Raw genomic sequence first — 72,089 nt, 5'->3', positions numbered from 1 at the left:
GCAGTAGCCACAATGTGGACGGGGGCGACATGAGCCTCCAGAAGGAGTGGGCAAGAGCGGCAGAGCACTCGAGCGAGAAGGGGTCGGTGCAGCAGGTGGCGTAGAAGGAGCCCGAGCAGCGAGCACACAGGGAACCTCCAGCAAACCAGCACCACGGAAGCGAGTCTCGCCAGCATGAATCTCAGAAAGCGCCTGTCGTGGGTATAAGCCTGACAGTAGATGTGTAGGGTACGAAAAGGATGGGTAGAGCCTTAGCTACGGCGAGGTTGTATGACTTCAGGCCCCTCTGCGGTGGAGGTAATAGCCCTACGTCTCAGTGCTCTGGGAGCTTGTTGTCGAGTGGAAATATATAATACAATGAGTTGCTAACCCCTCTACCAGCGGGGGAGGGTGGCTTATATAGAGTGCGTTGCCCTCCACAACGGTTCCGGTACAGGGGTGGAGTAGTGGCGATTGAATGCGTACGTTACAGGTAACGTACGCCCTAAATGCTAATAAATGCACCTGGAAACGTACGACCGTTTCCCTCCAGGGGGATTACGATGTACCGAGTGGTATCCAGTCGGTCAGCTTGATATCCTCCGAATGCTAGTCTCCGACTAGATGATCGAGGACCTGTTACCGACTGGATGATGGGGACTCCTTAATTCAGTCGGAGCTGACTAAGGGCCTTGTCCTTTGTGAGGGGTAGTCCTTGGGTAGGACCTACAGGGCAAGCCTATGACCCTACCCTAGGACTATAACCCCATCATTAGTCCCAGAATGGATTGGGGTTGGAACGACGAAGCGATGTTTGAAGTTTGAATCCGACTGGAGCGGACTTGGCTTGGGTGTTTCTTGCCTCGATCCATTTTATCTTTTCTAACCAACGATCCAAGTGGAAATCTCCGTGGAACAAACTGTCCGAAACCGAGTGTATTCAGGGTATCTCTTAACGCGACCCGTCAACTGACAGCATCGGATTTTCCGGGATCTTCAAATTTCGGTTTCCACACGCTCAACGGGGATGACGTCAGCGCGCTCGATTAGCGTCTGACGCCTCGATTCTTGCGCCTTCAACTCCTCCACTGATATCGCCGCGGCCGGTCGGGGGATAAGGTTTCGGGGCCACCTGCCAGCAACCCAGTCGGAACCTTACTTAAATCCCGGCGGCAAGGGTTTTTCGTTATGCCCGCCGGATCTTTTGCCATTGCTTCGTCCTCCTCACCTCCTCAAGCGCACCTAACCTCCCCGCTCCTCCTCTCTATCCGCGAACTCGCAACTTCCGCCATGACCAAGGATCAAACCAGCAAGATGGAGGCGAGGAAGAAGAATGGGAAGGCGGCGGCTCCTGCTCAGTGGCGACAGCGGCCGTTGCCGGCGGGGTGGATTCAAGGTGACTTCCTCCCCTCTACGGTGACAGAGGGGGATCTGCTGCAGCTGGTGGACGACGGGATGATCGTCCACAAGTCTTGGAGGCTGTTGGCTGAGAACGAGGTCGAGCCGGCACCCCTGGAGGGGGAGCGCGTCTTGCTGCTCAGCCATGTCTACCGAGGTTTCTCCCTGCCCCCGCATCCTTTCTTTAAGGGCATCATGAACCACTTCGGGGCACAGCTTCACCACTTTCCTCCGAATGCTATTGCCCATCTCTCTGCTTTCATCGTTATGTGCGAGTGTTTCATCGGCTGCCCCCCCCCATTGGGGGTTGTTCAAACATATATTCTCTGCTAGATCTCAGACTATCAAACGACTCACCCAGTCGGATGATAAAACGCATCTTCTCCAACTCTGCGGAGGTTTAGGTTTCCAGAAAAAGAGTCGGAGTAGTTATCCTGCTCTTCAGCTGAGCGAGTCGGTCAGGAACTGGCAGTCGACGTGGTTCTACTGCCAAGACGTCGCCTGCCCGAATGCCTCGACAGGGTTGCCTCTTTTCAGCTTAGATCGTCCCGCTCCACCTAAGCAGCTCGCGCTCACGAAGGCGGAGAAGATCGACATCCAGCCCCTGGTTGACGCACTCGTTGACGTCGTCAGAAGGGGAGTCACCGGCATGGATTTGCTGGCGACTTTCCTTGGTCGGCGCATACAACCACTGCAGGCTCGCGACCACGCCATGTGGCATTACGCGGGGCCTGAAGACTCCACTCGGACCAACGTCTTGAGCGTGACCGAGGAGAAGGTGGCGTCGTGGGTGCTCCAGATCACAGGCGCCTGCGAGAACCCCGGAGGGTCTCGGCAAGTGAGGGCTTTCAGCACGGACAATCCTCCTCCGAACCAGGTGAATACCATTTGTCGAGTGCACGTATCTGTTTTAGTTTTATCGCTTTCTTGAATCTCTGCCTGTCGTTTGATGTTGTCGACTGTTTTTCACGCAGAAGTGGACCAACTGGTTTTCTCCTGTCTCGAACGGGGACCCGGACGAGGAGGAGGAAGAAGGCGGACAGGAAGGCAGTGTGGAGAGCGGCGAGTATGTCTCCGACAGTGGGGAGACGGAGGAGGAGTCTAGTGAAGAAGAGGACGATGACGAGGAGCAGGACTCGCCGTCTCCGCCACCAGAGCACCGGACCAAGCGCCGACATGAACCTGCTGTTCCTTTGGCTCCTCCGACATCCTCGAGTGCTCCGCCTGCTGCTCCTGTGGTTCCGAGTGCTCGGAGCACCAAGAGGGCCAGGGGCGCTGCTGTCGAGCCCGTGGGTCAGCCTTCCAAGGCGGCCAAACCGAGTGGGTCTAAACCTCGGAAGGCTTTGCCGCGGATAAGGGTCGTCGTTCCTGTCACCTCGACGTAAGTGCTCTGTTCCTCCAACTTCTCATGATATTCGGTTGAACTCCTGTTTGAAGGTCGAATGAATTTCACTCGACAGGGTTGCCACCTCTGCCACCTCTTTGGTGCGCTAGGAGGATGATCCCATGGACGCGGACAACGTCGTCTCATCCCAGCTAGGTGCGTTGTAGTGACTCCGAGAGTGTTATGCTATCGCGACGCGAATTCTATCTTAAGTCTGGCCTCTTTCTTTTTCTGAGATCTCGTGTCGTCGGTCTATCAGGGGCGATTTGCGTGGACGAGGGTGATCAGGGGAGAGCTGAACAAGCTGCGGAGCCTGTTCTTGAGGCTGCTCCGCCTGTTGCTGCTCTCGCCGCCGACGTGCTGCCGACTGAGGCACTGCCGCCGACTGAACCGGCGCTGGTGGTTGAAGAGCCGACTGGAGCGGACCTTGGGATGCCTCAGGAACTTCCGACGATGCCAGGCTCGTCGAATGTCGAGTTCAACATCCAGCGTCTCCCGGAGGAGCAGGTGGGAGCGGCCAAGGGAGCCATGGTGCAGGCGGAGCTGATGGCTGGGGAAGCCAAGAGGGCCTACGACTCCGTCGCATCCTTGTACCAGCGGAGCTTGGAGCTGCGGGATGATATCCGAGTAAGTGGGCTAGTAAGTATTTATTTTTCTCTTGTAACCCGCTGGGTGTTCTGGGATAGCATCTGTTGTTTGCAATGGGTTCACTCTGAGTGAACCCAGTGGGTGTAGTCCCCGAGACTTCTGTCGAGTGCTTGCACCGGAAGTTGTCTTTATACATATTGTCTTTGCTTTGGTCAGGTCTGTAAATAATATGATCGACTGCGAGCAGTTGTGGCACTCGGAGTGCACTTACTGTAAGAGTCCCCGAGAGTAATTTTACTCAGGTCGGGTAGTATTAGCCTCGTAGGCGTGGGTGGTAACATGTATCTCAATAGGGCGGGCCTGCTTGAGTTGCATGCCACTGGGCTCACTCTCACTGAACCCACTAGGTGTAGTCCCCGAGACCGATGTCGACTGCTTGCGTCGGCAGGGGTCTGAAGAACTTAGACTTTTATTGCTGAATTATCTGATTGTCTCTTGGTGCTGGCTGGCAGAAAACTTGTGAAATGGGGACAGCATATGAGACTCTGAGGGCGGAGAAGATTCAGTTTGCTGGTGAGCGGGATGCGGCACTGCTTGCAATGGATGGTATGAAGGTGGTTCTGGCGGAGCGAGAGAAGTCGTTGGAGGAGGCTCGTGAAGCGAACAAAGTGCTGACTCAGGAAGTTGAGAAGATGGGGAAACAAAGGACTGCTCTGATGGGACAAATGGATGTGCTGAACAAACGGTGCAGAGCGCAGGAGAAATACGTCAGTGACTAGGCTCAGCAGATGATGACGCGTCTGGCTCTTAAGTCCTGCTTTTTTCGAGTGGTTGTGGTATGTGCGTCACACTCGGCGTTTATTGTTTGCTTGTCCTGCTATTGCAGATTTTTGCATTGACGCTGAAGCCGAAGCAGCTGATGTGGAACGGTAGATTCGCGAGAACGTTCCACTCGGCGAGGACGCCAATCGAGATCTGCTCCGAGCGCATATCCGCATGGGCAAAGTTGGCCCTTTCATCGGTCGACTGAAGGAAGTCGTCGGCCGGATCGACAAGGAGCTTTGGCCTGAGGATGAGTCGCGGCAGGAGATGGAAAACTTGCTGAGTCGATTGGAGGAGGTCCCCGAACGAGTGCAGTCATGGAAGAAATCTGCGGCTCGTTGTGGTGCAGATGTTGCTTTGTCCTTGGTCCGAGTTCATTGCAAGGAGGTGCGCGAGGAGAAGCTGAAAACGTTGAAGGTGGCCAACACGAAGAAACTTCTATTCGAAGACTTCATGGAAACCTTCCTTGAAAGTGCCACCCGCATCGCCGACGGAATCGACCTCGACACCTTCGTGGAGCCCTCCAGTCCTGGCGCCGATCCAGACGACGCGTAAGAAAATATTATCATCAGTATGCCGAGTGTTGCTTTGTAAGAAACTTTGGCCACTGCTGTTGGCCGTTACATTCTCGTTTCGGTGTGTGTAAGCTTGATCCACACCGGGCCCTTATCTGTGGTTGAACTTGACATCGAATCCTTTGCTCTTCTGTTGCAATTTTGACTTGAGTTTTTGTTTGGCGTTTCTTGGTGAAGCCAGGGCAAACATTCGGATCATGTCAGTTGTCTTTACATCTGCATGAACCTCATTGAGGGTCCGAGGAATTTCCGATTGGATCTGTATTGTCACGGAGTGGATCGGTAGGATCGCCGAGTGGGTCGGTAGGGCGTACTCGGAGGTTGAAGAGTACTTGGGCGATGCGGGATCGTAGCTAGGTTGTCGAGTGCGACTATCAGGTCGCACTCGGGGCGAGTTGGTACTGATGTAGTTGTCCGTTGTTTTGACATCCACATGAGTCTCAATAAGGGTCTGGAACTCATGTAGTTGCCAGTTGTTTTGACATCCACATGAACCTCAATGAGGGTCTGCAACTCATGTAGATGTCAGTTGTTATGACCTCCACATGAGCCTCAATGAGGGTCTGCAACTCATGTAGGTGTCAGTTGTTTTGACATCCACATGAGCCTCAATGAGGGTATGCAACTCATGTAGTTGTCAGTTGTTTTGACATCCACATGAGCCTCAATGAGGGTCTGCAACTCATGTAGTCTCCGAGTGTGGCGTGAAGTGCACACTCGGAGGAAGTGAAAACTTAGGCGACTCTTGATCGCAGCTAAGTCCTTGAGTGTGGCGCTAAGTGCACACTCGGAGGAAGTTCATACTTAGGCGATTCTGGATCGCAGCTAAGTCCCCGAGTGCGACGTTAAGTGCACACTCGGAGAAAGTTCATACTTAGGCGATTCGTGATCGCAGCTAAGTACCCAAGTGTGGCGTTAAGTGCACACTCGGAGAAAGTTCATACTTAGGCGATTCTGGATCGCAGCTAAGTCCCCGAGTGTGACGTTAAGTGCACACTCGGAGAAAGTTCATACTTAGGCGATTCTGGATCGCAGCTAAGTCCCCGAGTGTGACGTTAAGTGCACACTCGGAGAAAGTTCATACTTAGGCGATTCTGGATCGCAGCTAAGTCTCCGAGTGTGTCGTTAAGTGCACACTCGGAGAAAGTTCATACTTAGGCGATTCTGGATCGCAGCTAAGTCCCCGAGTGTGACGTTAAGTGCACACTCGGAGAAAGTTCATACTTAGGCGATTCTGGATCGCAGCTAAGTCCCCGAGTGTGACGTTAAGTGCACACTCGGAGAAAGTTCATACTTAAGCGATTCTGGATCGCAGCTAAGTCCCCGAGTGTGACCTTAAGTGCACACTCGGAGAAAGTTCATACTTAGGCGATTCTGGATCGCAGCTAAGTTCCCGAGTGTGACGTTAAGTGCACACTCGGAGAAAGTTCATACTTAGGCGATTCTGGATTGCAGCTAAGTCCCCGAGTGTGACGTTAAGTGCACACTCGGAGAAAGTTCATACTTAGGCGATTCTGGATCGCAGCTAAGTTTTTTTTTTTTTTGAGACCGGAGTCTGCGACCGCGGAAGAACTTTGAACCTGCAAAAAACTCAATCTGCTTTATATTATTTCACCAATACTTGTTCTTTACATTGCTTTAGTCGACGGTCACGTGTAGAAGCGCTTCAGGAGATCTCCGTTCCATGCTCGCGGCTCGTCTATCTCCCTGCCGACGTTGTAGAGTCTGTATGCTCCATTGTTCAGCACCTTTGAGATGATGAAGGGTCCTTCCCAGACAGGAGCCAACTTGTGAGGTCTTTGTTGATCCACTCGGAGCACCAGGTCGCCTGCTTGGAACGTACGACTCCTGACGTGTCGCGCGTGAAAACGCCGCAGATCTTGTTGATAACTGGTTGAGCGAGTCAGTGCCATCTCGTGCTCCTCCTCTAGAAGGTCCACTCCGTCTTGCCTTGCTTGTTCTGCTTCGGCTTTGGAGAAGAGTTTGACTCGTGGAGCGTTGTGAAGTAAATCACTCGGAAGGACTGCTTCTGCTCCGTAGACGAGGAAGAACGGTGATTGCCCTGTAGATCTGTTCGGGGTTGTGCGAAGACCCCAAAGCACTGAAGGTAGCTCGGTGACCCAAGCGCCAGCGGCATGTCCTATCTCTCTCAGGAGTCGGGGCTTCAAACTTTGCAAAATAAGTCCGTTCGCCCGCTCTGCTTGTCCATTGGACTGCGGGTGCGCCACGGAAGCAAAGTCCACTCGGATACCTTGGCTTGTACAGAAACCTTTGAATCTGTCCGAATCAAAGTTTGTCCCGTTGTCCGTGATTATGTTGTGAGGTACACCGAATCTGAAGATGATGTCCCTGACAAACTTGACGGCTGTTGAGGCGTCGAGCTTCTTGATGGGCTTGGCTTCGATCCATTTCGTGAACTTGTCGGCTGCCACCAACAGATGTGTGTATCCCCCTTGACCTGTCTTGAATGGTCCGACTGTATCTAATCCCCAAACTGCAAACGGCCACACAAGAGGGATTGTCTTCAAGCAGATGTCGGCTTGTGGGACTTGTTGGAGTAGAACTGACAGCCCTCACATCGGTCGACCATATCTTTAGCCATCTCGTTTGCCTGCAGCCAGAAAAAACCAGCCCTGAATGCCTTGGCGACGATTGCTCTCGAAGAGGCGTGATGACCGCAGGTCCCCGAGTGAATATCTTCCAGGATCAACTGCCCCTCCTCTGGGGAGATGCATCGTCGTAGAACGCCTGAAACGCTCTCCCTGTACAATTGGCCATCAATGACAGTGAATGACTTCGACCTGCAGACTATCTGCCTGGCCTGGACTTCGTCTTCTGGTAGTTCCTGTCTCAGGATATATGCAATGATCGGCACAGTCCAATCGGGGATGACAGTAAGAATCTCCATGACCAGATCAACCAAGCAGGTACATCGACTTCAGTCGGATCTGTTGAACTCTTTTGTTGTACTGGTTCTTCTGTAAAAGGATCTTCTTTGACTGAAGGGAGGTGAAGGTGCTCGAGGCAGACGTCACTCGGGACTGGTCTTCGAGTGGATCCGAGTTTCGCCAATTCATCAGCTACTTGGTTTTTCAGTCGCGGAACATGGTGGAGTTCCAGACCTTCAAACTTTTTCTCGAGCTTCCTCACTGCATTGCAATATGTGGTCATGGTGGGGTTCCTGACATCCCACTCTTTCATCACTTGATTGACCACCAAATCTGAATCGCTGTAGACCATCACGCGACGGACGCCGAGTGAGATGGCCATGCGCAATCCGTAGAGGAGAGCTTCATACTCTGCCTCGTTGTTGGAGGAATCGAAGTGTATCTGCAGCACATACTTGAGTTTGTCGCCCTTTGGCGATATGGTCACAACGCCAGCGCCGGAGCCATTCAACATCTTGGACCCATCAAAAAAATTGTCCAATGGGGCGAGTAGATGTGGGTCGGTTGCTGTTGTTCTACCCATTCTGCTATGAAGTCAGCCAGAGCTTGAGACTTAATAGCTTTCTTAGCCTCGAACTTGATATCGCAGTACAGCATCTCCATCGCCCACTTCGCCACTCGGCCTGACGCGTCTCGATTGTGGAGAATTTCCGACAATGGATCATCAGAAACGACAGACACCGAGTGGTCTTGGAAATAATGGGCCACCTTCTTCGCAGTCATGTAGATCCCGTAGATAAGCTTTTGATAGTGGGGATACCTCTGCTTGGAAGGAGTCAGGACTTCGGAGACGTAGTACACTGGCCGCTGAACTTTGTATGCTTTGCCTTCTTCTTCTCGTTCGACTGTAAGAACAGTACTGACGACTTGATTTGTAGCCGCAATGTACAGAAGAAGGGGCTCTTTACTGAGCGGAGCAGTAAGAACCGGCTGGGTGGAAAGTAGGACTTTGAGGTCGTCGAATGCGACTTGGGCTTCTTCTGTCCACTCGAAACTATCTGATTTCTTCATGAGTCGGTACAGAGGAAGTGCTTTCTCGCCGAGTCGACTGATGAACCTGCTCAAAGCCGCTAGGCAACCTGTGAGCCGTTGAACATCGTGTATTCTGACCGGCCTCTCCATTCGGACGATGGTCCCGATCTTTTCGGGGTTGACATCGATCCCTCGTTCGGAAATGAAGAAACCGAGTAACTTTTCGCTGGGAACACCGAATGAACATTTGGCAGGGTTGAGCTTGATATCGTACCTACGAAGGCTGGCGAATGTTTCTGCCAAGTCAGTCAGCAGGTCGGAACCTTTGCGTGACTTGACTACGATATCATCCATATACGCCTCCACATTCCGACCGATCTGGTCGAGGAGACATTTTTGGATCATGCGCATAAAGGTAGCTCCTGCATTCTTCAAACCGAATGGCATAGTGATGTAGCAAAAGCACCCGAATGGGGTGATGAAGGCTGTTTTTAACTCATCGGGACCATACAGACGGATCTGATGATAGCCCGAATAGGCATCAAGAAATGACAGACGCTCGCAACCCGCAGTCGAATAGACAATTTGATCTATGCGGGGGAGCGGAAAATGGTCTTTCGGGCAGACCTTATTGAGATGCTTGAAGTCGATGCACATTCGGAGCGACTTATCCTTCTTGGGCACCATGACAACATTGGCGAGCCACTCGGAGTGGTGAACCTCACGAATGAAGTTGGCTGCCAGCAGCTTGGCCACCTCTTCCCCGATTGCCTTCCTCTTGTGCGCGGCGCACCGGCGCAGGCGCTCTCGGACAGGCCGAGCAGTGGAATCCACGTGCAGTCGGTGCTCACCAACTCCCTGGATACACCTGGCATGTCAGAGGGTTTCCATGTGAAGATGTCCTAGTTCTCACGGAGGAATTGGGTGAGCTCGGCTTCCTATTTAGGATCGAGGGTGGTGGAGATGTTCGTCGGGGCAGCAGTGTCGTCCTTCGGGTGAATGCTGACCTTCTTCGTCTCTCCCGCCGACTGGAATGCGGATTCAGAAGCTGGCTTCTTTGAGCGCATCAGGTCGGCGGGGTCGACTGTTTTCTTGTACTCGTCGAGCTTGAGGACGGCCATCTGATGGTCGGCGATTCTTGATCCCTGCTGCAGGCACTCTTCGGCTCGCTGTCGATTGCCCGTGATGGTGATCACACCTTTCGGACCTGGCATCTTCACCTTCAGGTATACGTAACATGGACGGGCCATGATACGTACGTACGCGGGGCGGCCCAGAATTGCGTGGTAAGCACTCTGAAAGTCCACCACTTCGAACGTCAGCTTTTCCTTGCGGAAGTTCTTGTCGGAGCCGAAAACGACGTCGAACGCGATCTGGTCGAGTGATTTGGCCTTCCGTCCAGGGACGACTCCATGGAACTGCATGCTGCTCTTGCTGAGTTTGGACATCAGAATGCCCATCCCCTTGAGAGTGTCGGTGTACATGATGTTCAAGCCGCTGCCGCCGTCCATGAGGACTTTGCGTAGTCGGACTCCTTCCACCACCGGGTCGACGACCAAAGCATGCCTCCCTGGGGTGGGCACGTGTGCTGGATGATCCGACTGGTCAAAGGTGATCGCAATCTGGGACCATTTGAGGAACTTGGGGCTGGCAGGGGTGGCCATGTTCACCTCTCTGTTCACCAGCTTCAGTCGACTCTTGCTCTCAACGTCAGAAAAAATCATGAGAGTTGCATGGACTTGGGGAACGGATCCTCCTTGTCCTCCTCATCCTGTTCGTTGTCCTTTTCACTCGGTTGTCCTTCGCCGAACTCCTGGATTAGGAGGCGACACTGTCGAGTGGTATGCTTTGCATATATGGGGTTGCCCTCTTCATCCATCTTCGTATGAACCGGACATGGCTGGTCCAGGATGGGGTTATTGAACTGCTTCTTCTTGGGGGTGAGCTGAGCCTTCCCTTTGCCCTTGAACTTGGCATTGGTTACGGCTGCGGCTTCTGCTTGCGGAGCAGTCGGAGCTTTCTGCTTCTGCTTCCGAGTGTTGCCTCCATCTCCATCAGCGACTGTTTTGTGCTTGCCGCTTCGGATGCGGTCTTCTTCTTCGCCATTTGCATAGCGAGCCGCTATCTCCATCATCTTGCTCATGGACATGTCGCCTGTTCGGCCAAACTTCAGGTATAGATCCCTGTACCGCACGCCTGCCTTGAAGGCGCAGACTGCTTGATGTTCGGTGACGTTCTCCACCGTGTGGTAGAGAGTTGTCCAACGCTGGATGAAGTCTCGCAGGGGCTCATTCTTCTTCTGGACGCAGTGCTGGAGCTCCACGAGGCCAGCAGGGCGCTTGCACGTCCCTTCGAAGGTCCTGATGAACACTCGGGCCAAATCTACCCAACTGTAGATGCTTGAGGGGGCCAACTGATTCAGCCACGCTCGCGCCGTGCCGTCGAGCATCAGAGGGAGGTGCTTCATGGCGACATGGTCGTCTCCTCCCCCAATCTGGACTGCCACTCGGTAATCGTCTAGCCACGTTTCCGGCTTGGACTCTCCTGTAAACTTGCTGATTCCCGTCGCCAATCGGAAGTTGGGCGGGATGTCAGCCGAGCGGATGGCTCGACTAAAACACTCGGGACCAGACACGATGGTCCTGCTTCCACTTGGACGGTCCATATCATGACCATCGCGGTGGGCTCGGCCCTTGTCGACCCTTCGCTGGGCGATACGCCCTCTTGCGTCGGGCCTTGGGTCGTAAGTGTCGCCGACTGAAAGCCGATCATCATGATGTCGGGACCCATAGGGCCCACCCCACGGAGGGGTGCGTGAATGACGGCAATCTTCGTGATTCATGGAACGGCTGCCTCCCTTGTGCCGCTGATGGGAACCAGGGCTGTGAACCGACCGATGCGTATTCGCATGAACAGAACTATTATGGATCCTGTTGTGCGACTAGGAGACCGCCGAATTCTTCTGCTGCACCATGTGCAACAGGGCTCGGATCTGCTCGATTCCCCTACCAGCCTCTGAATCAGTAGGCTGGAGGGAATCGGCTATCTTGGCAGCTGCAGCCAAGTTGAGGAGGGGTGTGCGGAACAACTCCACGTTGCTCCGCCGAGTGTGTCGACTGGCAGAACGGCGAGGTGGACGACGTGCGCCGGACGTTTCGCCGATCTCGTGCTCGTTCCGGCCAGCTTGACGGGGATCTTCATGGGAGTTGGCCATGTGTACTTCTGCTGCAGGCCCGCGACCCGCGTATTCGGGAGGAAACTCAGTCGGAACCGAGCCCGAGTGCTCGAACTGCGGGGCAACCACAACAGACTCTAGAACTGCCACTTGTGAAGACGCGTTCTGGCGCGCTTGGGCGTGTTGCACCCAACGCTGAAGTCGTGGACGGCAAGACCGCTTGCTGCTGCGCGTGACGGCGGTGCAGGTCGACACCGGAGCCGACTGTTGGAGAAGAAGAATGCCGCGGGCGCCGGCACGGAAGTGCGTAGCCCCACGACGGGGAAGCGCCTCGACGTCGAGAGGAGCATCCCGAAGCCACGTCGATTCGTCGATGATGAAGGAGAGAGCGTCGAAGAAGATCTGGTGACCCATGCTCGAACCTCCACCGGACGACATGACGAAAGGAAGTAGTCGCAAACTCGCTGGAAGTCGCTTAGACGCCTGCCCCACGGTGGGCGCCAACTGTCGTGGGTATAAGCCTGACAGTAGATGTGTAGGGTACGAAAAGGATGGGAAGAGCCTTAGCTACGGTGAGGTTGTATGAGTTCAGGCCCCTCTGCGGTGGAGGTAATAGCCCTACGTCTCAGTGCTCTGGGAGCTTGTTGTCGAGTGGAAATATAGAATACAATGAGTTGCTAACCCCTCTACCAGCGGGGGAGGGTGGCTTATGTAGAGTGCGCTGCCCTCCACAACGGTTCCGGTACAGGGGTGGAGTAGTGGCGATTGAATGCGTACGTTACAGGTAACGTACGCCCTAAATGCTAATAAATGCACCTGGAAACGTACGACCGTTTCCCTCCAGGGGGGTTACGATGTACCGAGTGGTATCCAGTCGGTTAGCTTGATATCCTCCGAATGCTAGTCTCCGACTGGATGATCGAGGACCTGTTACCGACTGGATGATGGAGACTCCTTAATTCAGTCGGAGCTGACTAAGGGCCTTGTCCTTTGTGAGGGGTAGTCCTTGGGTAGGACCTACAGGGCAGGCCTATGACCCTACCCTAGGACTATAACCCCATCACTACCCTAAGCCCTTTGTTCCCGGCTCTCGCCCAACACCTAGTCTCATCTTTGATCTATCCAAGAGTTCATCGAGCGATGGGGTGATATGGTCAAAGACACACGCATTCCTTTTCCTTTGTGAGGGGTAGTCCTTGGGTAGGACCTACAGGGCAGGCCTATGACCCTACCCTAGGACTATAACCCCATCAGCGCCTCCATGAGAGAAATACAACAACGAGCAAACAACTAAGCACGCCGGGGCTCATACTCCTTACGGAGCCGAGACAGGAACTCGTAGACGCGATGAAACTCCAAATTGGCCTCACAACTGTGACAGCCCGATGCCGACGTTCCAGAAGATTCCCTTTTCTTTCCGTTTTCGTCGTGTGGGTATTTTCATTTGTCGCATCATCATCGCATCATTCACATCATCTGCATTGCATCGGCGTCTCCGTTGCCGCCCGTATTCAAACTTGCATCCGTTGTTAGTTGCCGGTTCTCGCCGTAGTCCGTTCTGAGCCTGACCGCACACGCACGCGCCCGCGGCGCCGTCCTAACTCTGTTTTTAAAGCGTGTATAAAACTTTCTCCGATTGAGCTGGAATTTGTCGTGCGGTTTTATTTACATATAGCTAGGCCGCTTGTCGAATTTTGTCGCGATCGGGGTCCGTCGGGTACCCGAACGGTCGACCGTAGCGGCACCGTATTCGGTCAACCGTCGGACGTTTGTCGGTGTTTTAAAAATTGTTGCCGCGCCGCCCATTTTCCCTCTCGTCTCCGGATATCCCCTCTACACGGCCTTGTACCCATTCCCGCGTGCGGAATCGTTCGAATCCGACCCCGCGGTTGGATCCGGAACGAAATTCCGGCTAATCTAGCCCCCCTTTTCTCTATATATAGACCCCTCCTTAAATTTAGGCAGCCTCCCCTCTCTCCTCGAAATCTGTGCCCCTCAAACCCTAGCCGCCATCTCCTCCCGCAGCCTCTCTCCTCCCCTCCTCCCGCGGGCCCGCCACGCCCAGATCGGGCCCGGCCGAGCCCATCGCGCCGCCGCCGCCCCGGCCGGCTCCCTCCTCCTTCCCGAGCCGCAGCGAACTGCCCCTCGCCATGATGCGCCATGCCTCGCCGCTGCCTCTCACCGGCACCGGCAGCACCCCGCGCCACCACCCGGTGCCTCGCCGGCCCTGCCTGCTCCATGTTTCCGGCCAGGAGCCCCATGGCAGCCCCGAGCTCCTTGAGGAGCTATCCCTGCCGTCGCCTCGGGGGTTCGCCACCGCCGCACGAGCCTCCGCCACCGGGATCCGTCCCGCCCGTCTCCGGCCGCCTCCCACCGCAGCTGGACGCCGCCGGAGTTCCACCGGTCGCCGGAGCGCGAGCCACACCTTCCCCGCCAGCCAGCGGCAGCTGTTGCCTCTCGTCGATCCGATCTGGATCGAGGGAGAGTTGCTGCTCCCAGCGCACGTCGCCCATGTGGGCCACCAACCGCCACCGCCCAGGCCGAGCGCCTCCCCGGCCCAGCGCCAAGCCGGCCCAGCTGGCCACTTCGCCTCCCCAGGCCCAGCCTCGAGCCGGCCTGTTCCACCAGCGGCTCCAGCCGGCCAGGCCCAAGGTGAGCTATCCCTCGCCCCTGCGCTGGATAGTTAGGTAGCGCCCATGCCACTGTTAGGCCCATTTATATTAGGCTTGTTTTTTCTGAGAAGATTTTATTTCCAGAAAAATAGGTAATTATTAAAACGCGTGTATCTCTTAAACCGTTAATCGAATCGCGACGTATAGTATATGTTTTTCATGTAGTTTTGCCCGTAGAGTCCGTTTATATTACTTGCATAATTATTTGAGTTAGTTTAACGTGTCGAGCGCCTAGTTTTGTGTGCTGTTTCAATAGGACACGCCCCGTATTTAATTTTCCGCGCATGTTCGAATTGCTCGGTTGCCGTAGTAGGAATGTCCATGTTTTAGGGACCATTAATCCATGTATTTTAGAGCGATCATTGGTATTTTTACGTGTAGGGTTTGCCGGTAGTTTATTTTCCCGTATATAGGTTATTTTCCCACATTTATGTGTGGCTTTATTTTGTGTTGCAAACCCCACATATTTTATATGTTTCCGGGGTAGTGCAATTAGTTTTAGCTTTTGAGGAAGTTAGTTCGCGTGATATTTTGCCGTGATGTCCTTTTGTTTAATTCATAGGATTTATTCCGTGCCCCGTTTGCTTAAGTTGTCAACTAGAGAGTTGATCTTGGGTGTTTAGACTAGCCCCTGGTATTTTTTAGTTGCAATAGAGATGCATGTTTAGGTGTGGTTTGCTTGCTCTCAAGTTGCTAGAAATAGTGCTGATTTGGAGGAGCTGAAATATTTCTAAGTCTGGAATCTGTTATATTTTGTTGTTGTCTTGTCTTGCTTGCATTTTGTGATCTGTAGCTCTTTTGAGGTTGGTCCAATGGAGTTAGTTGTACCCCTTGTGTTTCTCCAGCATGCTGTAAATTTTCATGCCATTTGGAGTCCTGTAGCTATAGGTTTTTCTGCTGTCAATATGGCTTCAGATCAAAAACTGCACTTTCATGAGGTGTAATTTTCACTAAGTCTGAAATAGTGTGTGAGATGTCATTTTGTGTCTTCTTGTCCTAGTGCTCCTTGCTGCCACGCTAGTTGTTGTTAGTTGTTTGTAGTAGTGCGTCTTGCCCTCTTCTGTGTCATGCCTTGCTTGAGTTTATCGGAGTATTGTAGCTCGTAGTTGTGGGGTGTAGAAAATGCTATGTGGCTGATTTTGGCAGATTGTAGTCATTTCTTGTTTTGCTCGTAGTTTGTGAACCGTAGCTCCGATTTGATCGTGTTCTACATGAAACCTGCTTAGAATCTCGTGTCGTTTCATGTTCTCTTGCTGTTTATATGTTTTGAAGTGCTCGTGACCGTCGTTGCACACATATTGCATTCATGCCATCATGTCTTGCGATGCTTGTAACTTTTGATCCGTAGCTTCGTTGGAGATGTTCTTTATGTGTAGGTTGCTTGAAATGACGCGTAGAATCACATGAACATATTTGTTTTTCTGTTTAACAACCAATTAAATGCATTAGTTCAGATCTGGACAGAATTGTAATTTAACGTGTGAGGTCGCTTCGGAGGTGCTATATGTCATTTCCGACCTCATTTAAAATGCCTAGACAGGTAGATTAATTGCGCTTCACCTCTTGGCATGGTTAACCACATTTAATATTGCCGTGTATCTAATCGGGATAGAACTAAATAAATTAACGTGGAGTTTCGTCAATATGCAACTCGTTGCATATTGAACTTCACTTAATGTGTAGTGTTTGATTGTGTGAATTGTCATGCCGTGTCTTGCATGTATTCAGCTGCTCATGTATCATATGTATTATGCATCGTGTGGTGAATATCGTGTGTTGATTTGTGTTTCCGGTTTGCTTCGTCTCGATAGAGTTCCGCAAGCGTGTCGGATGTGAGGACCCGTTCGACTACGTCGGTTTGTCTGCTTCACGGAGACATTCTTCTTCCAAGCGGGATTTCAGGCAAGATGACCATTTCCCCAGATACCATTACTATCATTGACATGCTAGTTTTATCGCTTCTATCGATTATGTCTCGTTGCCTACCACATGTTAAATATCAGCCTCTCAACAATGCCATGAAAACCTTCAACCTGTTCAACCTAGCAAACCACTGATTGGCTATGTTACTGCTTGCTTAACCTGGTGTTAGCATTGCTAGTTGCAGGTGCAGTTGCTTCCATGTGAAAACATGGGTTCCTTGTTATATCACCATATTAAATGCTATTTAATTTAATGCACCTATATACTTGGTAAATGGTGGAAGGCTCGACCTTTCTAGCCTGGTGTTTTGTTCCACCTTTGCCCCCTTAGTTTCCGGCTACCGGTGATATGTTCCATAAATGAGCGCTCCTCACACGATCGGGGTTGTTATGGGGACCCCCTTGATAACTCGTTTTAGATTAAAGCTGGTCTAGCAAGGCCCAACTTTGGTACTACATTTGCCTAATCACCTAAGAAACTTGCATAGGGACTTTCCGGACCCCGAGGATAATTTAATCAACCCCCGGGCCAGTGCTCCTCATGAGTGTTGGTCCAAAACAGAGCACCGTGCGGGGCCACCGTGAGGAAACTCGAGGTTTGGCACCCGTACGCTTCGCTTATCCGTCGTGTCCTGAGAACGAGATACGCGGCTCCTATCGGGATCGTCGACACGCCGGGCGGCCTTGCTGGATTAGTTTTACCTTTGACGAGATATCTTGTGCATCGGGATTCCGATGATGCTTTGGGTAATCTCAGAGTTGAGGTTTTCCACTAGGGAATCCGACGAGATCGCGAGCTTCGTGATTGAGGATTTCTATGCGGCTTGTGGTAATTTGTGATGGACTAGTTGGAGCACCCCTGCAGGGTTAAATCTTTCGGAAAGCCGTGCCCGCGGTTATGTGGCAACGTGGAAACTTTGTTTAACACTGGCTCTAGATAACTTGAAGTTAATTAATTAAAATATGCCAACTGTGTGCGTAACCGTGACTGTCTCTTTCGTGAGTTCCTTCTCCGATCGAGGACATGGTGGGGTTATGTCTGAGGTAGGTAGGTGTACAGGATCATTCATTTGATCATCAGTAGTTCATGTCCGTTATGCGTAGATCTTCCCCCTCTTATTTCTGGTACTCGTAAGTTTAGCCACCAAATATATGCTTAGCCGCTGCTGCCACCTCACCACTTAACCTTACCTCACCCATTAAGCTTTGCTAGTCTTGATACCTTTGGAAATGAGATTGCTGAGTCCACTGTGGCTCACAGATTACTACAACACCAGTTGCAGGTACAGGTAAAGGGTACTTGACGCGAGCGCGCTGATTGTTCATTTGGAGTTGCTTCTTCTTGTTGTTGTTCATCGATCTAGGTTGGGTTCCAGGCCGGCAGCCTGGGATAGCAAGGATGGACGTCGTTCTTCTTTTGTCATTTGTTTTCGTCCGTAGTCGGACCCTGCTCTTACTCTTGATGATTATGTGATGTATTGAAGTGACTCTGATGTAGCTTGTGGCGAGTGTAAGCCAACTCTGTATTTATCTCTTCTTTTCAGTACATGTACTTGTAACGATATCCATTCTTGCGACACGATGAGGTGCGCTTCTATCCCTGACGAGGCCTTCGTGCCAAATTGAGGATAGGGTCGCATCTTGGGCATGACAACAACCAAGCAATAGGTGCAAATACGACAACCTGTAGTATTGTGAGAATCAAGCTGGTGCCAGATAGCAGAACTCTATGCATAGAAGTCATCAACAGTAGAGTCACCCTACTGAAGATCATGCTCCTGACGGACCACAGAGAGGTATAAGGCATCACCAGAGGGCTCATAGCGCTGACGAAGACGGATCCACATCTCAAATACAGAAGGAAGGCCCAGAAACTCAGAAGCAAACTGAGGCAGAACACTAGCAGTGAGAACAGATGCATCACGAGCATCATCATCAAGCCACTGGGTGTAAACAAACGGAGCACCATGATACACCTGAAGAGCCTCCTCATAAGTCAAAACCTTCTCATCATAAGCATGGATAGCGGCCTCCTCAGCAACCTTAGCTGCATCCTTCGCAACTTGAGTAGCATCCGCAGGAAGAGCCGGAGGGATCGGTGGAGTGGGAGCCACGGGAGGAACTGGACGTGGCAGACAGCAGACATCGTTAGAAAGAACACCCCAGAGACGGATGCCACGCATGTGAATGCGCATGAAGCCAATGAACTCGGTGTAGTTAGTACCATCGAAGATCACCGGACAGCGAGGGACAACAACATAGCCCGATGTAGTAGACATTTTTTAAGTAGAGATCACGAGAACCAGCATAATCCGACGAGATCCCGCGAGATTGGAGGCAGCGCGACCTGGAGAATCAAGTGATGGCAGCAGAATCCGGCGAGATCCGGATCCAATCGGGATCGGGACAACCTGGTCCAGCAGCGGGAGATGAGGCGGCGTGGCCTGAGTGACGGGATTGGGACAAGCTGGTCCAGCGGCGGGAGATGGGGAGTCCAGGAGCAGAGCCACCCTCCGACGGCGCGACCTGGAGCGGTGGGAGATGGGGAGTCGGGCCTGCGGCGGGATCCGGCGGACCTGGAGACCGAGAGCAGGGCCTGAAGCGGGATCCAGCGGGAGCATGAAGAAGAAGCCTCTCGCGTGATCCGCAGGTGGAGGAGCCGGCAGCAGCAACGAGATCGGCAGCAGCAGGCGGCTGCGTGGACGAGGTGAGGGCGCGATCCGCAGGTGGAGGGGCCGGCAGCAGCAACGAGATCGGCAGCAGCAGGCGGCTGCGTGGACGAGAGATCGGAGCACGAGTTGCGCGTGCAAAGAAAAAAACTAAGGCTCTAATACCATGTTAGGAATATGCAACTTGTATTTCCATGAGGCCATAGGCCGGTATATATACATGTACAGGTGGTGGATTATATGTAGGAAACCCCTTATATATTGGGATAAATACAAAAGGGTACATGGCTATATTATATATACTCTAACATAAAGTTCTAACTTAGATGTTGGGGAATTTGAAAGTTAACTCTTTGATTTTGAGTAATTCTAAGATAATACATTATATCGATCAGGTATCCCTTTTTTTAGTAATGCTAAGAGCATACTTGATACATCTTATCATCATTGATAGCTGATAGCTGATGACATGAGCGAGTGGGGGACAAGCCCCTTTAGCTACTACAATAAGGTTGTGTATACAAATAGGTTCGACATTCGGCTCCATTTGATTTACATTCAGATAATCTTGCTGCAACACCATTACTTTTCTTGCTAGCAAACAACCATGTTCAGCAATCATATATAGCTTGTATTTGGTTTGTTTATTCTATATCATACCATAGATATCATGATAAACTTTTAATCACTTAATGAGAGTGTTTTGTTCGCTCAAAATTGAGTGCCTGATGATCTGATTAGATTATGTATGTAAAAATAAGCAAGTTGAATATGCAGCTACCTGGACAATGACATTGTTTTCTTGGGGTGTAGATAAAATATACAACTGCACCTAAACACCTTAGTACCAGAATATGGTCACTATGGTACTTTCTCTCGATGTGTATAGAGGAACCCCCCGTCTATTTAGGTTGTTTGCTTAACTATAACTCTTCTCTAATTTCTAACTTGGTGATGTAAGATTAGGGAAACCACACGTTGTGGTGCCTTGTATTGATCATTATATAGAGATTATAAGGCAGAGTCCTTTCCGTACAATATTGGGACACCTATACAAGGACTACAGATATACAAACGTATATCTATGCAAATATAATACAGTTATATATTCTAACATCCTCCCTCAGTCGTAAACAGGAGTCGACGAATGTTAAGACTGTCCCGAAAATCCAAGAGAGGGGATGGCAATCCTTTGGTGAAAATGTCCGCAAACTGGGAAGAACTCGGAACATGGAGAACCCGTACCTCGCCTGTGGTGACACAGTCTCGTACGAAGTGTAGATTGATCTCCACATGCTTGGTGCGCTGATGGTAAACAGGATTGTGTGTCATGTAAACTCAGCTCACATTGTCACAGAAAACCACAGTGGCACCAGTCACCGGTCGATGAAGTTCCTGAAGAAGCTGTCGTAACCAACATGTTCAAGCCACCACATTTGCAACCGCCCTGTATTTGGCCTCGGCGTTGGAGCGAGAGACCGTGTGCTGCCGCTTAGCAGACCATGACACCAAGTTAGCGCCAAGGAAGACACAATATCCAGAGGTAGACCGGCGAGCGTCTGGGCAACCTGCCCAATCAGCGTTAGAATAGGCCGTCAATTTGTTAGAGCTGCGTCGAAACAAGGTGAGGCCAAAGTTGGTGGTGTCGCGGATGTTGCGAAGAATACGCTTCACAAGGAGCAAATGATTAGCACGAGGATCATGCATATGAAGACAAATCTGCTGCACAACATAAGAGATGTTTGGCCAAGTGAACGTAAGGTAGTGGAGACCTCCTCAATACTATGATGCTCAATGGGATCTTTAACAGGATCACTGGACAAAGTTTGGAGGCAGTATCAACTGGAGTAGAGATGGATTTGCACTGCAACATACCAGCTTTGTGAAGAAGATCCAATGGATACTTTTCCTGTGAGAGGAACAGACTATCATTGCTGCGTGTGATAGAGATTCCCAGAAAGTAATGAAGATCACCCAAGTCTGTCATACTGAACTCGATACGAAGAGAAGCAATCAAACTGTGCAACAATGTCGAGGAAGACGCAGTCAGGATAATGTCATCCACATAGAGCAGGAGGTAGGCCATGTCAGCGCCACACCGATACAACGAGTTGTTGGACCTGGAGCCAATAAAACCAACTGATGCAATGAACGAGGCAAATCGTTGAAACCATGCTCGAGGCACCTCCTTCAAACCATATAGTGATTTGTTGAGACGATGGGCCTTATCAGGGAAATTAGGATCAGTAAACCCAGAAGGATGACGAACATAAACAATCTCGATGAGGGTGCCGTTGAGGAATGCATTCTTGACGTCAAGCTGATGAATGGGCCAGTCACTAGAGAGCGCATGAGAGAGCATTGTGCAAATAGTGGCTGGTTTGACGACAGGGCTGAAGGTTTCATCAAAATCAATACGTTCACGCTGAGAAAAGCCACAGAGTACCCAACGAGCTTTGTATTGTTCCAAAGAACCATCAGACTTCATCTTGTGACAGAAGATCCACTTGCAAGTAACAATGTTAGCATTGCGAGGTGGATCAGCGAGGTCCCAAGTGTTGTTGGAGAGAAGAGCACCATACTCCTCAACCATGGCGGAATGCTAGTTTGGATCCTTGAGAGCACCACGATAGGTCTTCGGTATTGGAGATAAACCTTCAACATGAAGATAAAAAATCGCCTTAGGCTTCACAATTCCCCATTTAGCACGAGTAGTCATGATGTGAGATGGTGGTGGTGGTGGGTTCCGCTGATGAGTTGACGGCGGGACCGCGACAGCAGGAGAAAGGCCCCTGTCAGGGCCCCCAGCAGTCGATGGCGACGGTGTGGCCGAAGACGAAGTCGCGGCAGGAGGTGCAGGGCGCGTAGCAGGACCTGCTGTATCACGGGCCCCGTGAGGGCGCACCGTAGGAGCTGCTGCATCAGCCCCCCCCCCCCATAGGAGCAGCTGCATCAGGCGACGGTGGTGTCGCGGTAGGTGGCGACAGCAACCATGGCGAGGCCGGGGGCGGCGACCGTGGCGGTGTCGATGGTGCCGCGGTGGATCCTGAGGCCGATGGTACCGGGCCTGGCACGATGAACGGCATCGAGAAATCGGATGCTCGGTATCCTGCAAGAAATCATAAGTGTGCAAGGAAGGAGTAGGAGATGACAAAGACGAAGTGGAGGGAAAGGGAAAGCTGGACTCATCGAACACGACATGGTGGGAGATGATGATCTTTTGGGTGGAGCGATCAAGGCAACGATAACCATGATGCTGAGACGGATACCTGAGGAACACACAGGGCACGGAGCAAGGCACAAGCTTGTGTGGTGCAACAGCGGTGGCGTTGGGGTAACATAGACATCCTAAAACCCTAAGACCAACATATGCAGGATCTACGCCAAGTAGAGCACAAAAGGGAACACAATCCGAGATTGACTTAGAAGGAAGCCGATTATGCAACATAACGGCTGTGTGAAGAGCCTTGACCTAGAAGTGAGGCGACATGCTTGCCTGGATGAGAAGTGTGCGAGTAATGTCATTAAGAGTACGAATAATATGTTCAGCTTTACCATTCTGTTGCGAAGTATATGGACATGAAACACGGAGTGCAATTCCATGGTGCTGGGCAAACGAATGGAGGAGGGAATTATCGAACTCGCGACCATTATCACACTGAATAGCCTGCAAGCATGCACGAAACTGGGTGAGTGCTAAAGCATGAAGGTAGGACAAGTGTGAGAAAGCTTCTGACTTAGACCGTAGATGATAGACCCACACATACTGAGTAAAATCATCGAGACAAACGAGATAATACTTAAAGCCAAAAATACTCTCAACAAGAGATGTCCACAAATCACAAGTGAAACAGACAAGTGGTTACACGATTGGTGGCAGAAAAAGGAAGACGAACATGACGACCTAACTGACACGCATGACAGAAGCTACTTTTATTCTTTTCCCTAGGGATGATGGAGGAACGAGCTAATGACTGCATGATGGACTGCCCAGGATGTCCAAGCCGACGGTGCCAGAGTCCTGGATCGACGACGAGGAAGGCGTATGGTCGACTGGTGGATGAAGGACGGATGGAGTAGATAGATCCGAAGCTATTGCATCTGAGAATCTCGATCCTGGTTAGAAGATCCTTCACAGAAAAACCAAGAGGGTCAAATTCGACAGAGACATGATTATCAATGGTGAATTGACGAAAGGACAAAAGGTTTTTAACTATGTTAGGAGCCACTAAGACATTACAAAGGCAAAGAGGACGAGAAGAGGTGTAATAGGAAGATGTGCATGCCCGGTACTGCTGATCGGAAGAGTGGAACCGTTACCGACAATGACAGCACGACGAGAGGTGGATGGGGGAGACACGGAGGTGAGCATACCGGGATCGGACGCAAAGTGGGAGGAGATGCCGGTGTCCATCACCCACTCCCTTGGTGCTTGCAGTCCCATGGTCTGGAACTAGTGCATCAGTGCAGCATAGTCCCACGAGGCCGTTGACGATGCGGGGAATAATGGAGCCGGGGCACCGAGCCCGTAGCTGGGCTGCGCAGGCGCGTAGCCGTAGGGGACGGGGGCGACAACGTACGGGCTCTGGGCGTAGAACGCATGCGGCGACAGGTTGTGCCTCGGCAGGTAGCTAGGAGGCGGGGGATAGGCGGGCGGTGCCCGGCCGAGCGGCCCCCCTGACCATAGGGCCGCATCTGGATGGTGTCGTTCCAGGGGTGCTGCAGGGAAGGCCAAGGAGAACGGGCGGCTGGCGGCGTCGCAGGCGCCGAGTCGGGAGCGACCTCCTTGGCGGCTTCAGTAGCGGCGCCCTTCTTCTTATTATTGCCTTTGACAGAGCCCTTGCCAAGGTTGCCAGCATTTGTGAAGAGGGTCGTGTTCGTGGTACGGGCGCGACGATTTTTGCGCTTCATATCCTCGAGCGTGAGCAAGGAGCGACACTACGCGAAGGATACCACTGTCATGAGGGAGATCAACTCGGCGGCGGACTCGTATTGCTCGAAGAGGCCGTTGAGGCAGTGGATCACCATCTCGGCGTCCTCAACAGGGAGCCAAGATCCGCAAGTCCATCGGAGAGAGACTTGACCTTCTGAAGATAGTCGGGCATGCTCATGTCGCCCATCTTCACATCACCGAGCTCGGTTGTAAGGTGGAGCTGGCGATTGATCTTGTGGTCGTTGGAGAGGCCGTTGATGCTGTTCCAGAGCGTGACGTCGAGAGGATCGTCATGAGGAGTCATGACGTCGTCGAGGATGTTGAGCGAGACACATCCATAGAGCCAAGATACGACGGTGGCGTTTTGATTCTAATACCATGTAAGATTAGGGAAACCACACGTTGTGGTGCCTTGTATTGATCATTATATAGAGATTACAAGGCAGAGTCCTTTTCATACAATATTGGAACACCTATACAAGGACTACACATATACAACCGTATATCTATACAAATACAATGCAGTTATATATTCTAACAGGTGATAATTTAATATAGAAGCTCGCAGTACAATTATCATGCATCTGCCTGAGTGCATCAATTTTTTAAGTGGCATCACAATGGGCCAAGAACTTATTGATGAAGCCAATGATTGGGTTGATTGTAGTGATATGGCATTAGATGTAATGCTAGATGTAACCCCACACAATCAACTGTCCAATCTTTAACCACTTCTGTTCTGGAGCATTTTGTTTTCCTTAATTTACATGATTTAATAAAATAACACATGGCTTGGTTGTAGCATGTTTTGGCTTGAGGCCAAAAGTTGGCATGCCAATTTTCGAGAACGGCCAAATGTTGGTTAGAGATTGGTTACATACCAATTTTCGTTGCCAATCTCATAAAAGGTTGCCAAATGTCGGCAGCTTTTGATTTTGCCAAATATTGGTCAATCTTCTAATGCCACTCCATGTGTCCGGTGTGCTCCATGCCCCGCGTCTTCCATGTTGTGTGCTTGGTTGTCTAGGTTACCCTGTCAATTATTTCGTTGGCTCATGAGTTAATTTTATAACTGTGTAGCACTGATTTCCAGTTATCCAAAACATGTTGTTCACATTTATGGGAGCTCAATATTTGTATGCATTTGACATTTTATACTTGATGTTTGGTTTGTCAATCCAATTCTTTTGGACTCCATTTGATAATGTCAAAGTCTTCATAAACGCATCATTAATATGGTATAAGAGCAACTCCAATAGCTCCTATGAAAACTTTAATGTAATAGTTATTTTATGGAATGTTTATATAGTTGCACGAATTTTTTTGTATAGGGTTATACGTGCGTGCAAGGCCCTGTTTGATAGCAAATTGTTTTCTTAGTATTTTACAAATACTACATTTTTTGAGATTAACATAGTTTTATTTGCAACAAATTTTTGATTGCCCTAGAAACAGTGATTTTAATACTGCAATATTGGAAAATTGTGGTATTTTCGGTGTATAAAAAACAAGACTGCTTTAAAAAAAACAGAGCAGCAAGCAATCGCGTGCATGCATGGATATAATAAAAAATAATCAACTAGCTAGCTGAAAAAACACACGAGAAGTAGTCGTTCTGTTTTTAAATACTTGTTGTTATGAAAAATTTAATTAATTCTTTCGAACAACAAATATTATGGTTTAGAGGTAGTTGTATTCAATCGGCCGGCTAGCTACAAGTCATGTCCTTACAAAGGATCCTGGTACATGCCGTCCCATCGCTGCCATTGTCTGGTCTCTGTCAGGCGACGGGCCAGCTAGCTACTATCAGCGCGTGAATGTAAAGCTCTTTCTGACTAGGTATTTTTACGGTTTTAACCTTATCAGCAAAGAATAGCATAAAATAAACTCAACATGAAAGTATTTTACGATCTAACCATTTTCGCAACGCCACAGTCCGTGATGTTTCTGTACAACATAGAAGCACCGATCTAAACCGGGTTGCTGCTTCATATGGAAACGCCTAGTTAAATTGTGTTGCCTCTGCATATACAAACGCCAAGGCCCTTGGCGTTTCTGCCTATATGGAAACTGTTCTGGGCTGCTCCGGTTGAACGTTTATCAATGCTGGACTGTGTCAGCGCTGTGTTCAGTCATCATCAGCGCCAGTGCACTGTTGGAGCTTGCGTTCATGGCGTCACGGTCTCAAGCATCTTCATCTCACCAAGCTGGCTGGTGGGTGGGTCGTTCGTACAGGCACACGACGAGAGCCCGTGCCCAGGCGCATGCATGCATGCTTGAATCAATTCATGCGCCGTGCAAGGAGCCTTTAATAATCAAAATTTTCATGCTACAGTAACAACAAAAGCTCACCCACGGGTCAAATTGATCTGCTGCGCGCACTGCTTCAGCTTCGCCCACATGCCGTCGCTGCTCGTCGTCTTGCCGCTCGACAGCAACGGCGCCAGTGCCGCCTGACAGAAAAATCCAACCAGGGTGGTCAGAAGTTGGCCTGGCCGCGCAATGCGAATCGTTTGCAGGTTACTGTGTGGTGTTGGTGGTTCGACGAAGACGATGGCAGCGAGAAAGGCCCACAAGTGTGGCGTTTTGCCCTTGTGCAGCAACGTCGGCTACAGCGGCGTTTAGGCTTGGGCACCAACGCAAGTGGCGTTTGGGCTTTTCGGTCTGGGCAGCAACGCGAACTCGTTCGCCGTTTCTTAGTTGAGCAGCAACGTCGCGGATTATGACTTTTCAAAAAGGGTTAGATCATGAAATTGTTTTTAAACGGATTTATTTTATGCTCATGTTAACTAATAAGGTCAAAACAATGATTTTGTCCCTTACTAGTTGGATTTTCGTACTAGTAGTTGTTTGCCACGCAGCAGTGCATCCCAAAGTGTGAGCATAATTTAATATTGCGTGCTTGCACTGCTAACGGCCAGCCAACAAAATTTACAGCGTTGTGCGGCAACAACTAAACAGGTTCTACGTATTCTGAATACTTTAAAATACTGTATTGTGATAAAACCATGGTATCTCATACCTGCAGACAAAATTACTGCAGTTTTGATACTTTGATTTATATAATACTTTGCTATCAAACGCAGCCTTACTAGTCCAGAACAAAATAGAACATGTGCTCTGTAGTTTTGCACCTAAGTGACAGAACACCAAATGTGTATGAGCAGCAGGGGCAACAATGTGACGTTGTAAACTATACTTGTTGTAAACTATACAGCCGGATGCAAAATAATCGAGGGGGCATTACAACATCACTGACAAGTTTAGTTACCTACTAGTAATACATAGCAAGCAGGACAGGTCGATGGGCAGATTTATGACACAGGAAACTCTCACCCTATCATCATAAACACATGGCAAAACGAAGAAGTTTCATAGAACATAGACCATGCCGACCTCCAGGAGCGATGCCGGCGGCACCCGCAGCGCAACGTCCGGGCCACGGCAGTTGCGCCGCAGGAAGTTGTACCCGACCACCGTCAGCTTCTTCAGCACCGACGAACCAGGCTTGGACTGCACGTGTGAGTGCCCCAAGATGAAGGCGGTGCCGGCCTCCCTCGCCGCCGCCAGCGCCTCCAGCTCCTCCGCCACCTGCTTGTCCGCCTCCGGGCTCACCACCAGGTTATCTATGAAGAACCTCACCTGCTTGGGCGAGTTGGACTCGGCTGCGAGCTCCAAACCCGTGCCACCAGGGCTGGTGGCGGCAGGGCGCATCTCGACGGACGCGGCCGAGTGCTGGACACTGTCCTGCAAGTCGTAGCTCGCGTGATCTCGGAGCGTGTTGCTTCCGATCACGGTCAGCCCCGGCTCCCACTCCTCCAGCTGCTCGCCCTCGCTGACCTCGCTGCACCGGTACGAGGCGTTGAGCTTGATGAACATGGCCAGGCTCTCGATCAGCTCCGTCTCGAACGAGTCCACGTCCTGGTGAACATCACGGTAGCCATACCGCACAATGCACCGATACGACCGGTGGCCCGGCGGACCAACTCGGCCGACGAGGTACCGCTCGGCAGGGAACACATACGGCACCGGGACTGACTTGACGCACACGAAGACCAAGACCTTATGGAACGCCGGGAGGTTGGTGACGAAGCGGGAGAAGTTGGCGGGGACGCCCGACGTAAGGTCGGTGTAGACGAGACCAATACCCGGCACACGGACCATGCCGAGCTTGTCACCCAGGGCGAGAAGCCACTCCAGGGTCACCTTGTTCTGCAGGTCAAACTCGTACTTCTTGATGGTCGTGATGTGCCACACAAGCATGACGGCCATGAGAATGAGGGCCAGGAGTATCGGGAGCCATGCACCCTCCAGAAACTTGATGAGTGACGCCGAGAAGTAGAGCGCCTCGACGGAACCGAAGAAGAGGAGGAAGCCCAGGGCAAGCAGGGGTGGCTTGTGCCAGCACACCATGATCACAAGGGATGTCAGGAATGTGGTAACCAGCATCACAGTGATCACTGCTAGTCCTGCACAACACCACAAAATTCAGAAACCAACTATGCCATTTTTAAAGCAACATACATGCATGAATCAAGAAATACAAATCAGATTGCATTGGCAAGACTAGTTAGTTTATCTTACCGGATGCGTTTCCCATGTGCTTAGTGTCTCTAAATCCAACAGTCACAGCAATGCAGAGGATCATGAGTAGCCAGTTGATCTCAGGGATGTATATCTGGCCATGAATTTTCTCAGATGTGTGTACAACTTTTACCCTAGGGAAGCAGCTTAGGGACTGACTCTGATTGATTATTGAGAATGTTCCGCTGATGATTGCTTGGCTTCCAACAACTGAAGCCAGAATAGCCAGTACAAGAACAGGCCATCTCACCTTATCTGAAGTTTTAATTAAAAAAATATATAAGTTAATATACATCAGATGGTATATAATTTTTACTACTTCACCTTTCTTGCACAAGTAAGAAATGGATCTCAACAAAATAAGAAACTACTACGAGAGCTATCACTAATCGCTTTTGTGACATACTACTTCACCTTTCTTGCACAAGTAAGAAATGGATCTCAACAAAATAAGAAACTACTACGAGAGCTATCACTAATCGCTTTTGTGACATACATCTTCACTGAGATAGACAGGAAAGAGTACACATGCAAGTTGTAACAGTCCAGGAGCAACACATTTTATTAGGAAATGATTGTGCAGCATGAGCATCTCATAAGCATCCTTTTTCATTCATTCTAGTCCGAAAATGAGGATTAATCCCCCCTCCCCCATGTTTTCCTTAAGGGCTAAAACCCCAAAATTCTGGCAATTGTCTAAAATGCCCTTCTCAACCCTAAGACTTTGGCATGGCCATTGTTAGGAATATGGAACTTAGTATTCCCATGAGGCCATAGGCCGATATATATACATGTACAGGTTTGGACTATATGCAGAAAACCCCTTATACAACGGGATAAATACGAAGGGGTACATGGCTATATTATATATACTCTAACACCCCCCTCAAACTCATGGTGGATGAACAACACTGAGTTTGGAGAGATAGAAGCCATGTTGCGCTCTAGTCTGGGCCTTCGTCAGGAAATCCGCCAACTGTAACTCGGAAGGCACATACTGAAGAGCAATAACCTGATCCTGCACACCGGCGCGCACATAGAAAGCATCAACACCAATATGCTTGGTGAGCTCATGCTTCACAGGATCGCGCACAATGCTAATAGCACTTGTACTGTCAGATAAGAGCGGAGTCGGTGTAGTGACAGAAACACCAAAATCCTGAAGTAACCACCGTAACCAAGTCACCTCTGCTGTCAAAAGAGCCATCGCTCGCAACTGAGCCTCTGCACTCGAACGGGAAACTGCAGTCTGTTTCTTCGTCTTCCAGGCAATGAGAGAACCACCAAGAAAAACACAGTAAGCAAAAAGTGAACGGCGATCTGAAGGATCACTAGCCCACGTAGCATCCGAATAGGCCTGGAGCTGTAAAGAACTGGAGCGAAGAAAGAATAGACGGTGAGAGATCGTGCCCCGAAGATATCGGAGAACACGAAGGAGGTGACTATAGTGAACCGAGGTAGGAGCGGAGACGAACTGACTGAGAATATGAACCGGATAAGAGATATCCGGACGAGTGACAGCTAGATAGACAAGACTACCAACAAGATGACGATAACGCGTCGGGTCAGGCAGGGGTTCACCATCAGTATCACGATGGTGAACATTGAGCTCCATGGGAGTCTCAACACTGCACTCGTTAGTAAGAACATCACGAGCAAGAAGATCCTGGATATACTTTTCATGGGGTCTATTCGTGAGCTCGTGCCTCTGCCCTACCTATGCATACCCAAGAACAGAAGAAGAGCGCGGACGGTGGCGGACGGCATTGCCGGCAATGCCTGGGCCCGGGACATTCGCGGAGTTGTGGGTCTGCAAGAGATTGGCCAATACCTGAGGACATGGCAGCTCGTGGCGCACACTATACTGTCCACCGAGCCGGACAAGCTCGTTTGGAAATGGACGGCCAATGGTGTCTACTCGCGAGGTCCTGCTACCGGGCCACCTTTCACGGATCGTCGACATGCCGTTCCTGGCAGCTCATTTGGAAGGGATGGGCTCCGCCGAAGGTAAAGTTCTTCCACTGGCTTGCCAACATGGACCGATGCTGGACCGCGGAACGGCTCGCTCGTCGAGGCCTTCCCCATCACACCCGTTGCCTACTATGCGACCAAGAGCCGGAGACCATCAGGCACCTGCTGCTCACTTGCCCTTTCGCGAGGCAGGCTTGGCACGAGACCCTATCTTGGCTGCGCCTAACGGCCCCGTCGCCGGAGCACGATGCCTCACTCCAGGACTGGTGGATGAGGGCGAGAGATGCCACACCACCATCGCTTTGCAAGGCGCTGAGGTCAGCCGCGCTTCTGATGCCCTGGATGATATGGAAACACAGGAATGCGTGTGTCTTTGACCATATCACCCCATCGCTCGATGAGCTCTTGGATAGATCAAAGATGAGACTAGGTGTTGGGCGAGAGCCGGGAACAAAGGGCTTAGGGTAGTGATGGGGTTATAGTCCTAGGGTAGGGTCATAGGCCTGCCCTGTAGGTCCTACCCAAGGACTACCCCTCACAAAGGACAAGGCCCTTAGTCAGCTCCGACTGAATTAAGGAGTCTCCATCATCCAGTCGGTAACAGGTCCTCGATCATCCAGTCGGAGACTAGCATTCGGAGGATATCAAGCTAACCGACTGGATACCACTCGGTACATCGTAACCCCCCTGGAGGGAAACGGTCGTACGTTTCCAGGTGCATTTATTAGCATTTAGGGCGTACGTTACCTGTAACGTACGCATTCAATCGCCACTACTCCACCCCTGTACCGGAACCGTTGTGGAGGGCAGCGCACTCTATATAAGCCACCCTCCCCCGCTGGTAGAGGGGTTAGCAACTCATTGTATTCCATATTTCCACTCGACAACAAGCTCCCTGAGCACTGAGACGTAGGGCTATTACCTCCACCGCAGAGGGGCCTGAACTCATACAACCTCGTCGTAGCTAAGGCTCTGCCCATCCTTTTCGTACCCTACACATCTACTGTCAGGCTTATACCCACGACAGGTGGCGCCCACCGTGGGGCAGGCATCTAAGCGACTTCCGGCGAGTTTGCGACTACTTCCTTTCGTCATGTCGTCCGGTGGAGGTTCGAGCATGGGTCACCAGATCTTCTTCGGCGCTCTCTCCTTCATCATCGACGATTCGGCGTGGCTTCGGGATGCTCCTCTCGACGTCGAGGCGCTTCCCCGTCGTGGGGCTACGCACTTCCGTGCCGGCGCCCGCGGCATTCTTCTTCTCCAACAGTCGGCTCCGGTGTCGACCTGCACCGCCGTCACGCGTCGCAGCAAGCGGTCTCGCCGTCCGCGACTTCAGCGTTGGGTGCAACACGCCCAGGCGCACCAGAACACGTCTTCACAAGTGGCGGTTCTAGAGTCTGTTGTGGTTGCCCCGCAGTCCCAGCACTCGGGCTCGGTTCCGACTGAGTTTCCTTCCGAATACGCGGGTCGCGGGCCTGCAGCAGAAGTACACATGGCCAGCTCCCAAGAAGATCCCCGTCAAGCTGGCCGGAACGAGCACGAGATCGGCGAAACGTCCGGCGCGCGTCGTCCGCCTCGCCGTTCTGCCAGTCGACACACTCGGCGGAGCAACGTGGAGTTGTTCCGCACAACCCTCCTCAACTTGGCTGCAGCTGCCAAGATAGCCGATTCCCTCCAGCCGACTGATTCAGAGGCTGGTAGGGGAATCGAGCAGATCCGAGCCCTGTTGCACACGGCGCAGCAGCAGAATTCGGCAGTCTCCCAGTCGCATAACAGGATCCATAATAGTTCCGTTCATGCGAATACGCATCGGTCGGTTCACAGCCCTGGTTCCCATCAGCGGCACAGAGGAGGCAGCCGTTCCATAAATCACGAAGATCGCCGTCGTTCACGCACCCCTCCGCGGGGTGGGCCCTACGGGTCCCGACATCATGATGATCGGCGTTCAGTCGGTGACACATACGACCCAAGGCCTGACGCAAGGGGGCGTATCGCTCAGCGAAGGGTCGACAGGGGCCGAGCCCACCGCGAGGGTTATGATATGGACCGTCCGAGCGGAAGCAGGACCATCGTCTCTGGTCCCGAGTGTTTCAGTCGAGCCATCCGTTCGGCTGACATCCCGCCAAACTTCAGATTGGCGACGGAAATCAACAAGTTTACAGGAGAGTCCAAGCCAGAAACGTGGCTGGATGACTGCCGAGTGGCAGTCCAGATCGAAGGAGGGGACGACCATGTCGCCATGAAGCACCTCCCTCTGATGCTCGACGGCTCGGCTCGAGCGTGGCTGAACCAGTTGGCCCCCTCAAACATCTACAGCTGGGCAGATCTGGCCCGGGTGTTCATCAGGACCTTCGAAGGGACGGGCAAGCGCCATGCTGGCCTCGTGGAGCTCCAGCACTACGTCCAGAAGCAGAATGAGCCCCTGCGAGATTTCATTCAGCGTTGGACAACTCTCTACCACACGGTGGAGAACATCACCGAGCATCAAGCAGTCTGCGCCTTCAAGGCAGGCGTGCAGTACAGGGATCTGTACCTGAAGTTCGGCCGAACAGGCGACATCTCCATGAGCAAGATGATGGAGATAGCAACGTGCTATGCTAATGGCGAAGAAGAAGACCGAATCCGAAGCGGCAAGCACAAAACAGTCGCTGATGGAGATGGGGGCAACACTCGGAAGCAGAAGTAGAAAGCTCCGACTGCTCCGCAAGCAGAAGCTGTGGCCGTAACCAATGCCAAGTTCAAGGGCAAAGGGAAGGCTCAGTTCACCCCCAAGAAGAAGCAGTTCAATAACCCCATCCTGGACCAGCCATGTCCGGTTCATACGAAGATGGATGAAGAGGGCAACCCCATATATGCGAAGCATACCACTCGACAGTGTCGCCTCCTGATCCAGGGATTCAGCGAAGGTCAACCGAGTGAGAAGGACCATGAACAGGATGAGGAGGATAAGGAGGATCCGTTCCCCCAAGTCCATGCAACCCTGATGATTTTTGCTGACGTCGAGAGCAAGAGTCGACTGAAGCTGGTGAACAGAGAGGTTAACATGGCCACCCCTACCAACCCCAAGTTCCTCAAATGGTCTCAGACTGCGATCACCTTCGACCAGTCGGATCATCCGGCACATGTACCCACCCCAGGGAGACAGGCTCTGGTCGTCGACCCGGTGGTGGAAGGAGTCCGACTGCGCAAAGTCCTAATGGATGGCGGCAGCGGCTTGAACATCATGTATGCCGACACACTCAAGGGGATGGGCATCCCGATGTCCAAACTCAGCGAGAGCAGCATGCAGTTCCATGGAGTCGTCCCTGGACGGAAGGCCAAGTCACTCGGCCAGATCGCGTTGGACGTCGTTTTCGGCTCCGACAAGAACTTCCGCAAGGAAAAGCTGACGTTCGAAGTGGTCGATTTCCAGAGCGCTTATCACGCAATTCTGGGTCGCCCAGCGTATGCGCGTTTCATGGCCCGTCCATGTTACGTATACCTGAAGCTGAAGATGCCAGGCCCGAAGGGTGTGATCACCATCACAGGCAATCGGCAGCGAGCCGAAGAGTGCCTGCAGCAGCGATCAAGAATCGCCGATCAGCACATGGCCGTCCTCGAGCTCGACGAGTACAAGAAAACAGTCGACCCCGCCGACATGATGCGCTCAAAGAAGCCAGCTTCTGAATCCGCATTCCAGTCGGCGGGAGAAGCGAAGAAGGTCAGCATTCACCCGACGGACGACACTGCTGCCCCGACGAACATCTCCACCACCCTCGATCCTAAATAGGAAGCCGAGCTCACCCAATTCCTCCGTGAGAACTGGGACATCTTCGCATGGAAACCCTCTGACATGCCAGGTGTACCCAGGGAGTTGGCTGAGCACCGACTACATGTGGACCTCGTCGCTCGGCCCGTCCGAGAGCGCTTACGCCGGTCCGCCGCGCACAAGAGGAAGGCAATCGGGGATGAGGTGGCCAAGCTGCTGGCAGCCAACTTCATTCGCGAGGTTCACCACTCCGAGTGGCTCGCCAATGTTGTCATGGTGCCCAAGAAGGACAAGTCGCTCCGAATGTGCATCGACTTCAAGCATCTCAATAAGGTCTGCCCGAAAGACCATTTTCCGCTCCCCCGCATAGATCAAATTGTCGATTCGACTGCGGGTTGCGAGCGTCTGTCATTTCTTCATGCCTATTCGGGCTATCATCAGATCCGTCTGTATGGTCCCGATGAGTTAAAAACAGCCTTCATCACCCCATTCGGGTGCTTCTGCTACATCACTATGCCATTCGGTTTGAAGAATGCAGGAGCTACCTTTATGCGCATGATCCAAAAATGTCTCCTCGACCAGATCGGTCGGAATGTGGAGGTGTATATGGATGATATTGTAGTCAAGTCACGCAAAGGTTCCGACCTGCTGATTGACTTGGCAGAAACATTCGCCAGCCTTCGTAGGTACGATATCAAGCTCAACCCCGCCAAATGTTCATTCGGCGTTCCCAGCGGAAAGTTACTCGGTTTCTTCGTTTCCGAACGAGGGATCGATGTCAACCCCGAAAAGATCGGGACCATCGTCCGAATGGAGAGGCCGGTCAGAATACACGATGTTCAACGGCTCACAGGTTGCCTAGCGGCTTTGAGCAGGTTCATCAGTCGACTCGGCGAGAAAGCACTTCCTCTGTACCGACTCATGAAAAAATTAGATACTTTCGAGTGGACAGACGAAGCTCAAGTCGCATTCAACGACCTCAAAGTCCTACTTTCCACCCAGCCGGTTCTTACTGCTCCCCTCAGTAAAGAGCCCCTTCTTCTGTACATTGCTGCTACAAATCAAGTCACCAGTACTGTTCTTACAGTCGAACGAGAAGAAGAAGGCAAAGCATACAAAGTTCAGCGGCCAGTGTACTACGTCTCCGAAGTCCTGACTCCTTCCAAGCAGAGGTATCCCCACTATCAAAAGCTTATCTACGGGATCTACATGACTGCGAAGAAGGTGGCCCATTATTTCCAAGACCACTCGGTGTCTGTCGTTTCTGATGCTCCATTGTCGGAAATTCTCCACAACCGAGACGCGTCAGGCCGAGTGGCGAAGTGGGCGATGGAGATGTTGTACTTCGATATCAAGTTCGAGGCCAAGAAAGCGATTGTCTACGGCGATTCGGATTTGGTGGTCAATCAAGTGATGAAAGAGTGGGACGTCAGGAACCCCACCATGACCACATACTGCAATGCAGTGAGGAAGCTTGAGAAGAAGTTTGAAGGTCTAGAACTTCACCATGTTCCGAGACTGAAGAACCAAGCAGCGGATGAGTTGGCAAAACTCGGATCCACTCAGAGACCAGTCCCGAGTGACGTCTGCCTCGAGCACCTCCACCTTCCTAAGTTAAAGAAGATCCTTTTACAGAGGAACCAGTACAACCAAAGAGTTCAACAGATCCGACTGAAGTCGATGTACCTGCTGTGGTTGATCTGGTCATGGAGATTCTTGCTGTCATCCCCGATTGGACTGTGCCGATCATTGCATATATCCTGAGGCAGGAACTAACAGAAGACGAAGTCCAGGCCAGGCAGATAGTCCGCAGGTCGAAGTCATTCACTGTCATTGATGGCCAATTGTACAAGGAAAGCGTTTCAGGCGTTTTTCAACAATGCATCTCCCCAGAAGAGGGGCAGCTGATCCTGGAAGATATTCACTCGGGAACCTGCGGTCATCACGCTTCTTCGAGAGCAATCGTCGCCAAGGCATTCAGGGCTGGTTTCTTCTGGCTGCAGGCAAACGAGATGGCTAAAGATATGGTCGACCGATGTGAGGGCTGTCAGTTCTACTCCAACAAGTCCCACAAGCCGACATCTGCGTTGAAGACAATCCCTCTTGTGTGGCCGTTTGCAGTTTGGGGATTAGATACAGTCGGACCATTCAAGACAGGCCAAGGGGGATACACACATCTGTTGGTGGCAGTCGACAAGTTCACGAAATGGATCGAAGCCAAGCCCATCGAGAAACTCGACGCCTCAACAGCCGTCAAGTTTATCAGGGACATCATCTTCAGATTCGGTGTACCTCACAGCATAATCACGGACAACGGGACAAACTTTGATTCGGACAGATTCAAAGGTTTCTGTACAAGCCAAGGTATCCGAGTGGACTTTGCTTCCGTGGCACACCCGCAGTCCAATGGACAAGCAGAGCGGGCGAACGGACTTATTTTGCAAGGTTTGAAGCCCCGGCTCCTGCGAGAGATAGGACATGCCGCTGGCGCTTGGGTCACCGAGCTACCTTCAGTGCTTTGGGGTCTTCGCACAACCCCGAACAGATCTACAGGGCGATCACCGTTCTTCCTCGTCTATGGAGCAGAAGCAGTCCTTCCGAGTGACTTACTTCACAACGCTCCACGAGTCGAACTCTTCTCCGAAGCTGAAGCAGAACAAGCAAGGCAAGACGGAGTGGACCTTCTAGAGGAGGAGCGCGAGATGGCACTGACTCGCTCAACCATTTATCAACAAGATCTGCGGCGTTTTCACGCGCGACACGTCAGGAGTCGTACGTTCCAAGCAAGCGACCTGGTGCTCCGAGTGGATCAGCAAAGACCTCACAAGTTGGCTCCTGCCTGGGAAGGACCCTTCATCATCTCAAAGGTGCTGAACAATGGAGCATACAGACTCTACAACGTCGACAGGGAGATATACGAGCCGTGAGCATGGAACGGAGATCTCCTGAAGCGCTTCTACACGTGACCGTCGACTGAAGCAATGTAAAGAACAAGTATTGGTGAAATAATATAAAACAGATTGAGTTTTTTGCAGGTTCAAAGTTCTTCCGCGGTCGCAGACTCCGGTCTCAAAAAAAAAAAAACTTAGCTGCGATCCAGAATCGCCTAAGTATGAACTTTCTCCGAGTGTGCACTTAACGTCACACTCGGGGACTTAGCTGCGATCCAGAATCGCCTAAGTATGAACTTTCTCCGAGTGTGCACTTAACGTCACACTCGGGGACTTAGCTGCGATCCAGAATCGCCTAAGTATGAACTTTCTCCGAGTGTGCACTTAACGTCACACTCGGGGACTTAGCTGCGATCCAGAATCGCCTAAGTATGAACTTTCTCCGAGTGTGCACTTAACATCACACTCGGGGACTTAGCTGCGATCCAGAATCGCCTAAGTATGAACTTTTTCCGAGTGTGCACTTAACGTCACACTCGGAGACTTAGCTGCGATCCAGAATCGCCTAAGTATGAACTTTTTCCGAGTGTGCACTTAACGTCACACTCGGGGACTTAGCTGCGATCACGAATTGCCTAAGTATTAACTTTCTTCGAGTGTGCACTTAACGCCACACTCGGGGACTTAGATGCGATGCAGAATCGCATAAGCACCCACATGCCTTCGACTGTATCCTACAGGTACACTCGGGTAATCAACTGAAAACTACATGAGTTGCAGACCCTCATTGAAGCTCATGTGGATGTCAAAACAACTGACAACTACATGAGTTGCAGACCCTCATTGAGGCTCATGTGGAGGTCAAAACAACTGACATCTACATGAGTTGCAGACCCTCATTGAGGCTCATGTGGATGTCAAAACAACTGACAACTACATCAGTACCAACCCGCAATCCTACCGATCCACTCGGTGACAATACAGATCCAATCGGAAATTCCACGGACCCTCAATGAGGCTCATGCAGATGTCAAGACAACTGACATGTTCCAAATGTTTGCCTTTGGCTTCACCAAGAAACGCCAAAGAAAAACTCGAGTCAAAATTGCAACAGAAGAGCAAACGATTCGATTCAAAGTTCAACCAAAGATAGTGCCTCGGTGTGGATCAAGCTTACCCGCACCGAAACAAGAATGTGACGGCCAACAGCAGTGGCCAAAGTTTCTTACAAATCAACACTCGGCATACCGAGGATCAAGTTTTCTTACGCGTCGTCTGGAGTAGCGCCAGGACTGGAGGGCTCCACGAAGATGTCCAGGTCGATTCCGTCGGCGATGCGGGTGGCACTTTCAAGGAAGGTTTCCATGAAGTCTTCGAATCGAAGTTTCTTCGTGTTGGCCACCTTCAATGTCTTCAGCTTCTCCTTGCGCACCTCCTTGCAATGGACTCGGACCAGGGACAGAGCAACATCTGCACCACAACGAGCTGCAGATTTCTTCCACGACTGCACTCGGTTCGGAATCTCCTCCAGTCGAGCCATCAGGTTCTCCATCTCCTGCCGCGACTCATCTTCTGGCCAAAGCTCCTTGTCGATTCGGCCGACGACTTCTCTCAGTCGACCGATGAAAGGGCCAACTTTGCCCACGCGGATGTGCGCCCGGAGCAGATCCCGATTGGCGTCCTCGCCGAGTGGCACGTTATCGTGAATCGACCGCTCCACATCAGCTGCTTCGGCTTCAGTGTCAATGCAAAAATCTGCAACAGCAGGACAAGCAAACAATAAACGCCGAGTGTAACGCACATACCACAACCACTCGGAAAAAGCAGGACTTACCAGTCAGACGCGTCATCATCTGCTGAGCCCAGTCACTGACGTATTTCTCTTGCGCTCTGCACCGTTTGTTCAGCACGTCCATTTGTCCCATCAGAGCAGTCATTTGTTTCCCCATCTTCTCAACTTCCTCAGTCAGCACTTTGTTCGCTTCACGAGCCTCCTCCAACGACTTCTCTCGCTCCGCCAGAACCACCTTCATACCATCCATTGCAAGCAGTGCCGCATCCCGCTCACCAGCAAACTGAATCTTCTCCGCCCTCAGAGTCTCATATGTTGTCCCCATTTCACAAGTTTTCTGCCAGCCAGCACCAAGAGACAATCAGATAATTCAGCAATAAAAGTCTAAGTTCTTCAGACCCCTGCCGACGCAAGCAGTCGACAGCGGTCTCGGGGACTACACCCAGTGGGTTCACTGAGAGTGACCCCACTGGCATGCAACTCAAGCAGGCCCGCCCTATTGAGCTACATGACAACACCTAAGCCTACGAGGCTAATACTACCCGACCTGAGTATAATTACTCTCGGGGACTCTTACAGTAAGTGCACCCCGACTGCCACAACTGTTTGCAGTCGACCATACTATTTCAAGATCTGACCAAGGCAAAAACAATATGTATAAAGACAACTGCCGGTGCAAGCACTCGACAGAAGTCTCGGGGACTACACCCACTGGGTTCACTCAGAGTGAACCCATTGCAAACATCATCCGATATCCGAGAACACCCAGTGGGTTACAAGAGAAAAGTAAATACTTACTAGCCCACTTACTCGGATATCTTCCCGCAGCTCCAAACTCTGCTGGTACAAGGATGCGACGGAGTCGTAGGCCCTCTTGGCTTCCCCAGCCATCAGCTCCGCCTGCACCATGGCTCCCTTGGCCGCTCCCACCTGCTCCTCCGGGAGACGCTGGATGTTGAACTCGACATTCGACGAGCCTGGCATCGTCGGAAGTTCCTGAGGCATCCCAAGGTCCGCTCCAGTCGGCTCTTCAACCACCAGCGCCGGTTCAGTCGGCGGCAGTGCCTCAGTCGGCAGCACGTCGGCGGCGAGAGCAGCAACAGGCGGAGCAGCCTCAAGAACAGGCTCCGCAGCTTGTTCAGCTCTCCCCTGATCACCCTCGTCCACGCAAATCGCCCCTGATAGACCGAACGGCGCGAGATCTCAGAAAAAGAAAGAGGCAGAAGCTATGATAGAATTCGAGACGCGATAGTATAAAACACTCGGAGTCACTACAACGCACCTGGCTGGGATGAGACGACGTTGTCCGTGTCCATGGGGTCGTCCTCCTAGTGCGCCGGAGAGGTGGCAGAAGTAGCGACTCTGTCGAGGGAAATCCATTCGACCAATAAACAGGAGTTCACTCGGATATCAGAAGAAATTAGAAGATCGATGCACTTACGTGGAGATGACGGGGACAGCAACCCTCATCCGCGGCAGAGCCTTCCGAGGCTTGGGCCCACTCGGTTTGGCCGCCTTGGAAGACTGACCCACGGACTCGACAGCAGCGTCCCTGGCCCTCTTGGTGCTCCGAGCACTCGGCACCGCGGGAGCAGCAGGCGGAGCACTCGAAGATGTCGGAGGAGCCGAGGGAACCACAGGTTCATGTCGACGCTTGGTCCGGTGCTCTGGCGGCGGAGGCGGCGAGTCCTGCTCTTCGTCATCCTCCCCTTCTTCACCAGACTCCTCCTCCGTCTCCCCACTGTCGGAGACGTACTCGCCACTCTCTACGCTGCCCTCTTGGCTGCCTTCTTCCTCCTCCTCGTCCGGGTTCCCGTTCGAGACAGGAGAAAACCAGTTGGTCCACTTCTGCGTGCAATACAGTCGGCGACATCAAGCGACAGGCAGAGATTCAAGAAAGCGATAAAAGTAAAACAGATACGTGCACTCGACACATGGTACTCACCTGATTCGGAGGAGGATTGTCCGCGCTGAAAGCCCTCACTCGCCGAGACCCTCTGGGGTTCTCGCAGGCGCCTGTGATCTGGAGCACCCACGACGCCACCTTCTCCTCGGTCACGCTCAAGACGTTAGTCCTAGTGGAGTCATCGGTCCCCGAGTAGTGCCACATGGCGTGGTCGCAAGCCTGCAGAGGTTGTATGCGCCGACCAAGGAAAGTCTCCAGCAAATCCATGCCGGTGACTCCCCTCCTGACGACGTCTACGAGTGCTCGACCAAGGGCTGGATGTCGAGCTTCTCCGCCTTCGTGAGCGCGAGCTGCTTAGGTGGAGCGGGACGATCAAGGCTAAAAGGGGGCAACCCTGAAGAGGCGTTCGGGCAAGCAACGTCTTGGCAGTAGAACCACGTCGACTGCCAGTTCCTGACCGACTCGCTCAGCTGAAGAGCAGGATAACTACTCCGACTCTTTTTCTGGAAACCTAAGCCCCCGCAGAGCTGGAGAAGATGTGTCTTATCATCCGACTGGCTGAGTCGTTTGATGGTTTGGGATCTAGCAGAAAATATGTGCTTGAACAACCCCCAATGGGGGGGCAGCCGATGAAACACTCGCACATAACGATGAAAGCAGAGAGATGGGCAATAGCATTCGGAGGAAAGTGGTGAAGCTGTGCCCCGAAGTGGTTCATGATGCCCTTAAAGAAAGGATGCGGGGGCAGGGAGAAACCTCGGTAGACATGGCTGAGCGCGCTCCCCCTCCCGGGGTGCCGGCTCGACCTCGTTCTCAGCCGGCAGCCTCCAAGACTTGTGGACGATCATCCCGTCCTCCACCAGCTGCAGCAGATCCCCCTCCGTCACCGTAGAGGGGAGGAAGTCGCCTTGAATCCACCCCGCCGGCAACGGCCGCTGTCGCCGCTGAGCAGGAGCCGCCGCCTTCCCCTTCTTCTTCCTCGCCTCCATCTTGCTGGTTTGACCCTTGGTCATGGCAGAAGTTGCGAGTTCGCGGAGAGAGAGGAGGAGTGGGGAGGTTAGGTGCGCTGGAGGAGGCGAGGAGGACGAAGCAACGGCAAAAGATTCGGCGGGCGTAACGAAAAACCCTTACCGCCGGGATTTAAGTAAGGTTCCGACTGGGTCGCTGGCAGGTGGCCCCGAAACCTTATCCCCCGACCGGCCGCGGCGATATCAGTGGAGGAGTTGAAGGCGCGAGAATCGAGGCGTCAGACGCTAATCGAGCGCGCTGGCGTCATCCCCGCTGAGCGCGCGGAAACCGAAATTTGAAGATCCCGGAAAATCCGCTGCTGTCAGTTGACGGGTCGCGTCAAGAGATACCCTGAATACACTCGGTTTCCGACAGTTTGTTCCACGGAGATTTCCACTCGGATCGTTGGTCAGAAAAGATAAAATGGATCGAGGCAAGCAACACCCAAGCCAAGTCCGCTCCAGTCGGATCCAAACTTCAAACATCGCTTCGTCGTTCCAACCCCAATCCATTCGGGGACTAATGATGGGGTTATAGTCCTAGGGTAGGGTCATAGGCCTGCCCTGTAGGTCCTACCCAAGGACTACCCCTCACAAAGGACAAGGCCCTTAGTCAGCTCCGACTGAATTAAGGAGTCCCCATCATCCAGTCGGTAACAGGTCCTCGATCATCCAGTCGGAGACTAGCATTCGGAGGATATCAAGCTAACCGACTGGATACCACTCGGTACATCGTAACCCCCTGGAGGGAAACGGTCATACGTTTCCAGGTGCATTTATTAGCATTTAGGGCGTACGTTACCTGTAACGTACGCATTCAATCGCCACTACTCCACCCCTGTACCGGAACCGTTGTGGAGGGCAGCGCACTCTATATAAGCCACCCTCCCCCGCTGGTAGAGGGGTTAGCAACTCATTGTATTCCATATTTCCACTCGACAACAAGCTCCCTGAGCACTGAGACGTAGGGCTATTACCTCCACCGCAGAGGGGCCTGAACTCATACAACCTCGTCGTAGCTAAGGCTCTGCCCATCCTTTTCGTACCCTACACATCTACTGTCAGGCTTATACCCACGACAGGTAGTCTTGCCCCCATCCTGGGATGTTCACTAATCCTCTTGTAACAATGCTGTAATTGCCTCTTAGGAGGTTGTAACCCCCCATTCTTTTCAATACAACGAAACGCAAGGCTCTTTGCGTTTTCTCGAAAAAAACTTTTCCTGGGATATAAAAAAGCCATCAGAAGTAGAAGAGACTTCAATCCCAAGAAAGTAGCGAAGAGATCCAAGATCAGACGTAAGAAACTGCTCACTAAGACGGGCCTTTACAAAGGCAATATACTCGGGGTCATCACCAGTGATGATCATGTCATCAACATAGAGAAGAAGAAGAGTCCGACCACGAGGAGAAAGATGGACAAATAATGCTGGATCATGAGCACTGGCTGAAAAACCAGCAGCAGTTACCACAGAGGCAAAACGCTCAAACCAGGCGCGGGAGGCTTGCTTAAGGCCATAGAGAGAGCGACGAAGACGACATACCATGCCATCAAGAACAGAATACCCAGGTGGTGGCTGCATGTACACCTCCTCACGCAGCTCGCCATTAAAAAAGGCATTCTTAACATCAAGCTGAGATACAGACCAGTGGCGTACGGAGGCCACGGCAAGAAGTGTACGAATAGTGGTCATATGGGCCAGAGGAGCAAAATTCTCGTCGTAATCACGACCATGCTCCTGCTGAAAGCCACGAGCCACAAGACGAGCTTTATAACGCTCAAGAGAACCATCAGAGCGAGTCTTAACCTTGTAGACCCACTTACATGTGATGGGACGGACACCAGGAGGAAGGGAAACAAGATCCCATGTACAAGTGCGTTCAAGAGCAACAATCTCCTCTGCCATCGCAAACTGCCGTTCAAGATGAACAACAGCCTGGCGATAGGAAGTCGGCTCAAGAACAGCAGCACCAGCGGTGGGAAATCCAAGGCGATCAACAGACGGACGAGAGCGAGAACGCAAGCTATAGGGAGGCTGAGACGAGGATGACGACACATCCGCAGAGTCATCCACATGACGTGAACGACGAGTGTAACACTGAAGAAAAGATGGAACAATGTAAGGAGGGATCGCCAAGGAAGAATCGGGGGGTGAAGACCAAGAAGTCAGAGTGGATGACAAAGTGGATGAATCATGAGTCATATAGAGTGGATGTCTATATTTATCTGAACTCATCCCGAAAATACTACAAGGATTAGAATGGTTCAAATCATCAAATTCTAAATAAAATGCAAATCTAATAAATTGCATAGATTTATATCAATTTCAAATTGAGGGATTTCACATGGTTAAATATTCTGATAACCTATATTTAGCCTGCCAACATTATTAGGAAGCTACAATAATTATTCCAAGATGTTTGGAGCAATATATCACACACTTACAGTTCAACCCCAATTATTAACTTAAATGGATTTATTTTCCATATAAAATATAAATATAATTCCAAGAATGTTGAATATCTTTGTGTGCCTTTGTTTCAAACCAGTGAGGCTGCACATCTTTTTATACAATTTAGAGTTCTATTACACCCTCAAACAATTAATTATCCAGAGCTACTTAGATTTTGAATGGCTAAATCAATTAAATAGGCGAGTCCCTGCCCAGCTAGCAGTTGAGCACCGGTGACTATCCAACGTCCAACTAGGCGCGACATAGCTCAGTAGCATGCTACAGGCTAAAGGCCAACTCAGCCCAGCTTCCCTAACCCTAATCCCTAACCATCCTGCCTGATATGCCCCCATCGCGCCGCCAGCCGCCGTCTATCTTGTTTTGCCGGTTGCGCTCCACCCCAAGCCTCAACAACTCCTTGGACGCCGGCAAGGAGCCGACCACTGCCGCAAGACCACCAATTTGCCCCACGCAGGCGCAGCAGCACCACTACGGCGGTCCTGCCTCGCCGGACCGCTGCCTTCTCTACCTCCGATGACCGGTGTCATTTGAAGCTCCAGCCACCTAAAGCCTCTCGAAGGCTGCCGCTCGTGGATGTTAAGCTTCATCCACTAGCCAATGTAACCAAAAGTCCGAATTAATGGAAAGGGCTAGGCTCCAGATATACACTTCACCCCCTCTCATGTGTGATGCGGGAAGTTAACACGTGAATAGACTCGGAGGTATTACTCAAGAGGTCTATACGTGAACAAAGAGAAGGGCAGCAACATTTTCTAATAAATTACGAAAGACAGGACTTGAACTCAAGACATTAGGACCTGATACCATGTTAAGTTCATGCAGTAGCCAACGCAACCAAAAATCTGAACTAATGGAAAGGGCTAGGCAACCCACATATATACTTCAACAGTGCCCCCCCTCAAGCTCACCCATCAGAGCTTCGCCACGACCCCGCCTCATCGACGCCTCCTCGCATGCGCTGTTCACAACCACCGTCACTCCGCTTTGTCCATACCACCATCGCCGCCGCCTCTTTGACCGGATCCGCCATCGCCGGCCACCTCCGGTACAACCCGAATGACCACCCACTTGGCCACCAAGTCCGGCAGCCACCTCGCCACCCCCTGGCAAAAGGCATGACTTGAACTCAAGACATTAGGCCATGATACCATGTTAAGCTTCATGCACTAGCTAACGCAACCAACACTCCAAAAAAATGGAAAGGGCCAGGCAATCCACATATACACTTCAACAATGGCCCTCCTCAAGCTCGCCCGTCGGAGCTCCACCACGACCTCGCCTCACCGACGTCTCCTCGCCCGCGGCCCTTCGTAACCATTGTCACTCTGCTTTATCTAGACTGCCGTTATTGTCGCGTCTTGGACCAGATCTGACATCGTCGGACACCTCATGTACAACCCAAATGACCACCCACATCACCACCAAGTCCGACAGCCACCTCGCCTCCCTGTGCGAACTTCCCCTCGAACCGGTCCACCGTCGCCGCAAGCCCTATGATCTCCTCCGCCAGATCCGATACGCTGCCCTATCTGAAGCCATCAAGCACTACCACCATGCCATGTTCGCCTAAACCGAACCACGGCTACCACCAAACCCCGACGACCTCCACCGCCGACAAGTTCCATGACACCCAAGCCACCTCCCTAGTGAACCCAATCCGCATTTCCTCACACGCGTCAAAGGTGACGCTTCTGAAAAGTACTCACCTTTCTTTATTTATTCTTTTTGATCTGGATGCTGCAAATCAGATGGTAGCATTTGGGAACAGGTATTTCTATGGTGAAGGATGGTGTTGGCTATGGTTATCCCAAGCAATCGGTATGGAAGGGTGGACCCCCGGTGGACGTGATCTGCTCTTCTTTAAGCCTTCTTAAGGCATTTGTTAAATTGTACCTGTCTAAGGTATATTTTCGCTTTTTCTAGTGAGAGTTGCAACTTGGTCGTCAGACCCTTGTGTTGTATTCATTTGTTAAATTTTTACTTATTGGAGTTGTTTTACATATATTGTTGCGGTTCTTTTGTAGTGTTATGCTGTGATACATGCCGCTCCACCTACATAGTGTTGCTTCCGAAACCTGAAATCGCTCTCTCTCTCTCTCTCTCTGAAGATGAACTGGGACAAGAGTAGACAGTAGTTTTTGTGCCGTCGAACTGGGCAGCCTTTTCTGTTATTCCTTGACTCACTCTTATCACGATTACAAGGCTAACTACCTACCGATCAGCTGCGCCGGATCCGCGTCTATCGCGTCATCCCACGACTGCGTCCCCAGTGCCTTGCGGATCGGGAGTTCTAAAGCAAACAGAAAAAGCAAAACTGACGGAGATCGTGCAACAACACGTCTCGCTACCTAGCTACATGCATGCAAGTGCTTATTCGATGCTGAAGCTAAAAACCTGCTGGAGCTGAGCTTAAACTAGGTCCTACATTTCACCCCCTTAAGATCTGCTCCTTAGTACCCACCTCGGACATCCCAAGCTTCTGACGCATCTCCACGAACACAACTCGACCCAGCGGCTTCATCAGTGCATCTGCAATCTGCTCCCTCGTACGGATGTGATCCACTTCCACTTGACCCTTCTCCGCACAATCACGTATAAAGTGATACTTGATGTCAATATGCTTGCTACGGTCATGGTGGACTGGGTCTTTGCCGAGAGCAATGGCAGCTTGATTGTCCACGAACAGCTTGAACTTGGCCTGCGGTCTCCCGAGCATCTCACTGATCAGACGAGAGAGCCACACTCCCTGGCATGTCGCTATTGAAGCAGCGACATACTCAGCTTCGCAAGAAGAGAGAGCCACTATCTTTTGCTTCTGCGAGTTCCAAGTAATAAGGTTGTTCCCAAGGAAGAAGACATTGCCGGAGGTGCTCTTCCGGTCCTCAGTATCACCGGCAAGATCACTATCGGTGTATCCTACGAACTTCACTTCTCCATGTCCGGCCTGATAACGACATCCATAGCCCAGTGTCCCTCGAACATACCTCAGGATTTGCTTCACAGCTGCCCAATGATGAACACTTGGGGCCTCCATGAATCCCCACAGCATGTGCAATATCAGGCCTTGTGTTGACAAGGTACCGGAGGCTACCTATCACACTGCGATACAATGTTGAGTCGAACGGCTCCCCTTCATCCTTTTTCTTCATCTTCACACAAGGTACCAGAGGCTACCTATCACACTGCGATACAATGTTGAGTCGAACGGCTCCCCTTCATCCTTTTTCTTCATCTTCACACAAGGTACCAGAGGCTACCTATCACACTGCGATACAATGTTGAGTCGAACGGCTCCCCTTCATCCTTTTTCTTCAGCTTCAAACGGCACTCCATTGGAGTGTTGCAGGTGTTGCAGTCTTCCATGCCAGCTGCTTCCAGAATTCTCTCCGCGTAACTATGTTGGTGAAGTGTGATCTCACCCTCTGTTTGAGATACCTCAATCCCCAAGTAGTAGCTGAGTAGACCAAGATCACTCATCTTGAAGAGCATCTTCATCTGATCCTTGAACTCTCCTATCAGCCCTTTGTTCGTGCCGGTAATGACAAGATCATCCACGTACACTCCAACGAGCAGGAAAGTGGAATCATCACCTCGCCTGTAAACTGCATGTTCTAGTGGGCTTCGCTCAAACCCGAGAGTGACGAGGGAGTCATGAAGCTTCGCATACCAGGCTCTTGGTGCTTGACAGAGGCTGTAGAGGGCTTTATGCAGTCTCAGTACACGATGTTCCTCCCCTGGTACAGCAAATCCGGGTGGCTGGGCCACATACACCTCTTCACTGAGATCCCCATTTAGGAATGCCGATTTTACATCCATATGGTGAACTTCCCAGCAATGGTGCGCAGCGAGTGCAAGCAAAACACGTACGGTCTCCAATCTGGCCACTGGAGCGAATGCTTCTTCATAGTCCACCCCTTGTTTCTGCACATATCCCTTTGCCACCAAACGAGCCTTGTACTTGGTGATGTTGCCTGCACGATCTCTCTTGACCTTATAAACCCACTTCAGCCCAATGGATTTCTGACCAGCAGGCAAGTCTGATAATTCCCAAGTCTTGTTCTCGTGGATGCAGCGTATCTCCTCGTCCATAGCTGCCTTCCAGGGCGCATCACCCAAAGCCTCCTCAACGTCGCGCCGCTCTTCCGCAGTAAGATGGCAGCGCTCAAACTCCTCTCATTCAGCGTCTTCTTCAGTGGCGTCAAAAACGCATGAGAGGCGCGGGTACCTGATTGGTCCGGAGTCCACGTATCGCGTGTCATCATGCGTCGGCAGAGTGGCCCACCTTATCTCTGGCGACCTGAGCAGTGTGGGAGTGCTTGGCCCCGGCGACTGTAGTGTTGGTGTACTGGTTGCCACCACCTCTGTCTGTGGTGCCTCCGGAGTTGGTGTCGAGTGCACTGCCAAGGCGGGCATGTTGCAGTGCGCTCCGCCAGTGTCCAGCTCCTCCACCCCTGGCTGCATGGTATACACGACGAAGAAGGTGACTGGCGCGGCCTGCGATGTGGGTGTGGTCTGAACGCCCCAGCTCCAGGGACGCCCTTCCTCAAAGTGAACATCCCGCGTCACCTGCACCTTCTTGCTTTCAGGATCATAGACACGGTAACACTTAGCTCCCTCCTCATATCCAACAAAGATCGTGGGTTTTGATCGATCGGAGAGCTTGGCGATACCCGGCCCCAGCAGCTTCACATGTGCAGTGCATCCAAAAGTGCGCAGGTGCTGAACCGCCGGCTTTCGCCCATGCCACGCTTCGTACGGTGTGATCCCTTTGAGACTGCGAGTGGGAGCCCTGTTGAGAAGGTGCACTACATTTTTTACAGCCTCTCCCCAGAAGGATGCTGGTACACCCATGCTTTTCATCAGGCATCTGGCCATCTCCACCACTGACTGATTTCGTCTCTCTACCACACCGTTTTGCTGAGGAGAGTAGGGTGCCGTGGTGTAATGCTTTACTCCTTGATCGCTGCAGTACTCTTTGAACTCGGTTGAGTTAAACTCCCCTCCTCGATCGGACCTGAAAGCTCGAAGTTTGCAGCCACCTTCAGCCTCTGCCATGGATTTGATTTTCCTGAACTGACTGTATGCCTCATCCTTAGACTTGATCAGCTCAATCCACATAAACCTGTTGTAGTCATCAACTACCAGAATGAAGTACTTGTTCCCTCTTGGTGTTGCTGGTGTGATTGGCCCACACAGATCCGTGTGTACCAACTCTAGTCCACGCTCTGCCCGGTATGTGCTTGCCTGCGGGAACGGAGCTCGATGTTGCTTGCCGAGTGCACAACCATCACAGTATTGTTCGATGCGGCTTATCTCTGGCATCCCTCTTACCATTCCTTTTGCAGACATGGCGTGCAATTCTCTGAAGTGCAGGTGACCCATCCTTGCGTGCCACTTCCAAGCCTCATCATCGGCCCTCGTTAGAAGACACACCGGTGTGTCAATTGTCAGCTTGCCAGTGTACAAGCGAGTACTTGAGCGCAGGACACGAGCTAGTAGACGATGTGCTGGATCATGCACTGTCATCACACCTCTCTGAATCCCAATCTGGCACCCCCCTTCGTCCAACTGGCCGACTGAAATTATGTTGCTTCGGAGGCTCGGTATGTAATATACCTCGGTCAGGGCTCATTGTTCGCCGCTCTGGCATTTGAAGACGATGGAGCCTCTCTCACGGATAGCTACATGGGATCCATCTCCAAATTTAACCGTGCCATGCACCCCCTCATCAAGCCTTGCAAACATATTTCTTTCTCCTGTCATGTGACTGTGGCACCCGTGTCAAAATACCAGAGACCATCAGGAGATGGGACGGGAATTACCTTTTCCTCATTCAAGAAAACTGCTTGTGGTGACATTGATGCAGTTGCTGTGGCGGTGGTGACCATGGCTATGAGCAGGCCTTGTTCCCGCTCGTCGCCTCCCTCACGCACTAGATTGGCTTGTTCCCGCTTTCCCTGCTGCCCCTGCTTCTCAAGGTATGACCAGCACTCCTTCCAATGCCCAACCTTCCCGCAGTAGTGGCATTTGCCTTTCTTCTTTTCGCCTGACGCACCTGATCCTCATCCGCCACCGTTGCCAGACGCGGGTTTTCCCCCGCCTTGTGGTTTTGGCTTTCCCGGCGACTTGTTCTTGCCTCCTGCGCCCGATGACTGGCTGCCTCCGCCGTGCGACGAACTGCCGCCACCAAACTGACGTTCACGAGCGAGCCACTCCTCTGATGTGTACATGAGTTGACCAGCTGAGTGCTTGGTGTCGTCAAGATCATAATGATCCTCACATGCGGACAGCCAGACGGTCGGTTCCTCAATCGTCATCGTCTTGAGGTCGATGAGGGACTCTATGGCCATGGCCATCTGCATGTACTTGCGCGGGACAACTCGAAGGAACTTCTGCACTGCCTTGTGCTCGGACACCGGATCCCCATAGATCTCAAGGTCGGCGATGACTCCGGTGAGACGCAGCGCGAAATCCTCAATGGACTCGCCGTCTTTGAAATGGAGGTCCTCAAATTCGCGGCGGCGTACCTGTGCTTTGGCTTCACGTGCACGCTCAGTCCCGATCCGGAGGGTCTTGATTATGATCCAAGCCGCCTTGGCGGTGTCCTTCGCCGCCAGCACCCGCACCATCTCCGGCGGAACCCCAGTGAGGATGACGGAGAGGGCGCGACGGTCGTCACGCTCGTCGTCGGTGCCGTCGATCACAGCATGCCAGAGCCCGGCGGCCTGCAGTTTGACCTGCATGACCAACAACCACTCCATGTAGTTGGTCCGCGTCAGCATCATGGACGCGGACGAGGCTTCCGTCTCCCGCACGACCCGTTCCACGACGCGGAGTTCTCCGCTACCGCCGCCGGTCAGGCGTGATAGCGGCGGCGACAAGGCTCTCGCGTCGACCTTCTTCTTGCCCTTCTCAGTCTCGGAATCGGACATGACTGCAGCGGATCGAACACCGCTCAATCACTCAGGCGCAGATCGAACACCTACAGGCTCTGATGCCAATTGTTGCTTCCGAAACCTGAAATCGCTCTCTCTCTCTCTCTCTCTCTCTGAAGATGAACTGGGACAGAGTAGACAGTAGTTTTTGTGCCGTCGAACTGGGCAGCCTTTTCTGTTATTCCTTGACTCACTCTTATCACGATTACAAGGCTAACTACCTCCCGATCAGCTGCGCCGGATCCGTGCCTATCGCGCCATCCCACAACTGCGTCCCCAGTGCCTTGCGGATCGGGAGTTCTAAAGCAAACAGAAAAAGCAAAACTGATGGAGATCGTGCAACAACACGTCTCGCTACCTAGCTACATGCATGCAAGTGCTTATTCGACGCTGAAGCTAAAAACCTTCTGGAGCTGAGCTTAAACTATGTCCTACACATAGTGTGTACAAGAAGTGGTGATGCTCACCTAGAGTTTATCAGGAAACTATTCACCACTTGACTCAAAGAAACTCAACGGGTCATCTTCAAGGTGGAATTCAAAAAAGCTTATGAGAAGGTCAAATGGCCTTTTCTGCAACAAGTCATGTGTATGAAGGGTTTTCTCGGAAAATGATGCCAATGGATTGACTCTTTTGTCCGGGACGACAACATTGGTATTAAGGTGAATGGTGACATGGGTCACTATTTCCAATTAAGAAAGGGGTTGTAACATGGGACCCCTTATCTCCCATTCTCTTTTGCATTGTTGCGGGTCTGTTGGCCATGCTCACTGCACGGGCCAAGGAGGTTAATCTAGTGGGGGGGGCTCATCATGCACTTTTTTTATGAAGGGCTGCCCATATTGCAGTATGCGGATGACACCATTATCTTCATGGAGCATGCGATGGAGAAGGCTAAGAATATGAAGTTATTGTATGTTTGTTTGAGAAGCTTTCGGGACTCAAGATAAACTTCCATAAGAGTGAACTCTTCAGCTTGGGAAAGCCAAAGAGGAGGAGAATCAGTATAAGCAACTCTTTGGTTGTGATTCCGGTTCCATCCATTTTGGTACCGTGGATGACAAGGACAATCTTAAAAATTGGAGCTGGCAGCGGTGCACAAAATGTAAATTATGGGGGCAATGAGGAACCGATTCAGCATTTATTTCTTACTTGTCCGCTCGCCAAGTTGTACCTTGTTACGACTTCACTCTAGTCGCAAGCCTAGCCTTAGGCATCCCCCTCCTTACGGTTAAGGGTAATGACTTCAAACATGGCCAGCTCCTATAGTGTGACGGGCGGTGTGTACAAGGCCTTCTATCCATGTAGATTTCAATTTGCCTCAACAACGAGTAGTACGGATTTGTCTTTCTCTATGGCTGCCCAGGAGTGGCCGTTTTATTTCACATTGTCTGGACCTTGTAAACGTTGAAACAGTTAGTTAAAGGCTGTGTGTATCAATCGTACAGAGGCCAGGGACGAATTCCCTCTTTTAATTATAAATAAAAAATCAAGCAATATATAACTGACTTTTTGAACTGATGCAAGACCAAATACGAAATAGTATTCAAAGTTTTTTTATTGAACCATGGTTCGCTCAGGGGTAGCGACTCGGAAAGAGTCGAGCCTGTAGTTGCGACTAGTCGCGACTCGCTTTTCGAGTCGACACTAAGTTGAGTCGACCTTGCTGTTGTGACTCGTAGACTAGCTGACGACTAGTCGAGCGACTTGAAATCCACGTATTGAACAAATGGTATTTGGCAAAGAAGATTACAGATCATTATAGAAATATATGGGAGTGAAATCAACATTGCATATATAACAAGACTAAATTATAATTTAACTAAAGCAGACTATGAGATAACTTTTTATATATTATGTGTGACAGTACAGTGAGACAACATGATTTAATTTTGTTCACAAGAATAAATGAGATGAAACATCGTAAAAATAGATGAGCTGCAATGCCAGTACATACCTGGAACTGCGATGTAAAATCCAACTTGAGAGTTTGAGTAAAAGTCATGATGCTTTGACAAGTAAGCTGCCTGACCCATGTATGCCAGAATCAACGCGGGGTAAACTAAGGAAGTGAAAGCAAGCTGTGATAAAACTAAATGATCAGTACATTAAAAATAATGTACGAAACATAATGTTCGAATTCATATGCAGCATCAACAAATTACCTGGATTGCACTGTATGAGAAGTGTCCAAGATCCGCGAACATTGCTTCAGATCCTGCACCGTCACGCAAGCTAGATAGTTAACTTCTGCTTATTGTATTCGATACGAACGACAGAAAGGAACAACTGAATCATGTTAATATCCATAGGACATACCTGTCATGCAGAGCAAAATTCCACCGAGTGACATCCAGCCATATTTCCTAGTCTTCTTTAAGAATTTGAACATGTAATAGGGATTCAGAGCTTGATAGACATGAGGATTCCAATGTATGATATTATAGAGACCAAGAGCACTCATGCAGAATAGCCAGGCTAGAACTATCGGGGCAAATATAAATCCGACTCGATGTGTGCCAAAATGCTGGAGGGCAAATAGAAATGCTAATATAACGCATGTTATTGGAATGACGGCATCTGCATGTAAAAGAGAGCAGTCATCAGAGCCAACAAAGATGTTTGAAATGGCTATGTGCGCCCTCGAGTGCTGAGGCTGACAGACCATTATCTAAACACAAATAAAGAGGTTTGAAAGGGAAATATCATGCCAAAACAATTTACAAATATATTTGTAGCACCGAAAGGTGGTTTTTATGATCACTCTCGCCTTTTGAAAGAAATGGTGTACATGACTGTGTGCATTCTTGAGTAAAGATCCAAAGCATATGCCATATGGGAGTGAAAATATACAGACTTTTCATTTGTACTAGTAGCGTAGAAATGCAATGCAAAGGGACAATAAAGCATGTGATTTGGATGATTGATTTTCCTAAAGTCTAGTTGCTAGTCATCATTATCAATGTTCCTGACCTTACCTAATATATGGTGACTTGTAAAAATTACCAGGATATGAATATTCAGCTATACTGACAGAAGTAAGATCCTGAATGTCTCGCAGATACTTGTCAAACATCCATATCGGATATCGAGGGCACCCATTATCCCATTTTTATTCGTCTTTAAACAATCCTACATACAGTAAAAGGGGATATGCCGGGAACGGGAATACTCTTGGAATATGTCCAACCCAAAAGATCACAAGTCAAAGTCAACGAGCATGGTATTGAATGATTTTTGCATGCAAGTAGTCTGAACTGGTGGACTGAAGTTTTGACCAGTGTCTATCATCTTAGTCTAAACTTTATTTAAATCGCTTGCAAAGATTACTGAAAGCAAAAAGAATTTAAGAGAGAAGGCGCACATTCATGGTGATCTTTGGACAAGGAGAACTCAAGACCTGACACAGCCGAAAACACTGTCATGGTTGAAAGACAGAATCCAAAGTTAGCAACCAGTCATTAGTATATTGATTGAAAACAGCCAACCAGGCTGAGCAAAGAAAGGTTGGGGGTGGCAAGGCAACCAGATATAGCCGGCGTGAGGACACCGTCCCCAATGACCATGCAGGTTCCAATGAGAACCATGACGAGGAGGGCGGTGTGCAGGTTCTTGTGCTTCTCGAGCCACACCTTGACGCGGGTCTTGTCGACGGTTTCAGGGTTGCGCTCCAGCTTGTAGGTGGAGAGCTCCTCGTCCGCAATCTGCCTGTTGGGCAAGAGGCTCACATTGGCATGCCGGCAAATCAGCGAGTAGAGGGCAAACGTCCCTCCTGCGGAACAAAGAGATTGTCACAAGAGCCCTTCTTCTTCTTGGAACCGAACATGTCTGAGACCTGGAGAAGAAGAAGAAGAAGAAGAAGAAGAAGAAGAAGAGCGCATACCCTCGCCATTGTCGTCGGCTCTGAGGACAATGGAGACATACTTGATGAGAGGGATGAGGGTGAGCGTCCAGAAGACGAAGGAGAGGACGCCGAAGATCTCCTCGTTGGTGTCTGAGTGCTGGATATCCTCGGCGAAGGTGCTCTTGAAGACGTAGAGGGGGGATATGCTCAGGTCCCCGTACACCACCCCGAGGCTCTGGTACGCCAGGAGCATGGTGGTCCTCCATGAGTCCCTCTGCAATTGCAAATGCAACAATCCCAACACCAACATAAACAACGGGTTGCTCCCTTCCCATGATTACTCACTCAGCAGTTTGGGAAATAGACGAACCTGCGGGGATCTCATTCCCCTCCCGAACTCAAGATCCATTGCTCCGTGACCGTGAGAAATCAATCAATCAATCAATCAGCCTCCTTCGCACATAACACTTGGCTTTTACTGATTTCCTGCCGCAAGAAACAGGCGAAAGCTAATCTTACATAGTACAGAAATACGCTGCCGTTACCAAAACCCAGACAAATCTGCTTGCCCAAAAATACAAGAGCGAGCGGAAGAAAATATAGACAAGTACCTCGAAACAAAACAACGTAGAAGAGCGGAAGAGTGCAAGGATTGAGCTGAAGACTGAACGGGACTGGAGGAAGGGGATAGAGCTCGGCAGCTAGCGGACCAGAAAAGGCGAAAGGCACATGCCACGGTGAAAAAAGATGGTGGAGCCACCCTCCTCTGCCTCTGCCCGGAGGGGAGGGGTTACCGTACCGGGATGGGAAAATAGGAGGGCCACGTCCGCGTGTTCTGGGAGACCCAACACCGCTCCCACTCCACTCCACTCACATTCACTCCCTACCAACAATATGACCAAGAGCTCCAATAAAAATAAAAATAAAAGCCAAAGAACGGCAATGAAACCGGAGGGAAACGAGGGAGGCGGAAAATAAAATAAAATACTCACTCTCAAGGTCACATCTAGTACCTATCTACTAGTAGAACGCTCGTGTTGCCGCCGGCTTTAAAAAAATACGATGAAACTCACAAAGCATAAATAAATTAAGAATAATGCATGCCTTCACTAACACGCATCTTACGTCCTCAACTTTAAGCTAACATGGTTCTTCAACCAAACTTGAAAACCAAGTACTCAATGAATCAAAAATAAACAACAATCCATTGATATTATCATACACGCACATGGCTGCATGTGACAAAGTATAGAGAGCCAAAAAATTTAAAATACTATCAATGTTTACTCATCCAAACTTCATACAGCGAACAGGTTATTTAGTAGCTTTATCACCACATCAAGAAGCTTCTCGGTCGTTCTAGTCTCAATGTCGTAATAACATAGAGTTCAACTCACGGGAAGAAAATCATGTTGCACAAAGAAGCCATTGACCAGTCTCGTTTTTACTGGACCGGAGAGGGCGATAAGCAGAAATATCACATGGTGAGCTAGCCCGACATCTGCAAGCCTCGCGACCAAGGCGGTCTGGGGATCATGTCGTCCAAGCGCATGAACATCGCCTTGCTGACTAAGTGGCTTTGGAGAATCGCCAACGGTGACGGTGGCCTCTGGCTCGACATCATTAGGAACAAGTATCTTCAGGCCAGCCGCTGGCATTCTTCCAGTGCTCCGGAGGTTCTTAGTTCTGGCAATCGATCATCCAGTTGCTCCCGGTCCTTCGCATTGGTTCTTCCACATCGATTGGTTCCGGGTCCTCTACATTATTCTGGCTGGATCGCTAGGCTGGTGAGTCGCCTTTCACCACCCGTTTCCCGGGTTTATTCGCCATAGCGGTGGAGGCTAGGACCTCGGTTGAGGTCGCGCTCCAGGATCTCGGGCGTCTCGCGTTCCGCCGCCCTTTCGGAAGGCCTACATGTGCAAGGGCGACAACAAGTTCCGATGCAGTGAGCTAAACGGGAAGGCCTACATGTGCAAGGCAAGAAGGAGGTCGTGCTCAAGAGGGGCTAGAGGTCTATGCCACGATGCCAGTAGGTACACCCACAAGGAGCCTATTAAATGTCCACGGTTGCTCTCAGTTTTACACACGTAGAAAACTGTGGTTTTGAGCACAACTTGTTACCTGATTATAGCTGAATCAGTTATTGGCTTGACTATTTGGAAAAGATCAACGTGCTCCCACTGTTTAGTAGTAAACGTAGTAAACGAGAAGACTTAATATCCATTTCTCACTCTCAGTGAATCTCACATTGAAAAACCAAGTTTGCATGTATAAGAACTGTAGTACTCTACTAAAAACTATTTGACATCATATCTACTAAATAGGGAGTAATTAAGGTGTTGAAGAATTAACACATGATTACCACAACTCTAGTAAATAGGGAATAATTAATATTTGATAGCATATCTACTAAATAGGGAATGTTTATCATTATCAATAAGCACAAGTGAACAACTTTTGATCATAGAATAAAAAAATAATAAAAGTTAATTATCTCATTTCAGTCCTTACAACAACATGCCAATTTAATTATTTATATGCAGTGTAGTAAACTATGAGCATGATTCAGAGGGGACAATAATAGCGCCTTCTATGAGTGTGAATTGGAGAGGAGATTATACGATGAGATTTCTTCACCCTATTCATTTCCTTCTCTTTAAATATGATCAAACCAGCATCTTGTACATGAAAAAAAATTGTATGTTAGCTGATGGATTTTTCCCTATGAAACTGAGATTTTGAGCATAGGAATCCAATTCATACAAATTTGAAAATGAAAACTCTAACATGTGAAACGAAAAGTTTATGGCTAAAAAATATATAACCACAATGGCTTGACATTCCCAAGTGGTCACACTATGTATCGACAATTCATCATCAAAACGATGTCCATAATGTAAATAATTGATGTTAACAACTCTAAGATATGTTAATGGGGTGAAATAAAACTGTCATAGTACACAAAGTCTCGGTTACCTTACGTAGTGATATGGATTATAGATTAACTAAACTTGAAACTATTATGTAGTAATATGTACCCTTTATGTATGCATTCATATATAGAGAACACAGTTCCTTAATTTGAATTACCTCAAGTAGGACTGTGAATGCGAAAAGATCTTTTGCATGAAAAGATTACCATAGTTAACTTAAAGTATAAGCCCTACTATTTTGATGCTAATTTTCTGCAATGTACGCCACATGTCCTTAAGATATTCTAAATTGTGTGGGCCGTATTATTAATCTCTTGACATTTAGTGTTGGCTAGATTTTGACATGGTTTTGTTCAAGTGATTTGTGCAATTATGATGTCTACTATAAGATATAAACATCTTACTAAGATAGAGTGGTATTATCTATACACAAAACATGTGGCTTCTTCACAATCGGACGTGAATATGAGGTGGCGTGTGATAGAGAAAGAGGAAGAAACTTTTCTGCTGCATACTATCCCTAGCAGTAGCGAGCCGTGCGACGTTCACCTTCTTTGCATCACCCTGCCATGTAATCTTATGGCAGATCAGTAGAGGATATCAACGCGTGATAAGATGGTTGCTGGAGTCAAAGAAAAGAGGGTCGAATTGGACATCACCCCGGAGGAAGCCGATGCGCCAACTGCCTGCCTAACACAAAACATGATGATTAAAGGAGACATGTTTCTCTAACGAATTATTGAACTTGTTACCTCCAAGCCTCAGGCAGCTAGCGAAGCCAGATCGTACATATTAATTTGATAACCTCACAACTATGAAGGTATGACAACTTTCTATCATAATACCACTTGCAACTCTAAGAGCATATCAGATCAGTAGTTAGTTTCATCTTATCACAAAATTCTAAACTAACAAGTGCCTACACATCTCTCCGGCTCCATAAACAAACCACGTCGTAGCAACATACCATATAGCGCGAAACTTCAGACATGGAAATAGATTAAAATTAAATTACAATCTGGGTGGCTGCCACCTCTAATATATCCACCCTTACAAACGACCAATTCTCCAAGTTTTTGTTGTTGCAAACTGCGCTAAAGAGTTTTTTGAATCGCATGGCAGATCAAGATGCCCTAGTAAAATCCCAAACAGTATCGACAGATCGATGTGCACACATGAACATAGTTGAAGGGGCGGGGGAGACAAACGAGTGCTAGTATTCTCTTTGTGATCATCTGTGTAGCCACCTTCTTGACCTCATCTTCAGTGAGCATCCCATCAAAGTTCATGTTCCACCTGTGTGACAGCCCGAGACCGACGCTCCAGAAGATTCCCCTTTTATTCCATTGTCGCCGGCTTAATTATTGGTTGTCGCAGTCATCATCACATCATTTGCATCATCTGGATTGCATCGGCACTCCGTTGCCACCAGTTTTCAAAACTTGCATCCGTTATTAGTTATCGGTTCTCTCCGTTTTTGTCGTTGACCGTTTTGAGACCAACCACACACGCATGCGCCCGCGACATCGATAAAATATTGTTTTTAATAGTGCGTATAAAATATTCTTGGATTGGGTTGAAACTTGGCGTGCGGTCTTAATATGTTGTAGGTAGGCCGTGTGCCAAATTTCGTCGCAATTGGAGTCCGTTTGACACCCGAACGATCGACCATAGCGACACCGTCATCGGTTTACATATATGGCTCATCTCCGACGGGCTATGTAAATGGACTAGTACGACGGCGTAGAATCACGTAAACCACTTTATTTTGCTGTTTAACAAATATTAAAACGTATTAGTTTAGATCTGGTCAGGATTATAAATTAATGTATGGGGTCAGTTCGGAGATGCTATAAGTCGTTTCCGACCTCATTTAAAATGCCTAGATAGGTATAGCTTAATTACGCTTCACCTCTTGTCATGTTTAACCAACATTTAATATTGTCGTGTACCTAATCAGGATAGAACTAACTAATTCGTATGTGGAGTTCCGTCAATATACAACTCGTTGCATATTGAACTTCACTTAATGTGTAGTGTCTAATTGTGTGAATTGCCATGTCATACCGTGCATAAATGAAACCGCTCATGCATCATTTGTGTTTTGCCTCGCGTGGTGAATATCGTGTGTTGATTCTTGTTTCCGATTTACTTCGTCTCGATAGAGTTCCGCAAGCATGTCGGAAAGTGAGGATCCGTTCGACTACATCGGTTTGTCTGCTTCACGGAGTCGTTCTTCTTCCAAGCGGGATCTCGGACAAGATGACCATTTCCCCAGATACCATTACCATCATTGCCATGCTAGTTTTATCGTTTCTATCGCTATGTCTCGCTGCTTACCACCTGTTAAATGTCAGCCTCTCAACATTGCCATGACAACCTTCAACATGTTCACAACCTAGCAAACCACTGATTGGCTATGTTACCGCTTGCTTAACATGTGTTAGCATTGCTAGTTGCAGGTGGAGTTGCTTCCATGTGATAACATGGGTTCCTTGTTATATCACCATATTAATGCTATTTAATTTAATGCACCTATATACTTGGTAAAAGGTGGAAGGCTCGGCCTTTCTAGCCTGGTGTTTTGTTCCACCTTTGCCGCCTTAGTTTCGGCTACCGGTGTTATATTCCATAATTGAGCGCTCCTAACACGATCTGGGGTGTTATGGGGACCCCCTTGATAATTCGTCTTAGATTAAAACTGGTCTGGCAAGGCCCAACTTTGGTACTACATTTGCCTAATAACCTAATGAAAATGCATAGGGACCCGCCGGCACCCGCAGAGTAATTAATCAACCCCTGGGCCAGTGCTCCACATGAGTGTTGGTCCAACCTGAGCGATGTCCGGCGCCCCCTGGTCACCCAGGGTTTAGCCAACCCGACGTCCTGCCCATCCGTCGTGTCCTGAGAATGAGCTACATGGCTCCTATCGGGATCGTTGACACGTCGGGCGGCCTTGCTGGATTAGTTTTACCTTTGACGAATGTCTTGTGCATCGGGATTCCGGTGATGCTTTGGGTTATCTTAGAGTTGAGGTTTTCCACTAAGGAGTCCGACGAGATCGAGAGCTTCGTGATCGAGGATTTCTATGCGGCTTGTGGAAATTTGTGATGGACTAGTTGGAGCACCCCCGCAGGTTAAATCTTTTGGAAAGTCGTGCCCACGGTTATGTGGCAACGTGGAAACTTTGTTTAACATCCTGTTCTAGATAACTTGAAGTAATCTTAATTAAAACTTATCAACTGAGTGCGTAACCGTGTTTGTCTCTTTCGTGAGCTCCTTCTCCGATCGAGGACACGGTGGGGTTATGTCTGACGTTCTGAACCGTTCCCGAGGTCTTCTTGGACTGGAGGACAGCTTGGAGGCCGAAGACTTCACAACTCCCGAGGACCCTGAGGGTTAGGAACGGTTCAGGAAGCAACTCATATATAACGCCCGCAGCCTTTAGGCGAAGCAACAACGGCTCCAAGACGAATAATACACCATCAACAATAGATGGACAAAAGTAATGGCAGTCGAAGAAGGATATGCCATCTAGTGGCCGGCTCAAAACCCACGCCGGCGCTTGCTGCCTCAGTTCAATGACGAGGCCCTAGAGCCCATGTCCCTCATGCACACACAGTACCACCAGCCCGATCGACCACCTCATGGGCGTGAGAGAGCGGCCATAGAAGCCGAGTATAGACCCAAGACTCCCCGCAGGAAATGAAAGGAACATGTGCAGCCCAGGGGCAGACACGACCTACATCATGACTTTGACAATAGAACAGGTCGCAACAGATCCATCTATCAATCTAGAAGGTACTCTCCCACTCGACGGGATGGAGGCGGGCCTCGATTTACCCACAACAACAGAGACCGGGAACCATACCGGACACAACCAATAGCTGATCTCCGACACAGTATAACGTGGGTCAGAGGCGCCGCCCACCCACTGTGCTTTACATATGAGGTCATGCAGCACTAATTCCCGTAAGGGTTTAAACCCGTGAACATAGAACAATATGACGAGACTACAAATCCCGCCGTGTGGATAGAAGATTTCCTTCTCCACATCTGTATGGCCAAAGGGGATGAACTCCATGCCATGAAGTACCTGCCCCTAAAGCTGAAAGGGACATCACGACACTGGCTAAACAACTTACCCGAAAATTCTATCGGAAGTTAGGAGGAGCTTGAAGAAGCCTTCCTATCTAATTTTCAGGGAACCTACGTCCGACCACCAGACTCCTTCGACCTGAGAAACATCGTCCAAAAGCCAGCGAATCGGCCAAAGAATTCTAGAATAGGTTCCTAACCAAGAAGAACCAGACCATGGACTGTTTGGATGCCGAGGCAATAGCCTCCTTCAGACACAATATCCGGGACGAATGGCTCGCTCGCTAGCTTGGCCAGGAGAGGCCGAGAACAATGTCCGCTCTCACTTCCCTCATGACCCGCTTTTGCGCGGGCGATGAAAATTGGCTAGCTCGACACGGCCATAATGCAAATGACCCTGGCACCTCTGAAGTTCGGGATGGAAATGACAAGCCAAGGTGAAACAAGACCAAATGTCGCCACCATAACGGTCACGCTAAGGACATAGCCGTAAATGCTGGCTTCCGTAGCTCAAAACCCAAACACCGAAAGAAACCCTTTAAAGGGAATAGGGACGGACCGGGCCCATTAAATAAAATTATGGAAAGGCCCTGCCAGATCCATGGCATTCAAGACAAGCCTGCCACCCATACCAACCGTAACTATTGGGTGTTCAAACAGGCCGACAAACTAGTAGCCGAGGAACAAGGCAAGGGCCCTCAAAGCAAGGACGACGAAGATCCCTGAGGTCCGAACACTCGAGGCCAGAAATAGTTCCCTCCAGAGGTGAAATACGTGAATATGATATATGTTACTCACATACCAAATAAGGAGAGGAAGCGAGATCTTTGGGAGGTATACGCTGTAGAGCACATAGCCTCGAAGTGCAACCCATGGTCGGCTTGCCCGATCACCTTCGGTCGTCGGGATCATCTGACCAGTATCCGTCACGGAGGGTCGGCCACCCTCGTCCTAGACCCCATCATAGATGGGTATCACCTCACTAGAGTGTTCATGGACGGAGGAAGTAGCCTTAACTTGATTTACTCAGATACGGTGAAAAAGATGGGCATAGACCCATCAAGGATCAAACCTAGCAACACTACCTTTAAAGGAGTGATCCCACCCGTCAAAGCCTACTGTTCCCGCATGGTAGCACTAGAGGTTGTGTTCGGCTCACTCGACAACTTCCACATCGAAGACTTGATCTTCGATATCGTCCCCTTCTGTAGTGGGTATCACACGCTACTTGGCCGCACGGCATTCGTTCGCTTCAATGTTGTGCCTCACTACACATACCTAAAACCCAAGATGCCTGGACCCAGGGGAGTTATCACCGTCAACGGCAACACAGAACGCTCCCTCCCGACGGAGGAGCACACAACGGCCTTGGTAGCTGAATGCCAATACAACAACGAAGCATCAGGCTGCAAGCTAGTCATCAAGGCGCGGCAGGCGGGCAAGCGAGCCCGAGATCAACCGGATCCCCTGAAGACAGCTCTGGATCAAAGCAAATAGGGATACGCCCCCACGGCATGGTCCGTTCACCCGTAAGGTATGCCCCTCGTAGACACAATTTCATTCTCAAAATACCATGGGCAGCTGTGGGGATCCACCACAAGGACCATATGTTCGGCTCGACCGAACTACAACCCAACCATCTTCCCGGACAAAAACGAGATACCGTTAAGGACCTTCCACGCGTAAAGCTCACCCATACCACGACAGCTTCTCAAGACCCTATTCAAGGCCCGTCTGCCAACAACAACCACCTTTAAAGGATACCCCTCCCTTGTAAGAAGCATAGGAGAAATTGTGCAGCTGGAAGCAGGGCGGACGTCAAGTCACCCATGGAAGGCCATAGACGAAAAGTTCCTTTGAAATAGTTGTTCAAAACAATAGTTACCTATAACAACTGCCTTGGCGCCATGAATTATAATAATTCCTAGAAAATATTACTCATATACTCTTTCAAAGTATCTTTACATATATATGTTCCCTGCTCATTGGCGCCAAAGGGTAAATTCGTTCAATAGAATATCAAGTGCGATCGCTAATAGGCCCGGGGCTTGGATGGAAATACCGCCCCAAGCACAACACCGTCACTACCCTTTTTTAAGAAGTGTTCGGTTTCTTGGATATTGCTTTATATGCATCGGTTTTGAATTATGTCTTGGGCCAACACTTGGGTTGCCCTACTCCTCTGCTTACCCCCTTACGTTCTACTAGTCTGACTGAAGGGGTAAAGGGAGAACCACTGCGATTGTATTCCCAACTGGCCTGTCCAAAAATACCTCAGTGGACAAAGGTGGAAACTAACTATCATAATAAGCGAAAACTGATCTCCAATCTGAGCTTAAGTACTAAAGACCGATGGAGGTCTTATTCCATGTCATACAGAGGGGTTTGTACCTTTGCAAACCTTGTCGTAACAATTTCAAAATCCAGTTTATCCGACTACCACAAAAAACTTGGGGCTAGCCCCCGAATTCAAGCTCCCAAGGCTAAGTGAAAGAACTAAAGCCAAATATCCTAATCCCTACTAAGTTGTTATAGTTCATGGGTCCCCAAACTAGTTTTGTTCAAAGACCATGAGTTCTTTTGATCCATGGGTAAGTTTTCAACTCACCCATGGCTCGGGGGCTATCATACATATAAGGCATGTAAAAACCTTACAAACAAATTTAACACTACTTGGTTTACCTTGAAACCTGCCAGCAAACCGTTGAAGGCTCCCTTCAGTCTGTTATCAATGGATTGGATGCGTTGAAGAATTGCACCCATAAGGATGTGATGTTCATCGGCGATGGAGGATCCATATAGATCCTCCTCCATCATTGCAGGCCACTCGACTGCGACCCGTTCTGTCACACGCGGCGGCCGGAGGCAACGATGAAGATGCCGGAGTATCAAAGCTCCTTGGAGCTATCTCCGGAGGAAGCTTGAACGCATCACGGCCCTCCCCTTTCCTCGCCGGGAGGTGATTGACCTCGTGGGTTCCGGTGACCGAGGTGTGAACCTCAGCCGAAACCTCTTGGTCTTCGGTGGCCGAGGTTGAAAGTGCGTTATATCGACTAGAGGGCGGGGGTGAATAGGAGATTTTTAGAATTTCATCACTGAGGAAATTCCTTTTGAGGAAATTCCTCACTGATGACTAACTCACAGCGGAAACAGTAAAGGATCAGGAGTGCAAAGTTTCACTACAGCAGTTTTTCAGTATGAGGAATGTGAAAATAGATTGCACAGTAAGCAGGCACACAGAAAACAGATGAGGATTAACTTGCGTGAAGAATTTGGGGTTGAGGAATTTCAGAGAAAGTCTTCAGCAAATTCTTCAAACAGTGACAGTGAAAGTCATCAACACATAATCTGAGGAATATAAAGAGTTGAGGAATTAGAACCCGTTTCACAGCGAAGACAGTAGTTGATGACCCAGTTCGAACTGCTGTGACAGTTGTACATCTGGTTTGGAGCGGCTTGGTATTGAAACCAAAAGACACACAGTCCCGGGACACACAGTCCCGGGACACACAGTCCCTACCGTATTCTCCTTGGGCTAAGAATACACAGTCCTCGCCCAACACTCGTGGTAAGTCTTCAGGGAAGACTTCCAAACCCTCACAAACTTGGTCACCCGGTGATCCACAATTGACTGCTGGATTGCTCTAGACCATGACACCTAACCGTCTGGAGGATGCACAGTCCTCAAAGGTAAAAGGCTTCAGTCCCACACAGGAACAACTTCTTCAGTGATGCTCAATCACTTGGTTCTTGGTTTGTGGTTTGGTGTTTGGGGGTATTTCCTTACTGATGAATTACTCTCGAAGACTCTGAGGAATTTGGGTTGCTCTTATGACAAGTGTAATTTTCTAACGGAGCAGCCAACCAGCTAATGGTTGTGGGGGGCGGCTATTTATAGCCTGGGAGCATCCCGACATGATTTGACACTAATGCCCTTAAATAATATGACTGTTGGTGTGGATAAGACCAATGATGTGGCGTGGCTATCCAAACGGTCGGAACCCTCAACTGTGAGAGTCCTCATGTCACTCATATTCCTCACTTGAGGCTTTTGGTAGGATTAGGCTTGGGTTGAGCATCATGAGGAATATCATTCCAATGTGTTACGCCGACCCCCTTTAACAGTACGGTGTTCCTATTACTCAAGTGTGAAGAAAACAAAACAGAAAGAGTAAATCTTCATGCTTCAAAGTCTTCAGAATGATTTTCTTCAGGACACACCGAATTCCTCAATTTCAATATCTTCATGAGGAATATCAATTTCATCGCAGATTCTTCGCGATTCAATTCTTCAGCTTCAGACCAATTTCTTCAACCGAAGATATACATTTTTAGGGGTCGATATTCATCAAATATTTCAAACTCCTCAGTGACTTATAGATCCTGTGTACACTCATGAACACATTAGATACTTAACCTATAAGTCTTCAAACCACCAAAATCACTAAGGGACACTAGATGCACTTACAATCTCCCCCTTTTTGGTGGTTGATGACAATTAGGTTAAGTCTTCAACAGGGATAAAAATATGAAGTGTAAATACTCATTTGAGGATTTTGAAAACAAGATTCAGAGAGACTCCCCCTGAAGATGTGCATATCTTGAGGATTTTGCTTTTCACAGCAAATGCACATTGATGATTTATATCATGGAGATCTCCCCCTGAGTCTTGTACATCATGCATACATATGCCATATATTATGAAGAAATTGAAGATGCATGATGACAAATGGTATCTGACGAATTCCAGCATGCGTGCATTAAAATTTTGAGGAATAAGCATGCGAAGAAAAACGTTCAAAAGCGTCAGAGTACCATCGGGCTTAAGTTACAACTCATTACATGAACACTTCAGAAGAGCCAAGAGTTTGTAACTTAAATATAGTTCATAAGCCCCAAAATATCCCGCTTGAAGACTAACTCTCAAGTTTCTCCCCCTTTGTTATCAAGTGACAAAAAAAGGGACAAACTGAGGACTAACGCCCGTGAAGACTTCACTCCTTAGCGGTTGATGAAGATGCGTGAGGATTCTTGGGAGCAGTCTTCTTCCTTGGACCGGTGGCGGTGTCTTGTTGTTCTTCATCAGATTCAACAGTGCGGAATGAAGAAAAAGAACTGTCCTCAAGGTCTAGAACTGGAATTGGCCTGAATTTCTTCTTTGGTGGCCACGACCAGTCAAAGTCTCACACAAACTCCAATTCTTCAAGTTCTCCTGGAGTCTTCAGATGAGCAAGTGTAGCCCAGGTGCGATCAAAAACCTCATGAAGATAATGATGGTTGAGCTTCATAGCATTCTGTGTTTCATTGAGGGTTTTCACAATGGCACCGAACTGGTGTTTGACCCACTTGTGATTTCGATCCACTTTCTGGTGAAGACTGAGAAGAAGCTCTCTGGTATTCAGCACACGAGGAGCAACATGGCTTGGAGGAAGAGTATCAGTGTCATCCCATGAAGAATATGGTTCAGGCTCTCTGAACTGGCCATCAAGGGGCCTACGACCTTCATCAATGACAGACTTGCCTTTTCCTTCAACAGGTTTGAAAGTCTTCTTGTTGACCCTGATAGGAGTCATATAACCAACATGGTTGTTGCAATCAGCGTGAAAGTTGATGCCTGTCCTTGTCCTGATGAATCTCATGATCCATGGAGCATATATCTTGTGGTCAAAAGGACACATTGCATTGTCGGCCAAAGTCCTCAAGAAGAAATCATGGATGTTGATAGGAATACCATGAATGATGATGAAGAGGATATTCTTCATGAGGCCTACAACATCGTCTTCATTATCGTGGCCCTTGATTGGCGCAAGAACGTTGCAGAGGATTCTGTAAACAGTCCTTGGTTCATATTTGAGATCATGGATGAGGAAGGTTTTCTCGGTGGTTGCCCTTTAGCCAAAGGCTTCATGAGGACTTCCATCATCCCGTTGGGCAGCTCACGTTCATCATAAAGCTTCACGGCTTGTTCAGAAGGAATTGCCACTGGCAGTTCACGCAGGAGCTCAATGGCTGGAGCCTTGTAGTGTGTGTTTTGCGTCATCCAGTCAAACACCCAGGTGTTGATATCTGCAGGATCTCCAGATATGTGAAGAGTGGCATAAAATTGAAGAATAAGCTCACTGTTCCAGTCACAGATATCTGAGCACATTGGGAGGAGTCCAGCTTCATGAAGGACGTTGAGGACTGGAACCAGGCATGGTATTTCTTCAAGCTCAACATGAGGAACATGCTTGTGCTGGAAAATCTTGTTTCTTCCACACTGCACAGAGGCATAGTAATTGAGCTGTGTCCTCGTCCAAAACTTCAGATGCCTGATGCGAGGCTTGTCATAGGGATTTTCTCCCATGAAGAACATGCGTTCTTCAAAGAAGGCCTCCTTTTGAAACTTTGGCCGTCTTGAGAGCGGTTGACGCTGCATGGGCTGAAGGTTTGCCTGTTGGACCTGAGGGGAGACAACAATTGCAGACTCTGGATTGAGGACGATGAAGGATTGTCTTGGTCTGGTGCATTTTCCTCAGCATGGTCCTCAGGGTGAGGAATTTCATCAGCTTGAGCTTCAAGCTGAGGAGCATGCTCTTGTGGTGCTTCAGGCTGAGGAATGGGATCTGGCTGATCTTCAGGCTGAGGAATGTGATCTGGCTGAGCCTCAGGCGGAGGGATGTCATCAACTGTTGCATCCTGTTGAGGGTTTTGCTTCGGAGGAGGAATGGGTTTATCCTGAGCCTCAGTTTGAGGATCTTGCTCAGGAGGAGGAGTTGGGTTAGCCTGATCCTCAGGATGAGGATTTTGCTCAGGACTCTAAATTTCATCACCTTGAGGATTTTCACTTTGTTCTTCCTCAGCTTGCTTGGTGACAGAGCCAAATTCATCAACTGGTGCAGCTGATCCTTGTGCAGTTTCTACATGAGGAATGGAGGGCTGAGGACTGTCGTCAATGCGAATTTCTTCATCAGTATGTTCCTCAGATGCAACATCCTTCATTTCCTCATCTGGCCCTTTCTCCTGGTCTTCAAAGGTGACCATTTCATAAGATGGAGCGATGTTAAGAGGCACAGGATCCAGTGGAGCATTTTCTTCAAGCGCTTTGAGGCGCTTGGCCTCAGTGTGTTCTTCTGCTGAAGAGGCCTTTCTCTTCTTGGCTTCCTTTTCAGCAGCCCTTGTCTTCTTCACGTCTGATGGAGACGGAGTCATCTTCTTCACCTTTGAAGCTTTTGGTGAAGGTGTTTTCTCAGCAGATTCATCAGCTGGCTTTGAGGAACCAACTGGAGCAGAGTCATCAGCTGGCTTTGAAGCAGCAGCTGGAACAGATTCATCAGCTGGCTTGGAAGCAGCAGCTGGAGCAAGGTCTATCTCACCAGCTGTAGCAGATTCATCAGCTGGATTTTCAGTCGTGATTTCCTCAATTGCCGGTTCATCCACACGGCTTTCTTGAGGGATTTCCTCAGCTTGAGCAGTTTTATCAGCTCGTTCTTCAATCAGAGGCTGAGGAGTTGGTACTGGAGGCGCAGCTTTCTTGTTGTAGTCGTTAACAGCTTCAGTAGCAAGTTTGATGAAATTGCTTTTGAGACTTTGACGGTCAGAAAGCTTGGAGTACTTATCTATCAAAGTCTTCAACTCTGCCTATGTTGACACAAGATCATCAGGCGTCAGATTGAGGAGATTCTGCTTGAGGTATTTCTCCTTCTTGAGCTTAGCCACCTTGGCCTGTTTAGCTTGCTGCTCCTTCCACTTGGCCTCGTTGATAAATGTGGCCACCATGTGGCTGATGCCAGGGGGAAGTTTCAAATCATCAAGCGGAGTGTTGGGGTCCTCATACTAGATATTGATGTAGTCTAGGAGGACTTTTGGGTCCATGGTCAGAGGAATGGAGCTGCCAGAAGCTTGAGCTACCCTCTCCTGCTTGTTTCTGATCATTGCTTGCAAAGTTTCATCATCATATTCATCACTACCCTCTGATGCAGAAGGGAGCATGATGATTTTGCTTGGGCTGGGTCTTGTTCCTCTCCCAGCAGTCACCTTAGTCTTCAGAGGAGTTGGTGAAGACTTTGTCTCCGAGCTTGTTGCAGCTGGGAGTGAGGAGCTGGAGGTAGCGGGCAGTGGCTTCACTACCGACTTCTGTTCAGGTTTTGAAGCCTGTGGTGGTGCTGAGGATTTTGGTGCTGAGGGTTTTGGAGCTGATGATGGAGCTAGTTTCTCTTGAGGCTTTGAAGCATTTGGTTTTGATGACACATACTTTTGTTGAGGAATTGCCAAGCCAGAAGTCTCAACAGCAAAGGAAGTAGCAGCCGTTGAAGCAACACCAGATGATTCATTGAATTTCCTCACAGCACCCTCTGCCTGCTTCTTGAGCTTTGCCAAGTGATTTTCCTTTTCATCAGGATAGTCATCAAGGGTTTTGAGGCTTGAGGGATGTGCTTCTTGATAATCCTCAAGTGGAGCCCGTTTATCAGGAGGCTTCAGAGCGAATTTCTTCGCATATTTGGGAGTGACGAATCTGTACTCCTTCCACTCCTTAGCCCATCGGCGTTCTATCTTCTGAAGCCGAATCTTTCTCTTGGCCATAGTTTCATTTTCATCAGGAGTGCAGTAATCCAGGTATAGATCCTCAGGGATATCTACGGCTGTATTCTGCTCAAGTTTCTTGCCTCCCTTTTGCTTCCTGTCATCCTCCATTTTCTTCAGCTGAGGATTTTGCTGATGAGATTGAACTCGTGAGGACTCTAATGAGACTTGAAGATTTTCTTCAAGAAACGCTGCAAATGAGTTAATTTGATGAGAACCGAGAGATTCATGAGCTGACATGTGTGTACCTGTGAACAGAGTATAGTTGCGAGGAATGTGGAGAGGTCATATGCGTTCTCAGATTTGAAGAAAATGAAAAAAATTGACAGTTGAGGAATTTTACCAGTGGTTGAGGAATTTGCCTAAGCATACTGTTCTTGGGTTCCAGAGTTGTACAGATCCGAAAATGCGCACAACTAAGGAATCTCGTGAAAATCTTAGGTGCTTAGTGAAGTTCATCAATAGTGTGGTGATAGGCAGTGTTTGAGGAAAAGAAACGGATGGATTCTTGAAGAAAAACAGATTTCACATCACAGAGGTAAAATAGTAGATCAAACTTGCTGTAAAAATAGGGTTTTTATTTACCCTAGATGACGCGCACGAAGAACAGAGAAGAGTAGCAGGGAGAAGCTCTTTCGGTGCGTGTCCAATGCGCCCTAAACCGGCAGCAGAGGATGTCTACGGTGGCGGCGGACGAGGATGGTCCGACTCCGGCGTGGTTTCGGCGACGGAAAAGTCGAGGCAGTGAAGCTCTTCTTCTCCGGCGTCGAGACTTCCAGCGGTGGCGCTAGGGTTCGGGGCTTAGCTGTAGCAGGAGAGCGATGGAGCGAAGAAGTGTTTACCGAGGGGGATGGGGACATATTTATAGTCAGGCAGTTACTGTTGGCACGAAGAAATCGGACCAAATAGCCCCTGCCTCTACGTCTCCGCAGGACAGGTGTAGCTTACGAGCAAAGCGGTGGAGATCGTGGTTATCCAAACGAGGAAAGTGGGGTTCAGTTACTGTTCTTAAAAAATATTTTGGAAGATTTGAGGATTTTGTTACAAAATCATCAGCTGACAAGGACGCAGTGAGGATTTCGAACAAAGTGTCAAGTAGAACGCATATGAAGAATTGAATAGACTGGATGAGAATAACATAGAAGGAAAGTAGGGTCCGATCACATTCACTTAGATGAAATATCAACTTGAAGAAATAGCTATAAGTGAATGCTGCTGAGGACTTGAAATCACATTCTATCTAGGTAAACGAAAGTCATCAAGTGTTTTTGAAGATTTGACTAACTTGAGGATTTTGTGATAAATCGT

At 49.8% G+C, this 72,089-nt stretch overlaps 1 protein-coding gene across 1 annotated transcript; it reads right to left on the bottom strand.

The window, feature by feature from the left end:
- Nucleotides 1-27,053: 27,053 nt before the first annotated feature.
- LOC123448676 (putative potassium transporter 8) lies at nucleotides 27,054-55,978 on the bottom strand. Its single transcript, XM_045125644.1, has 10 exons — nucleotides 55,800-55,978; nucleotides 55,559-55,674; nucleotides 55,228-55,462; nucleotides 54,871-55,116; nucleotides 54,709-54,762; nucleotides 53,664-53,924; nucleotides 53,510-53,562; nucleotides 53,302-53,425; nucleotides 28,622-28,876; nucleotides 27,054-28,506 (listed from the first exon to the last, which is right to left on the bottom strand). Exons 2-10 carry the CDS (start codon nucleotides 55,595-55,597, stop codon nucleotides 27,410-27,412), a joined length of 2,364 nt encoding a protein of 787 aa, XP_044981579.1. The 5' UTR covers nucleotides 55,598-55,674; nucleotides 55,800-55,978; the 3' UTR covers nucleotides 27,054-27,409.
- Between the last annotated feature and the right edge of the window lie 16,111 nt (nucleotides 55,979-72,089).

Source organism: Hordeum vulgare, chromosome 4H, assembly GCF_904849725.1.
Source record: "Hordeum vulgare subsp. vulgare chromosome 4H, MorexV3_pseudomolecules_assembly, whole genome shotgun sequence".
Taxonomy (NCBI): domain Eukaryota; kingdom Viridiplantae; phylum Streptophyta; class Magnoliopsida; order Poales; family Poaceae; genus Hordeum; species Hordeum vulgare.
The sequence above is the reverse complement of the archived record's forward strand: the minus strand, read 5'-3'. Positions and strand labels throughout refer to the sequence as shown.

What these genes read in the sequence shown, in the direction of transcription:
- LOC123448676 (XM_045125644.1), bottom strand. Translation starts at nt 55,597, where the DNA reads ATGGATCTTGAGTTCGGGAGGGGAATGAGATCCCCGCAG. An exon ending in CCTCACGCCGGCTATATCTG is followed by an intron (nt 54,763 to 54,870) that starts GTTGCCTTGCCA and finishes CAACCATGACAG; the next exon opens with TGTTTTCGGCTGTGTCAGGT. An exon ending in GTCCAAAGATCACCATGAAT is followed by an intron (nt 53,925 to 54,708) that starts GTGCGCCTTCTC and finishes TTTTACATGCAG; the next exon opens with ATGCCGTCATTCCAATAACA.